At 41.4% G+C, this 62,472-nt stretch overlaps 4 protein-coding genes and 1 long non-coding RNA gene across 7 annotated transcripts; 2 read left to right on the top strand and 3 right to left on the bottom strand.

The window, feature by feature from the left end:
- The first annotated feature begins 44 nt into the window (after positions 1 to 44).
- On the top strand, positions 45 to 2,495 carry LOC119016331 (myelin-oligodendrocyte glycoprotein-like). Of its 2 annotated transcripts, XR_005074035.1 has the most exons (3): positions 45 to 776; positions 1,014 to 1,700; positions 2,135 to 2,495. XR_005074035.1 is itself a non-coding variant. In XM_037092101.1 (2 exons), exons 1-2 carry the CDS (start codon positions 461 to 463, stop codon positions 1,076 to 1,078), a joined length of 381 nt encoding a protein of 126 aa, XP_036947996.1. In that variant the 5' UTR covers positions 45 to 460; the 3' UTR covers positions 1,079 to 2,116. The 2 variants fall into 2 exon arrangements, 1 of the variants encoding a protein (XP_036947996.1); XM_037092101.1 differs by lacking the exon at positions 2,135 to 2,495 and having other exon boundaries at positions 1,014 to 2,116.
- A 17,639-nt stretch (positions 2,496 to 20,134) lies between these two features.
- LOC119016335 lies at positions 20,135 to 48,674 on the bottom strand. Its single transcript, XM_037092106.1, has 10 exons — positions 48,500 to 48,674; positions 47,677 to 48,030; positions 47,478 to 47,588; positions 46,957 to 47,283; positions 43,940 to 44,266; positions 35,232 to 35,239; positions 26,520 to 26,838; positions 24,307 to 24,633; positions 22,130 to 22,453; positions 20,135 to 21,776 (listed from the first exon to the last, which is right to left on the bottom strand). Exons 1-10 carry the CDS (start codon positions 48,534 to 48,536, stop codon positions 21,712 to 21,714), a joined length of 2,199 nt encoding a protein of 732 aa, XP_036948001.1. The 5' UTR covers positions 48,537 to 48,674; the 3' UTR covers positions 20,135 to 21,711.
- LOC119016337 lies at positions 30,725 to 32,102 on the bottom strand. The gene is made up of 2 exons (XR_005074036.1): positions 31,899 to 32,102; positions 30,725 to 31,621 (listed from the first exon to the last, which is right to left on the bottom strand). It is a non-coding gene; the product is annotated as an uncharacterized LOC119016337 (long non-coding RNA).
- A 2,930-nt stretch (positions 48,675 to 51,604) lies between the features above and the next one.
- On the bottom strand, positions 51,605 to 54,989 carry LOC119016336. 2 transcript variants are annotated; one of them, XM_037092108.1, is made up of 6 exons: positions 54,654 to 54,989; positions 53,615 to 54,066; positions 53,054 to 53,157; positions 52,737 to 52,941; positions 52,684 to 52,691; positions 51,605 to 52,503 (listed from the first exon to the last, which is right to left on the bottom strand). In XM_037092108.1, exons 1-6 carry the CDS (start codon positions 54,859 to 54,861, stop codon positions 52,419 to 52,421), a joined length of 1,062 nt encoding a protein of 353 aa, XP_036948003.1. In that variant the 5' UTR covers positions 54,862 to 54,989; the 3' UTR covers positions 51,605 to 52,418. The 2 variants fall into 2 exon arrangements, with proteins under 2 accessions (XP_036948003.1, XP_036948002.1); XM_037092107.1 differs by having other exon boundaries at positions 51,605 to 52,941; positions 54,654 to 54,986.
- Positions 54,990 to 56,902: 1,913 nt separating this feature from the next.
- Positions 56,903 to 60,542, top strand: LOC119016340 (transcription factor 7-like). Its single transcript, XM_037092110.1, has 8 exons — positions 56,903 to 56,926; positions 57,413 to 57,443; positions 57,523 to 57,611; positions 58,161 to 58,315; positions 58,825 to 58,951; positions 59,256 to 59,363; positions 59,472 to 59,521; positions 59,749 to 60,542. Exons 1-8 carry the CDS (start codon positions 56,903 to 56,905, stop codon positions 59,768 to 59,770), a joined length of 606 nt encoding a protein of 201 aa, XP_036948005.1. The 3' UTR covers positions 59,771 to 60,542.
- The last annotated feature ends 1,930 nt before the right edge of the window (positions 60,543 to 62,472 follow it).

Genomic DNA, 62,472 nt, shown 5'->3' on the forward strand with positions numbered 1-62,472 from the left:
AAGAAAAGTAAAGAAACAACAAATCTTTTCATCACTGAGAACAAAGAAATGCAGCTTTGATAGTTTGTATCAGTTATTGATTGATGATCAGTTCTCAGCTGAGTCAACAAATCTTCACTTCCTGTTGAAGAAGTTGATCAAAGAAAATGTTAAATTTGACGTCCAGAAATGTGAAAGTGACAAAGAGAAGCAACAACTAGCAGTTGAACACTGAGATGAGACATTACTGTGAAGACCACAGGGACAAAACATCACAACACCATCAGGACTCTGATCATGTCCAACACCTGGAAAACCCGGTTTTACTTCCTGTGGTTCTGTCCCCTGTTACCTGCTGGTCTCACCTGGTTCTGTCCTTCAGCTTTCTCTGCTACTCTGTAATCAGTCAATAAAGTTATTCAAAACTGCTGCTGCTGTCTGAACAGCTGATGTTGTGCTTTGTTTCCTCTCAGACTGTCAGATGGAGGTGGAGGAGGGGGCGGAGTCTGTCCAGCTACCATTCAGAACTACACCTGACCTGCCTGAGGACGCTTCAGTGAAGTGGTCCTGCTCAATCAGGACAGTCCACATGTATGAGAACAGATCTGACCAGCCTGGACAACAGCACCAGGATTACAAAGACCAAACAGAGATGAAGAAAGACCTGCTGAAGACTGGAGACCTCAGTCTGACCCTGAAACACCCCAAAGAGACAGACACAGGAGAATACTGGTGTACAGTCTACACCAAGGATGGAGACACCCTGAGAGTGAAAAGAGTGGAGCTCAAAGTCAAAGGTCAGTATGAAGATACAGAACAGAGATCTGAGTGTCTGTCTCTGATTGGCTGCTTGTCTCTGATTGGCTGCTTGTCTCTGGTTGGCTGCTTGTCTCCGGTTGGCTGCTTGTCTCTGGTTGGCAGCTTGTCTCTGGTTGGCTGCTTGTCTCTGGTTGGTTGGCTGCTTGTCTCTGATTGGCTGCTTGTCTCTGATTGGCTGCTTGTCTCTCTCTAACTGTCCTCTGTCTCCTCTGCAGGGAACATCAGGAACAGAAGCAGCTCCACTGATCCGACTCCTCTGATGGCTGATCAGTTTGTTTGATAAGTCTCTTGGTCAATCTTTGATTATTGATCTGATGAGACTTTGGATCAGAGACTAAATGGAGGTGAAGGAGCTGATGGAGGACGGATGAAGACAGGAGGACGCTTCATCAGCTTCTTCTTCATTCTGACTCTCATACACAGTCTACACACTCACTATTGATGACTGTTGATCAGTGATGTCAGAGTGATGTCAGAGTGATGTCACATGGTGGTTTAGATCCTTTGAACTCTGACAGTAAAGTGTAAATACAACCTCAGATGTAGAGACAGCAGGTCTCTGCAGTAACAACATGTATCATTACCTTGACAGAGTGTCTACACATAGAAACACCTCACATTTAACACTATTTAACAGCTTTTAATGCCACTTTATATGGAATTTAAGTGAAATTCAAAAGTGAAATACATATACACATATTGCATATACTTGTTATTGCTGTAGGCTTTTACCAAAAAAAGATGAATAAATGAATGAATAAATGGACATTCTTTCATATTTGAAGTGTCATCAGAGTTCATCGCTGATGTTCTGGTAAACAACCACCAGAGGGCGACATGAGCACAGCAGGATTATTACCTCTGACAACGTTTCCACTGCTGGACCTCAGTACACTTCTGAGGTATTTGTACTTTACTGGAGGATTTCTGCAAATACATACTTTTTACTCCACTGCATTTATTGAAAACACTGTTTTAGTTACTTTACAGATTACATGCTGCCTCAGAGCTGAATCAGCACTTTTTAAAATTCAATTATTTGATGAACAGTCAGATTAAAAACAACTCTTATATTCATACAAATAATCTGAAAGTACTGAATATACTTCAGTATATTTACCTGAGATTAGATTCTGTCTGTCTGGTGACATTTTAACACCATGTTATAGAGAATAACACACAAAATGTCCGCCCAGCAGGCTGCAGCACTTTATTAATGAAGACAATAAACCATAAAAAGTAAGAAAATAAAAGACATTTCTGATTAATCAGTCACATCTGGATCGATGTGATGGTGTTAAACAGCTGATCACATGTTCCTCTTTATGATCAACAGCCTTTTTGAACCTCCAGCTGACTGCAGCCTCCCTCTCCAACCATTCACCCACATCCAACTGGGACCAGTGTCTAGTTACTAGGATTCTGTGTTTGTGTTTTGTGAAACATGTAATTGTCAGTCTGAGTTTGTTGTAAATTTGTGAATGTAGAAAAGTGTGTGTGGTAGCCCAGTAGGAGGGAGAAGCCTTTTCTTTAACCCTTGTTCTCCTGTTTTTCCTTATTTAGGGAGTTAGGTAAGATTTAGTCTTTTTGTTAATACTTCTGATTGGTATAGGGAAGGCAGGGAGATATATGCTTGTGTTTGTTGTTTTGACCTTCTCTCCCTCTGAAGCAAAAATAAAACTGCTCCCTTGATTTATAAGTTCCTGTGACACTGGCCTTCTCTGCAGTGGGAAGAACGAGGAGAAGCACATCATGCTGTGTCTCTGATTCCTCTAGATCAGGGGAGTAACACAGTGAGACTGAAGAACTAAAAACTGAGACCACACCACAAAATGTGCATCTATACAGGTTTATTGTGCATGTGGCAACACTAAAGCATCTTCCTGCACTTCATTAAAAGATACAACTCATCACTGAAGGCTAAATGAAGAACAGTGTCAGTGGTGGGTAACCTAACGTTAGAAGAACTTTCCTAAAGAGCATTTTGTGACAATACCTACGAGTGTTACACACATAAAAATGGAACCAGGAGGTCAGAAGTAGCTCATAGTCCACATAAACTCACAGGAAGATGTTTGACAGTTAGTAAAGCAGCAAACATGCACACTGTGTCTGTCTTAAATGATGAAACATGAACCTGAGTGTGTATCTGTGTGTGTTATCCATCTAATCAGAGGGATCAGAGTCACAGTGCTGACAGATGTATGGAGGTTTTCCAGGGGTGAACTTATTTGTGGGCCAAGAACTACAATTTATACTTTTCTTTGGGTCTGTAATTTGCTGTGCATCAGAGACTTAATGACTGCTGTGACGATGATCCCACACTGGGCACATTTCTTGAATCTGGTTCTCTGAGGTTTTGGTTTCTTGCAGTACCTACCACCTCAGTGTCACATGGCAGATGGAGTCTTTGGTGACTGACCTGACAGTTTTACCCTGCCTCACTTCATCTGATGGAGCTTTAGGTACATGTGAAGACCCCCCTATTCATTTTCCTCACCCACTGTCTCTGCATACTGAAATAAAAAGGAGTAGGACAGAGAAAATATGTGGATTGTGATTCAGGATAGTTGTAACATTTTCTTATGAGGTGTTACAACCGTCCCCACCCCCGTCAGCTATTGTTTAGCTCGCTGTATCAGCATGGTTGTTTGAAATTAGAACTGATGAAATGACTCATATTTTACGTAACAACCTCCTCTCTTTAAACTAACACAAGTTCCCTGATTCAGTCATCAACAGTATCAGTGCTAATCAAAGTATAGACTTGATCCTGAAACTGACTTTGTTACCTGACAATGTTTTGCCTCTAAAATCTGCAAACTTCGTCTCACAGCCAGGAAAATTCACATGCAAGATCAGGGAGGGAGCAGTTATACATGAAACTGATGACATGACTCAACTGTCTCCATCTCTCCTACAGAATACATGATAAAAGTGATATAAGGGAACAAATTCACAAATGTCACAAGATAAAGAGAAACACTAAAACATCCTCATTAATCTGAAGTCGTTTATTTACAGCTCCAGAACGTTACTGGCATCTGACCACAGTTAGAAACTTCAGACCTTCCATGGAAATACTCAGCAAAAGTCAAATATATATACATATAATGCATAAACTAGTTATTGCTGTAAGCTTTTAGAATAAAAGATGATTTAATCAATGAATAAATGGACGTTCCTTCATATTTTAACTGTGTGGTACTCTGATGGTTCAAAGGTTTCTTGCTGCATAAGTCCTGTCAACAGCTCCATGTGTCTTTGTTCACATTTGTTTTATATCTCATCATCTTTAATGAAAAATGTTTCATCATTTTTGACCAGTAACTCAATTTTTTTTGCTTAAAACTTCTGTCAGTAAAATGGACTGAACCCAGCTGATCCAGCAAGCTTTGCTCCTGGTGTTATAATAAAGGCAGATTCAGGGTTTACTGAGGTTCTGAAGCTGTAATCTACACAAGTGGCCTCACAGAGACTCCAGCAGTGAAGAGAGGCTCCAGAGGAGGAGGATGATCCCAGAAGAGCAGCGGCCGGCTGGTCAGGAGGGACTGCAACAGCCCAGCAGCTCGGTGTATTAAAAAGGGAAACTGCAGGTCAAAACTCAGGTTTTATTTGCAGCTGCTGTGAACCGGAGGAGGAGCCGGAGAGTGAGATGCTGCCAGCTAGCTTCAGTTTGACATACCGCCGGAAAAACCTTCTTCCTCTTCGGTCAGACAGAGAAATCTTCTCATCAATGAGACCAAAAATATTTAAGACCCATCGAATCTCAACTTCAGACACTGTGAGACTTCTGAAGGAGCCGTGGCCCCCCTGCTTTAACCTCACATATGACTGTTACCTTTCTGTTCAGAGCATCTTAAACCAGAACCTCAGTTCTGTTGAATCATCATTTTCTATAAACTGTGACTTTCTCTGTAGCTCTTGTCAGACTCACCCAGAACACCCTGGTGTGCAGAGCGCTGACCTTTCAGCTGAAATAGATCCACTGTTATTCTCTGTTGTTCTGTCTGATACTTTATTCAATAACACAAAGACTTCTGAGGATTCATCTTTTATTTGTTCACTTCTCTACAAGGAGACTCACACACCTTCATGTACATGAAGATCAAATCTGACAAATATGTGGACTGTAGCTCACTGATGGAGCAGTACTGAGTGTTCAACACCTCCTCAGTGTCTTCACTGGGGAAACGTGTACTGCCATGATCAAACCACAGTACATTCCCTGGGTATGTAGAGAGGGCCACATGTAACAGTCAGGGATTTAGTGTAGGACAGCAGTGACTAGAGACTATTGTGGGATTTGTACCAGTAGTTATTTATGTATATTCACTCCAGCAGCCTGAGTTTTACCCCTGAGAGTGCAGCTCCTGACCGCCCAGAATGATGTTAGCCCCTCCATGTAAATGGTGTCGAGACGGTTGAGTTCAGCCAAGTCTCAGTGAAAATCAGGACTCAACAGTCTCGACTGTCCCTCCTGGAGGTTAATTTACAGCCTCAGGTAGCATGAATTCAGACTTTTTACAAGGTGGCATTATGATGTTGTTATCTCAGTGTCCTTTTGATTTATTCATTGTGGTCGACTCACAGAGGAATCTTTTTGTTTTGGGTTCACACTGATATGTGAAGACAGATCTATTATTTTTAACACACCTGTTAAGAAGCTGCCACTCAGTGGAGACAGATGAACAGAAGCTACGCAGCTGAGAACTGGGCACCTGTTAGCTTCAGGTAGCTCTGGAAGCTGCAGACTCTGGCTGGGTGCCACATGTTCACGGTTATTTCTATTCACGTTGTGCGAGTAGACACGATTAAAAGTTAACAACCCTGCAATCAAACAAGTGTGAGTAATGCAGCGTGAATATTTACTTTGTCCTGTCTGAATGCAGCATAAAATCTTTATTGTGGGCGCAAGAAATTTGAAATTGGAGTTCATCAAGGAGCGTAGAGTGTCAAAATTTAGGTGCAGAAAAGAACTTAAAATCAACATTTAACTTGTGATTGTATTGTTGATTTTTTAAGAATTACATTTCCAACACAGTATTACACTTTCACACTGTTTGAATTCATCAAGATTTCACATTTCTCATGATGTTCAGGGGAACAATGTGGGGTTACCTGTCCGTTCCAGTATTTAGCTAAATATCAGCCTGACGTGAACTTTTCTTTGTCAGCCTAACATTTGTGTTTTTGTCTCCTGTGTCCTGCAGATGTCCAGCAGCTGCTGTTTGCTCAGATAAAGGTTTCTCCCAAGCAGCAGGAGTGGAGCTCCAGTCTGGACCAGCAGGACCCAGAACCCCTACACATTAAAGATGAACAGGAGGAAGTGTGGACCAATCAGGACGAAGCTGATATCACTGAGTTCACATTCACTCTTGTTCCTGTGAAGCGTGAAGATGATGATGAAGAGAAACCTCAGTCCTCACAGCTTCGTCAAAGACAAACTGAACACATGGAAACAGACGCTGACAGACAGGACTGTGGTGGACCAGAACCAGCCAGGAGCTCAGTTTCAGATAGACATTTACAGTCAGAGACTGAAGACAGGACAGGAGACTCTCCAGAACCTGAAGACTCTCCTGAACCTGAACCTGAAGACTCTCCTGAACCTGAACCTGAAGACTCTCCTGAGCCTCAAGCTGAAGACTCTCCTTAACCAGAACCTGAAGACTCTCCTGAACCTGAACCTGAAGACTCTCCTGAGCCTCAAGCTGAAGACTCTCCTGAACCTCAGGCTGAAGACAGTGATGATGTTTGGAGTGAGACCAAAGAACCTCAGTCAAGTTTGAACTCTCAGAAAAACATTGACGTCGCTGTAAGTGGTGCAGGATGTGGTACTGACAAGGAAGAGTTTACTTCCTCTGACTGTGGTGAAAGATCGAGCAAAAACTCAAAACTGAGGATTTGTAAGAGGATTCAGACAGGAGAGAAACAGTTTAGTTGTTGTGACTGTGGTAAAAGATTCAACTACCAACGCTATCTTAACAGACACAGAAGGATTCATAGAGGAGAAAAACCTTTTTGTTGTCATGAATGTGGTAAAAGTTTCAGCCAGCAGCAAAATCTTATCAGACACACGAGGATTCACACTGGAGAGAAACCCTTCATTTGTCATGAATGTGGTAAAAGATTTACCCGACAGCAACATGTTACCACACACATCAGGACTCACAAAGGATAGACATCACAAAGTTGTCGTTAATGTGGTTAAAGATTCAGCTGACAGCAACATCTTATCACACACATCAGGACTCACAAAGGAGAAAAAACATTTCTTTGCTCTGAATGTTGAAAATAATTAAATAATGAATTTAGACATAATAGAAGTCTGACCCGACACATGGCCGTGCACACAGGAAAGAAATACTTCTGCTGCAGCGCTTGTGAGGAAACATTCACCCGGTGTGGCACGTTAAAGAAACACAAGTACGATCATTGTAAATGTTCTCACAGCTATTTTTGTGTTTTGTTGAGTGTTTGTGTTGTTGAGGAAACTGAATGTGTTCTATTTGAATATGTTGAAGTTGTGTTTGGATGTAAATCAGAGGTCCTGTTGTGGTGACAGTTCATCCCATTTTAAATTCACAAACAAGCAAATGACTTTCTTGTGTTCAATCATTTGCAGTTCTGAAGGTTCCTCTGAGCTGAAAGACACCTGTGAATGAAGTTTATCTGTCTATGTTTCATCAACAAACACTGTGATGATTCGATCCCGTCCTCAGACCTCTCAACTCTTCTTCTATCCTGTCTTTCCAGCAGAGGTTTCAGGGACTCTGTGTGTCACCTCCAGTGTTGTGTCGACAGTTTGTCTAATAAAGAATTCACAAACAACAAAATGTCTTTCTGGTCTTTATTCAATGATTTGTTAGCGGACACAGTACAGAGAGTTTTTCTGTAAGGAGCGTTTACTTGTCTGAGCTTTTTCGAAGTTTAAGGGGAATTCTGGATCTTTTTAACCTGGACCTATATTTACATGTTTGATATACAAATGATTTATACTTCATGAATATTTTGATCCGTCCAGTTGATCTCCTCAGCTGGCAGCCATGACACAACTGCAGTGTGATCCTTATGGGCAACTCAGTCTGTCAAACTTCAGTCCTCTAGAAGTGTTTTTGTCTCTGACAGTCTGAGGTTGTTATTCTCAGAGTCTGACAGAAAATATTCCTACAGACCATTTTGTTAAATAATAAGATTAGTTTTGTATCCAGAAACACAAGTCCTGTCTAAGAAGTCTGTCTCTGAAATCTGGTGAGAGGTCACCTTTTGATCCTCAGAATCAGTTGAATATTCAGACATGACTTTGGAAATCCTCGAGGGAAACTCCAAACTCTTCTCTCCAACTTTTGGTAACAAAACAGATCTTATTATTTAACAGAACTGTCTCTCTGTGTGGGAACCATGTCTGTAATGATGTCAGACTCTTACTGGTAGATTCCACTGAGCATCTGCACTTCCTGAATATGATGCTTGTGTTTACAGGAGTTATTTGTAGTTTCAAGCCACCTGCTTCCAGCCAGTTCAAACTTTCTTTGTTATGTATTTTATATGTTCAATTTATTCATTTGCAGATTCTCTGTTGCAAGTTGTTAAAACCTCAGTCTGACCCTGAAAGACCCAAAGAGACAGAGAATATTTAACATTTAGATTGAACTTTGAAATTATATTTTAACAAGAGAACTGAATATCACAAAGTTCACAAATATTGCTGTAAATCTGATGAGAAGTAACATTAAAAATTCACCTAGTTTTTTAAACATGGTTTATTGCTAAATGTGCTAAATCACAACCGGTGCCCTGCAGTAATATAGCATTAAAATGACTAATATGTTGCTAAAGTCTGTTCAGATGATTTCTTTTAGACATCCTGAGTTCATTATTGTGGTAATTTGGAAGTTATTTCATAAAATACTTGATAAATACATGATTTCATAATTACTCCCCTGCTTATCATGACAGTTCTCGACCTGTAAAATGCACGACTCAACATCAGTTAGGGATTTGAGTGTGTGTGTGTGTGTGTGTGTGTGTGTGTGTGTGTGTGTGTGTGTGTGTGTGTGTGTGTGTGTTGGCATGTGTGTGTGTGTCCATATGACAAATGAGGATGTACCTGAGATCAGTTTTTTACACTAAATGTAGGCTCCCCCATTCATTTCTAATGACTGGTCATTTTTGACCGGGAACACCAAGAGTGTACAAAAGTTGAATAAAATACACAAAATTGTATGTTAATAAATACTATTTATTTAGTGTGTTGAAATCCTCTTTGTGGACAAAGTCATGGACTCTTAGGTCAGTCTGATCAATATAAGTACATTTTTCAGAGATAACACTTTTAAATCAGTCAGATTTGACCGGAACACAATATGAGGGTTAATGCCAGCGGGAGCAGGCCACCAAATTATTCAGAAACACCTTCTTCAAGGTGGAAACTTGGCACACAGCATCTGTGGACCCTCCTGACAAAAAGTTATTAAAAGAATTTTGAAAGGCCAAACAATACTCACGTTATTAAATAACAACTTCCTGCAGATTTCCTGCCAAACAGGAAGTGTTGGATATTTCCACAACGGTGTGTCCAAATGACATGGAACTTAAGATTATACTTTGACATGACTTAATGAGCATGTGTCCAAAAGTCTAGGCGATGACCACAAGGTGGCGCTCTTTAAATTCTAATAGTTTATATCTCCACATCGGTTGGGCGGATTGACACCAAACTTGGTATACTTATTGCCACTGGCCTCTTGAGCATATCTCACAAAATGCTTATCAATCGGCCATTAGGTGGCGCTCTGGTGCCAGTTTAATTTTATTTTTGGCCTTGTGACCACACCATAACACTTATGGGAATGAAATTCATAGAGGTGGTATAGACTAGCCCCTGCAACTTACACACCAAAAATGACCAGCAGGTGGCGCTATTTTCCAATTGAAGAGTTTTTGGCCCATAACTCACACATACTGTGTCACACATTGATAAACCTTATATCTCCATGTTCCCTGCATCCAGCTGAATTATTTGGTGTAGGCCACGCCTGTTACACCCGCAAACGTAATAACTGCCCACAAACGTAATAAACCACAAACGTAATACAAATCTGCAGCTTTGAATGTAATAATCCCGCAAATGTAATAAATTTCCCACAAACGTAAAAAAATTTGCCTACTGCAAACGTAATACTGAATTTCCTGCAAATGTAATAACTATTACATTTGCAGGAAATTATTACATATGTGGGAAAGTGAAAATCTGTAAATGTAATAACTTCCCACAAATGTAATATGAGACAAAATAATGATCTTTGTGGTTGTTGTTGTTTATTTGTTTACTTATAAACCTGCCAATAGTGACTGAATGTTGACAAGCAACCTGCAGGTCAGGTGGGGCAGGTCAGAAAGTGACAGAGCAGTGTTCTAAGTTATTAATAACACACACACACACACACACACACACACACACACACAGGTCATGCTCATAATTTTAAGAGCTATGGCTACAAGCCTATGCTGGTGGCTTATGAGAGCCGATGTTTGAACCATTTAAGCTAGAAGATCCGTGGTTTGCGTCCCGGTTAGGACGCCTGGGATCTTTCTGTGTGGAGTTTGTATGTTCTCCCTGTGCAGCGTAGGTTTTCACCGGGTACTCCGGCTTCCTCCCACAGTCCAAAAACATACTGAGGTTAATTGATTATTCTAAATTGTCCGTAGGTGTGAATGAGAGTGTGCCTGGTTGTTTGTCTCTATGTGTAGCCCTGTGATAGACTGGCGACCTGTCCAGGGTGTCCCCTGCCTTCGCCCTAAGTCAGCTGGGATACGCTCCAGCCCCCCCGCGACCCTGCAGAGGATTAAGCGGCGTACATATAATGTACAGATAATGGATGGATGGATGGATATCAAAAGCCAAAAACTTGAATAGATAGTCCATTCTTTGAAGTACGCCTAATGAAAACATTTGTCAAGATTTAAGACTGGTCCATGTTCTTTTTGATAGTAACATGGACCAAGACTGTCTGAACACTGACAATTAAAGTCTTGCAAATAAATAATGACTGTAACTTAAATTAATCTACCATTGTGAATGCAGGAAAGTGAGAATTGCCATGTAGGCTACCGTAAGTAACAGAAAAATTCCCAATGTTACATTATGTTACATTATTTTAAATAAACGGCCTTTCAATTAAGTGTGATGTAATTGTTGATGATTTGTTGCTGCAAATAAATGAATGAATGGGTATGCACCACCACTCTGCCAATCAGAACAAAGAAGACGCACTGACAGGCTACAACTTTGGCAGAACTTTTCACCCCTTTCCCGGTAAGTCAGCATGATGTATTTTGTATCGATGAATTCATTGAAATCTCAAGATATATGATGGTTTCGCAGTAGTTTTAAAGCTCAGTCCGCTATATTGTCAAAAGTGTCCCTCTTGTATTTTTTTCCTCTTATGTAGCATGATACTCCAACATAATTAGCTGCACCACATGCCAGCTTAAATAAAGGTCTATAGTCACTTCGCGGTAAAACAGCAACAACTTTTCACTCCTTACCCGGTCAGCAAGCATGATGTATTTGGTGTCAATGGATTCGTTGAAATCTCAAGATTCATATAATACCGCTGGTTTTGCGCTACCTTAAAAATTGAGTCCGCTAGATTGTCAAACGTGTCGATGTAGCATTTTTTTCATGCAAAGTTACGTGTTTAATGCGTATTATATTGCAACTTGCCCAATTGCACACTAGATATAAAGTGCTATTTTAATTGCACAATTCTCAATACATTTTACAATAATTAAATACCAACAATGGTAATTTTATAATACAGAGAGAACTAGAACAGAAATATAAAGTGCTTGTTGAATTGCACATTGCTCTACTGCCTAAGAATAAAAGATGATAGAATTGCAGACTTATTACATACTACAATAATTCATTATTATAAGTTATAATTTGTGAGTACCCAACTATGTGGACATGTAAAAATTAAACATTATAATATACAATAGATAATAACACACAACAAATCAGCAGCAGTGGACAAGTTAAAAATGATCACAATTAGTGGCAACAGGTTTGATTTTCCAAAGTTTAAGATGCTTGGAAAATGAAGCAATAGTGGGTAGATCAGGCACTTGGTGTGGAGTTCCAAGAATTTGCCGCTCGATAGGAAAAAGTTGCTTGACCAAAAGTACTTCTCCTTAAAAGAACAGTGCAATCACCCCTAGAGCCTGCTCACTTTCCTGCATTCACAATGGTAGATTAATTTAAGTTACAGTCATTATTTATTTGCAAGTCTTTAATTGTCAGTGTTCAGACAGTCTTGGTCCATGTTACTATCAAAAAGAACATGGACCAGTCTTAAATCTTGACAAATGTTTTCATTAGGCGTACTTCAAAGAATGGACTATCTATTCAAGTTTTTGGCTTTTGATATCCATCCATCCATCCATTATCTGTACATTATATGTACGCCGCTTAATCCTCTGCAGGGTCGCGGGGGGGCTGGAGCCTATCCCAGCTGACTTAGGGCGAAGGCAGGGGACACCCTGGACAGGTCGCCAGTCTATCACAGGGCTACACATAGAGACAAACAACCAGGCACACTCTCATTCACACCTACGGACAATTTAGAATAATCAATTAACCTCAGTATGTTTTTGGACTGTGGGAGGAAGCCGGAGTACCCGGTGAAAACCTACGCTGCACAGGGAGAACATGCAAACTCCACACAGTAAGATCCCAGGCGTCCTAACCGGGACGCAAACCGCGGATCTTCTAGCTGTGAGGCAGCAGTGCTAACCACTGGGCCACTGTGCAGCCCCGGCCTTTGATATGCAGACATTAAATGGTTCAAACATTGGCTCTCATAAGCCACCAGCATAGGCTTGTAGCCATAGCCCTTAAATTTATGAGCATGACCTGTGTGTGTGTGTGTGTGTGCGTGTGTGTGTGTGTGTGTGTGTGTGTGTGTTATTAATAACTTAGAACACTGCTCTGTCACTTTCTGACCTGCCCCACCTGACCTGCGGGTTGCTTGTCAACATTCAGTCACTATTGGCAGGTTTATAAGTAAACAAATAAACAACAACAACCACAAAGATCATTATTTTGTCTCATATTACATTTGTGGGAAGTTATTACATTTACAGATTTTCACTTTCCCACATATGTAATAATTTCCTGCAAATGTAATAGTTATTACATTTGCAGGAAATTCAGTATTACGTTTGCAGTAGGCAAATTTTGTTACGTTTGTGGGAAATTTATTACATTTGCGGGATTATTACATTCAAAGCTGCAGATTTGTATTACGTTTGTGGTTTATTACGTTTGTGGGCAGTTATTACGTTTGCCGGTGTAACAGTGGTATAGACTAGCCCCTGCAACATGCACACAAAAAATGACCAGCAGGTGGTGCTATTTTCCACTTGAAAGAGTTTTTGGCCCGTAACTCACACATATTGTGTCAGACATTGTTAAACCTTATAGCTACGTATTCACTCCATTCAGCTGAATTATTTGGTGTAGGCCACGCCCACTTTCGAGCTAACTTTCCATTCGCAAAATCGCGACAAATGCAAAACCTACTTTTTCGAACTCCTCCTAGACAATTTGACCAATTTGCATGAAATTTTGCGTGAAGCATCTATGGACCCCCATGACAAAAATGTATCAAAAGAATTTTGATAGTCCATAAAATGGCCGAAATTTAAAACAACAAATTACTGCACATTGTGTTTTAAGCAGACAATCTTGCACATCTAAACAAAATACTGTCTGATTATCACGTAAATGTTCATAATTGTGTTCCATGGACTGATGAGGCTTTGTATAAAATTTGGTGCAAATCGGCCAATAGATGGCGATCTGGTCGCAGTCTGATTAGTTTGAATGTAAAGTGAATGGGAAAATCTTAAAATCCTCTTTAAAACTCATTGACTTTCAACCTCTTCTTGTGCTTCATGCTTTGAGCTACAGATACCATTCCACCTTTTAAAGAGTCAGAAGACCTTGAACTATTGGACATGTAGTCAGTTTTTAAAAATCTTTTACGGTTTCCAAATCATCACAGTTTTAGTTTTAAGGATTTTTAGGCCTTCTTCTGATTTTGTAATGGGTGTGTATTGCGTGAGCTAGAGGGTGTGAGATCATCGCTAGAGTGTAGAGCAGCTGGAAGAACTGGAGAAAAAATTCTCTTCAGCTTGATTTGGATCCCACATCTTTTACTTCACATAGACAGTATATACATAGAAATGTAGGACATCTTGTTGGCTTTCAGCTGATGGTCCTATCTTAGATGTAAGACTTACACTTTTGGCTGTAGAAGTCCTAGAGCGATAAGCACTCCAGCAGCTCCCCCATAAGGCACAATGTTAATTTTGAGCATAGGTTTCTGGAGGAGAGGAGATAGTACTTGTTTTATCTCTCGCTCTGCTGCCGTCATTTTTCACTCTCCAGAAATAAAACATGACATCACGGATTTCAGCAGTGTCTCCTGTTACTCAATATATAAATGTTTTGGTGAGAACAATTGCATTTCTTTCGAAACTGTTCACCTTTTTAAGCTATTTCCGCCCTCTTACTTTTTAGCTTTCATCATTCAGCACACCCCATTAGTTAATCAGTTTTTATCTGATCTGGCTGGATTCTCTGGATTTTTTTCAAGATCTCCCACACAGACCCCCGAGAACAAGCACAGTAAGATCTCTGAGACACTCCCCTCTGGCAGGAGGCTGCGGTCCATCAGGACCAAAACCTCACGCCACAAGAACAGTTTCTTCCCGTCTGCTGTCAGCCTTATCAACAAGGCATGAATCCCCCCTGACACTCCTTACACTCCACCTCTACCACTGACTCTACTGTCACACTGACAGCACCATAACTCTATGCTTTACATTAACGCTCACCTTGAACTTCCTATTCATTTGCGCATTTTCATTTGCACATCATTTCTTGTAATTGTTCACTGCCAGCTGGTCTGCTCCCTTTATCCTTTTACCCAAAAAACAGATTGTGTATATATATTTATAATGTATAGTTATATTTTCTACTTTTTGAAATAGTTTATATTGTTAATTTGTTATATTTTCTATTATTTAAATAGTTTATATTGTTAATTTGTTATATTTTCACTTAATAGTTATTTGATGCATGCACCAACATCACCACAACAAATTCATCGTATGTGTAAAATCGTACTCGGCAATAAAGCTTTTCTGAACTTCCACATCTGTGCTGTGAACACTGTGTTTGAGCACGAATGTGACATCATCCAGTGTTTTGAAACCAGCAGGGGAGTTTAAGCCTGCCACTCTGCGGCAAGCTTGAGGGTTTGTGCGGCTACTGGACGATGATACCTTCAGCTTCTTCCTGAAACTCTTTCATTGCATTATGCCTCATGTGGACATTTTCGTCAGCCAGCTCCAGAAGCGGACCATCAGCTCAGTCTTTGTCTGGGGAATCGTGAGGCAGTACACGCACTTTTTTTCTGACTTCAGCGTACATTATTTAATACCAGCAGGAGCAGGTCACCAAATTATAAAGAAACAGCTTCTTCAAGGCATTGCATGCGGAAGCCCTGACGGCAGCATGCCCCGAGGTGTGTGGACTGCGAGGGCCCGTCCAATGCTGCTCGCAGCTTTAATTATTATTATTATTATTATTATTATAAATTATTATTTAAGCATAGTGAACAAATTGATTGGCCTGTATGTCTTCTAAAGACCTTCAGGTGTATCATGTATAAAAGACTTAGGTGAAATATACACAGCACACAATAAAATGATGTATTTAACATGATGAATATTGTACAAAAAATATAAAAAGCAGAGGCTAATTGTGTTTGTATGTTATGGTTTTAAGTAACTACTCCTGCCCTCCACATATGCGCTGAGAGTGCTTGCATAGGTAAAATATAACAGACGTATAGGCCTACTGAGGTAACATGCTGCATAGACAGATCAACATGTATGCCACATTTAAGAAATGAGTGGCTTTACCATTACGATGTAGATTAATTAAATATAAATCAGTGAAAATAGCGCTTCCACCGGAAGCGTCTACATGATGTAGTTTTGAAGTTTCTTGTGTACGTACTGGCCTGAGACTGGAGGCTGCACCGGAAGCAACCCCACACTGGAGGTCTGTAGCCAGACTCTCTTGACCCTCACGTTAAAGCTGTTCCAGTTCAACACCAGTTCAAATCAAGTCAATCAAAAACTGAACATTATTATCTTTGCAAAGGCAGAATTTAAGGCACAGCTGTAGTATTGGATAACATTATATTGTACAAGTGGTCATAATGTTATGACTGATCGGTGTATTTACATATGTCAACTTATTCTTTTGCACAATGTTTTATGCAATATTTTTAAGTTGTTAGTCTTTTTTTTTTTCCTGAAAAGGCTTCACTTTATAATTGCATTGTTAACTTATGTTAACTTATTCTTTTGCACATTTGTTTTTTTTTTTTTTTTTGCAATATTTGTTGTAAAACATGCACCCAAACAATTGCACAATTACAATGGCACAGAATCAAAGTCAGAATTACATGTACTGCCATGGAATTACACCCCTTATTTACACTTATACAGCTAATAAACCTTTGTTTTGTATTAGGTGCAAAGAACACAATGGTATAACAGCAACAAATTCTAAAACATAAGTACACAGATATACAGATTTAAGCGTAGCATACAGGTAAGTGCCTCTACGCTGTCTCAATCTTCCTTATCTTCTGCCATATGTGTGTCCGTCTGGTCTTTTCTTAATTTAATTCGCTCTTGTCTGCATCAGCACCAGTCTGGCTGAAACAGGTGCAGTGATGGAGCCCAGTCAGGGTGTCACTCATCCATTTCATATGCTGGTTTACCTGTAGTGAAACAACATATATCAACACTCAAAATATTCGCAAGCAACAGAAAAGTTAATGTCTATCGATCAATTAATCTATTTATCTACCAGCCAGTTAGCCAGTTAGTTAAATAGCTAGCTGGCTAACTGGCTGTCTCGGTAACAATGACTGTGCAGTAAAATTGGGTTTTGCACTAAAATTGACCAATAGTTAACATCAAAACCCCCGAATGAAAATGTCGGGTGAATGTCTATCGATCTATTCATCCACCAGCTAGACAGCCAGTGAGCTAACTAGCTGGCTGGTTGTCTCGCTGTCTCTGTAGCTATTATTATGCAGTAAACTTGGATCTTGCACTAAAACATGACCAATACCAAACTATAATGAATGAAATGAAAATGTCTGGGTGAATGTCTATCGATCTATTCATCCACCAGCTGGTTAACTTGAGAGCTAGAGACAGCAAGTTAGCCACCTAAATTGGTTAGCTAGCAACTGTGGCTGTCTCGGTAGCTATTATTACACACTAATATTGGATTTTGCGCAAAAACATGACCAATAGTAAACAATCAAAACACTCACCAGAATGAAAGTGTCTGGAATACACGTTCATATATCTCGGGATGCTGTCAAACTTGCTGTTAGGGCGTCTTACAGCTGCTAGCCGAGCCATCCGTCTCCTCTTTGTAATGTCTAACAAAAGGGTTCCTTGAAGCTGCTTCCACAAAGGAAAACTATAAAACGATAGTCAGTTTTCGGTCCTTATTGTTTGGTTGTGTGAACGGACAGCGCAGTAGACAACGCAACAGGTCCTTTCCATGACTAAAACTCTCCAGTGTGTGGTTATCAAGGATATCTTTGATATCACGGATATCAAGGATATTTTTGATATCACGGATATCAAGGTTATCTTTGATATCACGGATATAATGGATATTTTTGATATCACGGATATCAAGGTTATCTTTGATATCACGGATATCAAGGATATTTTTGATATCACGGATATCAAGGTTATCTTTGATATCACGGATATCACGGATATCAAGGATATTTTTGATATCACTGATATCAAGGTTATCTTTGATATCACGGATATCACGGATATCAAGGATATCTTTGATATCACAGATATCAAGGATATTTTTGATATCACTGATATCAAGGTTATCTTTGATATCACGGATATCACGGATATCAAGGATATCTTTGATATCACGGATATCAAAGATATTTTTGATATCACGGATATCAAGGTTATCTTTGATATCACGGATATCACGGATATCAAGGATATCTTTGATATCACGGATATCAAGGATATTTTTGATATCACGGATATCAAGGTTATCTTTGATATCACGGATATCACGGATATCAAGGATATTTTTGATATCACGGATATCAAGGTTATCTTTGATATCACGGATATCAAGGATATTTTTGATATCACGGATATCAAGGTTATCTTTGATATCACGGATATCACGGATATCAAGGATATCTTTGATATCACGGATATCAAGGATATTTTTGATATCACGGATATCAAGGTTATCTTTGATATCACGGATATCACGGATATCAAGGATATCTTTGATATCACGGATATCAAGGATATTTTTGATATCACGGATATCAAGGTTATCTTTGATATCACGGATATCACGGATATCAAGGATATTTTTGATATCACGGATATCAAGGTTATCTTTGATATCACGGATATCAAGGATATTTTTGATATCACGGATATCAAGGTTATCTTTGATATCACGGATATCACTGATATCACAGATGTCTTTTGATATCACTGATATCACAGATGTCTTTTGATATCACGGATATCACTGATATCAAGGATATCTTTGATATCACGGATATCAGGGATATCCGTTGATATCAAGGATATCTTTGATATCACGGATATCAAGGCTATCTTTGATATCCTGGACATCATTATTGTTCTTTTTATTAACAACAACAACAGTAAAAGCTCATCAGGCTTTATGGGGTTAAATTTTTGCTGGGTGGAATTCTTTCAGAAGAGCCAACAGGAAACCTCAATGCTTGTGCTGTCCCCACCTCTCCATTAGCATTTTATTTCACTAGTTCTACAAGTGAACATTTGAACATCCTTACTAGTACTACTAGTAAACCAAAAACACCTTGCTAGTTCTACTAGTGGACACTTTTGCCCTTACTAGTAGTACTAGTATTGTCCAAAATATCCCAACTAGTGCTACTAGTGGTTGCTGTGGCTCTTACTAGTAGTACTAGTAGACAATTTGGGCCTTACTAGTAGTACTAGTGAGGTAAAAAACACCTTACTAGTAGTACTAGTAGGCACATTGGACCTCACTAGTGGTACTAGTGATGTCAAAAGAGACATACTAGTATCACTAGTAGACATTTTGACCCTTACTAGTAGTACTAGTGAGATCAAAAACATCTTACTAGTGCTACTAGTGGACATTTTGGCTCTTACTAGTGCTACTAGTGGGCATTCTTGCTGTTACTAGTAGTACTAGTAAGGTAGAATATACCTTACTAGTACTACTAGTGGACATTTTTGTACTTACTAGTAGTACTAGTGAGGTAAAAAATGCCTTACTAATGCTACTAGTGGGCATTTTGGTGCTACTAGTAGGGTCCAAAAGGCTACTAGTGAGTGACACATGCCTACTAGTAGGGCCTAGTTGTGTTACTAGTGCAGCACAGTAGTTTACTAGTAGGGTTTGATTGCGCACTAGTAGGCCAAAAGTGGCACTAGTAGTGGAAAAAACGTTACTGGTAAGACACAGTCGTTCTACTAGTGCGCCCTAGTAGTTCTACTAGTGCGCCAAATTATCTTACTAGTGAGGAGAAAAAGCTTACTAGTACATGAACCTTAAGTCTGATATCAAGGATATTGAATAAATGCTCAAACGGCTTTCCATAGTCACCCTGGCACGGACACTTTCAGTAGAAGGATGAACCACTCTTGCAAGGCTTTCAATGTGAAGCCTGTGGTCTTCCAATTGAACTTTCCAGATGGACCCAAAGACACTGTCCTCTCATTGGCCACGAGAGAAATGTGTGTGCTGTGTTTGGACTATGGTGTCAGACGAGCGTCCCTCAGAGGCGAAGGCATGGACCTGGACTGGTTGGATGAATGAAAAGACGTGTGGTGTAATCTTTGAAGACTGTTGTTGTTAAGTTCCTGTTATGTTTGTTTGTTTGTTGTTGCTGTCAGTGGTATGATGATAGTCCTCAGTGTTATGATTAGCAGTTTGCATATGTTGATTCATTGTTGACACTTGTTGTTGTTTGCTTTGTCTTGTTAACATTTGTTGTTGTTGTTTTGTATGTTCACACGTGTTGTTGTTGTTGTTGCTGTTTAGAGTCATGGTTTTAATAAATGAGTTTGGTAAAAAGGAAAATGCCTTGGAGTCTTGTTAACATAAGTTTGACATAGAAAGGGTTACAAAACAATGTTATAAATTAAGGGAGCAGTTTTATTTTTGCTTCAGAGGGAGAGAAGGTCAAAACAACAAACACAAGCATATATCTCCCTGCCTTCCCTATACCAATCAGAAGTATTAACAAAAAGACTAAATCTTACCTAACTCCCTAAATAAGGAAAAACAGGAGAACAAGGGTTAAAGAAAAGGCTTCTCCCTCCTACTGGGCTACCACACACACACTTTTCTACATTCACAAATTTACAACAAACTCAGACTGACAATTACATGTCTCACAAAACACAAACACAGAATCCTAGTAACTAGACACTGGTCCCAGTTGGATGTGGGTGAATGGTTGGAGAGGGAGGCTGCAGTCAGCTGGAGGTTCAAAAAGGCTGTTGATCATAAAGAGGAATATGTGATCAGCTGTTTAACATCATCACATTGATCCAGATGTGACTAATTAATCAGAAATGTCTTTTAATTTCTTTCTTTTTATGGTTTATTGTCTTCATTAATAAAGTGCTGCAGCCTGCTGGGCGGACATTTTGTGTGTTATTCTCTATAACATGGTGTTAAAATGTCACCAGACAGACAGAATCTAATCTCAGGTAATTATACGGAAGTATATTCAGTACTTTCAGATTATTTGTATGAATATAAGAGTTGTTTTTAATCTGACTGTTCATCAAATAATTGAATTTTAAAAAGTGCTGATTCAGCTCTGAGGCAGCATGTAATCTGTAAAGTAACTAAAACAGTGTTTTCAATAAATGCAGTGGAGTAAAAAGTATGTATTTGCAGAAATCCTCCAGTAAAGTACAAATACCTCAGAAGTGTACTGAGGTCCAGCAGTGGAAACGTTGTCAGAGGTAATAATCCTGCTGTGCTCATGTCGCCCTCTGGTGGTTGTTTACCAGAACATCAGCGATGAACTCTGATTGTCTGACAGGAATCTTCATCTGATATCTTATAATCTGTTCTTCATGTGTTTCTGTGAAGAAAACATGGTCCTGCAGCTGAAACACACTGATGAAGTGAAGATGACACAGATCCACATTAAAGACGTTGGACTCTAAAAAACACTTCAAATATGAAAGAATGTCCATTTGTTCATTCAATAATTCATCTTTTTTTTGGTAAAAGCTTACAGCAATAACTAGTATATGCAATATGTGTATATATATTTCACTTTTGAATTTCACTTAAATTCCATATAAAGTGGCATTAAAAGCTGTTAAATAGTGTTAAATGTGACGTGTTTCTATGTGTAGACACTCTGTGAAGGTAATGATACATGTTGTTACTGCAGAGACCTGCTGTCTCTACATCTGAGGTTGTATTTACACTTTACTGTCAGAGTTCAAAGGATCTAAACCACATGTTTCAGTCCAAACCACCATGTGACATCACGCTGACATCACTCTGACATCATTGATCAACAGTCATCAATAGTGAGTGTGTAGACTGTGTGTGAGAGTCAGAGTGAAGAAGAAGCTGATGAAGCGTCCTCCTGTCTTCATCCGTCCTCCATCAGCTCCTTCACCTCCATTTAGTCTCTGATCCAAAGTCTCATCAGATCAATAATCAAAGATTGAGCAACAGACCGATCAAACAAACTGATCAGCCATTAGAGGAGTCGGATCAATGGAGCTGCTTCTGCTCCTGATGTTCCCTGCAGAGGAGACAGAGGACAGTTAGACTGAGACAAGCAGCCAATCAGAGACAAGCAACCAACCAACCAGAGACAAGAAGCCAACCAGAGACAACCAACCAACCAACCAGAGACAAGCAGCCAATCAGAGACAAGCAGCCAAACAGAGACAATCAGCCAACCAGAGACAAGCAGCCAACCAGAGACAAGCAGCCAACCAGAGACAAGCAGCCAACCAACCAGAGACAATCAGCCAACCAGAGACAAACAGCCAACCAGAGACAAACAGCCAACCAGAGACAAGCAGCCAATCAGAGACAAGCAGCCAACCACAAACAGACACTCAGATCTCTGTTCTGTATCTTCATACTGACCTTTGACTTTGAACTCCACTCTTTTCACTCTCAGGGTGTCTCCATCCTTGGTGTAGACTGTACACCAGTATTCTCCTGTGTCTGTCTCTTTGGGGTGTTTCAGGGTCAGACTGAGGTCTCCAGTCTTCAGCAGGTCTTTCTTCATCTCTGTTCGGCCTTTGTAAACCGGGTCCTGTTTTTCAGGCTGGTCAGATCTGTTCTCATACATGTGGACTGTCCTGATTGAGCAGGACCACTTCACTGAAGCGTCCTCAGGCAGGTCAGATGTAGTTCTGAAGGGCAGCTGGACAGACTCCGCCCCCTCCTCCACCTCCATCTGACAGTCTGAGAGGAAACAAAGCACAACATCAGCTGTTCAGACAGCAGCAGCAGTTTTGAATAACTTTATTGACTGATTACAGAGTAGCAGAGAAAGCTGAAGGACAGAACCAGGTGAGACCAGCAGGTAACAGGGGACAGAACCACAGGAAGTAAAACTGGGTTTTCCAGGTGTTGGACATGATCAGAGTGTTTTTTAAAGAACAATTGTTTTGGGGGGGCTGGTATGTAACACTGTTACTGTGATGATAAATGACACTTAAATATTGAATCTGTGTCTATAATAACCACATCCTGACATGTAAATGTGTGTAAATCTGTTTGGTTCATTTACTTTAACTTAAAATATGGACAACTGGATGCATAATATATAAATCAGAAACAGAAATATTTTACAGCAGCTCCCATTGAAAGTCAAGAATATCTAGAAATATAATAATAATAACAATAATAACAATAATAATAATAATAATAATAATAATAATAATAATAATAATAATAATAATAATAAACACCTGGCTGTTATTTGGTATTTTATGGTAGTTCCCGCCTCATCAGCACGAGCTGAACAATAAATCAAACGCAACAAGAGAGGCGGGACTTCAGGCAGAACAGCCAGTCATCAGCCGGTCAGTCCCAAAGCAGCACCAGGAGAGGGAGGAGAGAGGAGGCAGCTGCAGCGAGCAGACACAGAGCGGCCAGAGAAACTCAGATACTGCAGTGAGGCGTTTGTGCAAAACTGCAGATAAACTGCAGAAAAAGTGTTTGTGTTAAAACATCCACATCCTCCTCGGGTGCGACGCCCCTGGCAGTGTGATCAGTCAGCAGCTGCCCTAAACTGTCAATCAACCTCTGCTGTCCATTCTTATGCTCCAGACTAAAGAAGAAGTGTGATGGAACATCCATCTGGGCTACAGTCTGGAAGGTGGACCGGACCAGAACCCCCTGAGCTGAGACACCCAGCAGGAAGCTGAAAGAGACTTTTTAACTTCAGGGTCTCAGTCTGGTTCTGGTCTCTGGTGGTCTCAGCTGGTCTCAGAGTTCCTTCATTTCAGACTCCAGAGCTTTTACTGAACTTATCAGGTCTTTGTGACATTCTGATTGTTCTGCTGACAGAGTTTCCTAATTTGTACTTTTCCAAAATCCCACCTCTGTTGTAGACACAAACTCAGATTTCATACTTTGGTGTTTCTTTGCAGTTTTTCTCCTCCAGTCAGGCACTGTTGGTTTTACATGTTGTAAAAAATCAAGCTGTGACAAGTGAGTGATCAGAGAAGCCAACAGGGCTGATAACACAACTGTTAAACACAATAAAATGATGTTTAAAACAATAAAGCGATCCAGCCTGGCCACAGACAGTGAGTTATGTTCAGGTGTGTCCAGGTGTTTTGTCTCTCCACACATCACACAACTCCTGAGCCTCCATGAGGCGAAGCAGACGAGTGTGAGAGGCAGCGTGAGGCTCTGCATGGTTCCTGTCTGACCTGCTGTCCTCAGTACTGTTACAGCCTCCACCCACAAATACATATTCCTCATTATTGCATTTATCAATCACTTCATATAAAACATGTAGAAACACCACTCTCTCCACTCCCACAGCCGGAGCATCAGTATTAATAGACACCATCTTTACGTCTTCACACACTGCTCTCACTTTTAACAGACGGCCTTTAATAACTTCTTCACTTTCTACAGACTGAACAGACTGACAGCTCGTTCCTTCAGCTTTCTTATAGATCAATAAAAACATCACATTCAGATCAATACTGTCGACTCTGAGTGGAAATCAATCAGCTGATTGATGTCAGTCTGACCTCTGACCTGTATCTACAGTACTGACCTGTATCTACAGTACTGACCTTTGACCTTCAGCTCCACTTGTTTCTTCATCAGGATGTGTCCCTCCCTGTTGTAGACAGTGCAGATGAAGGTCTTACTGTCCCAGTCTGTGGGGTATTTCAGGGTCAGACTGAGGTCTCCAGGTTCCAGCAGGTTTCTCTTCATCTCAGTTCGACCTCTGTAATATCTGTCCTGTTCTTCAGGCTGGTCAGAACCGTTCTGATACACATGGAGCTTCCTGTAGTATCTGTCCCTCCACTCAACTTTAGCATCTTCGGGCAGGTGAACTATGGATTTGCAGGGCAGCTGGACAGACTCCACCCCTGAATCCACCTCCATCTGGTGGACTGAGAGGACAACAAACCAGAAGAAGAGAGAAACAGAGAAGATTTCAACAATACTTTTACAATACTTTTGAAAATTCAAGACATTATAAAACCAAAATCAAAAAACAACACGGTCAATAAATAAAGATTGACAGAATCTAAATCATGTCAGTCACGTCCAAAGAACAGCTGGTCATCAACAACACAACAGAACACATGTTTATAACACCACACACTGGAAAACTTTACACATCGTTCATCATTCTGTAATAATTCAAATCTAGTTTTAAACGAGCTTTCAACACTTACAAACATGAAAACAGCATCATCATCATCATCATCCACAGCTGTCTCTGTTCTGTTTCTTCTGCTCAGACACACGAACATCTTTGTCCTCCACACAATGAAATTAAGTAGCTGCCATTTGTCTTTATTTCTCTGAGAGGACCTGCAGCCCAGAATGAGCTTCTGCTTCCAAAAAAACTCCCCAAATAGTCTGAAAACATGTTCCAACATCACAAACAGAGGCAGCAGTCGACAACACTCCATGAAACAATGAGAAACAGTCTCAGGATGAGACAACATGGACAGACAGGACTCACATCAGAGTTAATGACAGAGACAAACACAACACATGACAGGTGATGTCATAAAGTGGACGATACTAAACTGTTGGTGTAGAGAACTCGACCTCTGTAGGACATTTTAGTTTTAATCCTCTTCCACCTACTAGACGACCTTTAACTTTCTTCCAGTTATGAAGAACAAATGAAGGATCACCTAAAAACACTTCTCAGTATTTCAGCCTCCGTCTTCCAGATCAACCCTCCAGACACACTGAGCTTCTTGTCTACTCCACCAACACTGACAGCTTCACTTTGTGACCAACAAGCTTTAAAGTCAACAGGTTGGGGCTGTTTATTAGTGTTGCACAGGTAACATTAGGGCCATATGGCCTAAAAACTGAAGCTCCAACTTTTTCACACCAAACTCAATTCATGATTTGAATCGATTTTTTTCTTCTTCTCAAGAACAAACTTCTAATTAACTTCAAAAACATTGCATTTATTTTAATCCTTTTATTTTAAACAGATTTGCCCTGTAAACAGTGCAGCTTCAAACTAATTGGAAAAAATAAATAAAAGTGCATCCTGTTAAATAGAATGTGTCCAATTGTGACAAAATGCTTTTGTAAACATAAGTGTAACGTGTCAGATTACTTTCTATTATAAAAACACATCAGTTTTCATATTGGTGTTCTTAAAGTGTTAACTTCATTAAATACTTTATTTTGCAAAAGGTTCCTTTTGTTTATAAAAAGTATTTTATATCCCTGAAGAAATGTAAACTAAATTAAACACCTTCACAGTTATCATCACATGTTGTAGATGTACAGGACATCAGGTCTTCTTGTCTTTTTACCACATTTTTGTCAGGAACACAGTCTGTCTGCTTCCTCTGCAGAGGACTCGTTGTAGCTTCGTAACACAAACCACTTTCTACAGACTGAGGAAGAAAGTTTCTGGAAAGAAGAAGTCCAGCCCCACAGCTGTTACTGGTTTGTCATCATCCCTTGCTCCATTTATATTCAAGCTGCCTATTCTAATGTCTCCCATAGCGTAGAAAAAAGGTGTAAAACAAAAAAGAGTGAACAAAGCAGGAAAAAGAAGGAACAACTGATACAAACTATTAAAGCTGCATTTCTTGGTTCTCAGTGATGAAAAGATTTGTTGTTTCTTTGAGCTTGTTCCTTCAATTTTCTTCTGGATCAAATAAAAATATATTCAGATCAATACTGTCAACTCTGATTGGAAATCATTCAGCTGATTGATGTCAATCTGACCTCTGACCTTTATCTACAGCTCTGACCTGTATCTGCAGTACTGACCTGTATCTACAGTACTGACCTTTGACCTTCAGCTCCACTTGTTTCTTCATCAGTTTGTGTCCCTCCCTGTTGTAGACTTTGCAGATGAAGGTGTCTCTGTCTCTCTCTGTGGGATATTTCAGGGTCAGACTGAGGTCTCCAGGTTCCAGCAGTTTTCTCTTCATCTCTGTTCGACCTCTGTAATCACTGTCCTGTTCTTCAGGCTGGTCAGAACCGTTCTGATACACATGGACCTTCCGATCAAATCCATCCATCCATTCCACTTTCGCATTTTCATGCAGGTGAACTATGGTTTTGCAGGGCAGCTGGACAGACTCCGCCCCTGAATCCACCTCCACCTGGTAGACTGAGAGACAACAAAACACAACATCAGCTGAACAGACAGCAGCAGGAACTGTGATGGTAACATGACCTCACTGTCTCATCCTTCTCTTATAGTCCCAGACCTCACTGTTGACAGTCTGTCTCAACAGTCAGGGAGCTACCAGAGTAAAGATGCTGCCCAGGTGCATGATGGGTAGTGTAGTAGCAGTGACATACCTGACATGAAATAGTGCCTAAAATGTACTAAAAGTGCTCCCACAAGAAATCCAATTACCAGGAGAACCAGGAGAACCAGGAGAGATTTGGCCCATGATGGGAATGGTTCTGTGTGAACCAGAAACATAAAGAACATGACCTCTGACCTCTGACCTCTGATCTGTATCTACAGGAGGTTTTAATGTTATTTGCTGACCTTTGACCTGGAGGTTTACATCTGTCAATCTCCGTTCTCTCTTTCTCCCCCATTTCACCCATCTGATGGTGCAGGTGTAGGAGCCGCTGTCAGAGAGGTGGAGTTTTGTCAGATTGAGGCTGAGGTCTCAAGTTTCCAGAGCGTCAGTCTTCATGGATGTTCGGCTGCTGTAAAGCTGGTTTTGGTCTTTAAGTTCATCACCTTCCTGCTGACGCTGGTGGACGGTTGAAGGATTGAGATCGTAGCGGCTCCACACCACTGAGGGCTCGTCCAGTCCATCAGTGGGAAAGTTACAGGGCAGCAGGACAAACGGGTCCCAGTCATACACCTCCACAGCTGAGGCATGCTGGGAAACTGTGAGGTGACACAGACAGAGAGGGTCAATGACAGCAGCCTTATTTCATGTCATGAGTGAATGTGGTCCTCTGCAGTGTGTGCAGCCTGTAAACTGTGCTGCTAAAGATCAACTCAGACTCTGTGTGAATGAAGGCCAACATTTACATCCACATGTGACGCTGCTGTCGCAGCAAAGCATCATTATTACGTCTGTGAACAGAAGCCATCAGAATGTGAGCGAGCTGCAGGGATCTAATCCTGAAGAACAGAAGTGAGGACAGTGTGACTGTACAGTCTTCTACATTCATCAGGGTTTAAAGACACAGTGAACATCTGCTGCCTTTAATCTGTTCTTCATGTGTTTCTGTGAAGAAAACATGGTCCTGCAGCTGAATCACACTGATGAAGTGAAGATGACACAGATCCACATTAAAGACATGACGTAGGACCGAGGTGACGATCAGATCAGAGGGAGGAAGGTTATCTTACCGTGCACGAGGATCACAAACACCACAAACATCTTCATCTTCTTGGGGTCCAGTTTGTGTGAGCATGAAGCAGCTTCAGACTGACGGACAGGAAGCTGAACCTTCAGTCCTGCTGATTCCCCAAACATCTTCATCAATCTGCAGAGTGTTGTGGAATTTCAGCTGGCTTGACTGTTTAGATGAGATGAAGAAGACTCAGAGACCCCGATGACTTAACGTTGAGATAGTTTATAGAACATGATCATGGAGGAGCAACACAACATCACGTCTGTGACGTGTTCCAGCAACATGAACTTGGCACTTCCATGACAGTAAACCAGCCACATTATAATCCTTTAACACTGAGCACTCCCATCTTCTCTATGAGAAGGTGACAGACAGGAAGCTTCACCAACAGGAAGTGTTTCCATTAACACATTATAAACAGCCAGAACTGAATGAGGAACTTGATTTTGCTGCTTTTTGTCAACACTGAGTTGCACTGTGTGAATCTTTCGTGTAAGTGTTGTTGATGTTGTTGATACCATCTGCTGGAGCTTTTGTGAACTACACCCTCTGTAGATCACAAATCAGCATCAGGCGGAAAATTCCTGTTGATGGGTCACAACTATAAAAAAGCTTTTTTTTTTCCCATGAGATCTATTTGACTCCCTGATGAAGACTTAAAGATAAACACTTCAGAGTCTTTAGTCTTTAAGGTTTAACATGTCCATGCTGTGACAATAACGTTTTTAATAGTTTCACAAAGTTTTCCTGTGATTTTTATGTCTATATGTGTCACGAAGTGCTCACAGTTTTAATGTTTTGTTCAGTTTGACCTGAGCAGAAGAACCTGTTGTCTCTGTGGTGTGATCGAACATGACACACCTTCAGTATCAAACTAATAAATGAGTTTCGATGGATCACTTGTGTGAACTTTGTCCCGTACAGCCGCTGCAACAGGCCATAAAACTGAGGACAGTGTAACTACACAGTCTTCTACACTCAACACAAATGTCAACACAACTCTAAACACATTTTTCTTGAGTTGAACTCAAAGATTTAAGACTTTTTATGTACACAAGAATGATTTCTCTCAGCAGCAGTTTGTTAAAATGTGTGTTAGTGAGCTCGTCTTCTCTGCCAATATAATCCACCCACCTGACAGGTGTGGCATTAAACAGCAGGGTTAATACACAGGTGCTCTTTGGACTGGTCACAATAAAACATCACTCTGAAATGTTCAGTCTGATCCCCTTTAGTCAACAGGAACAGCTCTGCTGGACATTCCTGCAGCCAACATGTCTCTTTTATTGTGTTGTGTGATGAAACATCTTAAGTGACCTTTGATTGTGAGCAGTCTAAACAACACCTATGCAATAAATCCTGCATTTATATTTGTACTGAGTGTTTAAAGACACAGTGAACATCTGCTGCCTTTAATCTGTTCTTCATGTGTTTCTGTGAAGAAAACATGGTCCTGCAGCTGAATCACACTGATGAAATGAAGATGACACAGATCCACGTTAAAGACATGACGTAGGACCGAGGTGACGATCAGATCAGAGGGAGGAAGGTTATCTTACCGTGCACGAGGATCACAAACACCACAAACATCTTCATCTTCCTGTCACAACTACAACAAGCACAAAGTCCTCTTTACTGAGCTTCACTTCAGAAACACATGGAGGACATCAGTTCACAGCCAGTCGTCACTTTGCTGCTGCTGACCGTCCACTGACTCCAGGACTGAACTGGACTTTCACTTTGAGCTGTTTCCTGTGAAGCAGCTGCTGGAAGCTGCTTCCTGTGACGCTTCCTGTGACGCCCACCTGTATTTGAGGTGTTTGAGAAGGTTTGACACGCAGCACTCTGCAGGTCGCAGGTGACTAGAGAGCCTGTTGTGATACAGTCAGTGCTGTATGGACTCTAGCAGCCTAGTTAATGTGGTCAGTCAGGGACGTAGTGCAGAAAACCAGACTGATAGCTGAGTTTGTAACACTGAGACTGTCACCTTCCCTCACCACTCTCTCACTGAATCATCCTCTAAATGTGTAAATCACAATAATCTCATGTTGATCTCCTCTGTCAGTGTGGAAATGTCTCAGCAAGCAGCGTCTGTGAAATTACTGCCAAAGTAAATATACTAAAGTATATTCAGCACTCATATTATTTGTTTGAAAATAAGAGTTGTTTTAAATCCGACTGTTGATCCAATAAATAGCTTTAAAAAGTGCTGATTCAGCTGTAATCTGTAAAGTAACTAGTAACTAAAACAGTATTTTCAACAAATGTAGTGGAGTAAAAAGTACATGTTTGCAGACATGGAAATACTCAAGTAAAGTACAAATACCTCAGAAGTGTATTTAGTGCAGTTGTGAAAACTAAACCTGGGCAGAGCTCATGTCGCCCTCTGGTGGTTGTTTACGGGAACATCAGTGATGAACTCTGAGTGTCTGACAGGAATGTTAGAAGTCAAAATAATCACAAACTGCTTTATAATAAAGTGCTCAGGGTTCACTTTGATAAGCTTCTCAGAGTTTTAAAGTTTTAAAAGAATGATTTTCCTCGCTGGCTTCAGATGAACTGACGACCTGTTAGAGGCTCAAACTGATCAAACATCACAGAATAACAGAAGACGTAAATATGAATTAATCTAATATTTGCTTTAAAGAGGCTTCAGTGTTTGTTTCTGTTGCAGCTTTATTGATCTATCAGTTATGATCCGTTGATCACATCGTGTCCTGGACTGCAAACATGAGACAAAACCATCACACAGTGCAGAACCACCAGAACAGATTCCAGGAACAAGTCCAGTTATTTAAGGCAGAAACGCTCAGAATCTAATAAACAGCTGAAGACTTTTTTTACAGTACAACATCTGTAAACCACAAACATGAGATCATGTCATACATACACTGGATCCAGAGTCCAAACTGGACCAAACTCAACCCTGCACTTCTGTAGGTCCTCAGCAACAAACCGGTACCGTGTGAAGTAGAACAGATCAACGTTTGTCGAGATATGTGAATAAATTCAGACAGTTTCCAGACGACGAGGCCTCAAACACTCCACTTCAGTCTGTGAGGTCCCGGAGTTGAAGTCTCCTGAGTCCACAGAACCTTTTCTGGTCCAGTTGTTTCCAATGAGCAGAATGTGGAGGAATGCGGTCCAGTTCATTCAGCTCTGGACCGACCGGCACCGCCTGGATCCAACGCTGCTGATCCCCCCTCAGTGTTTGTGAGCACAGTCAGCAGCAACTGTGACCTCAGAACATTCGTCTGCAAAACTTCCACAGCATCAAAGTCCAACAGTCTCAGTGTGGTTAGTCTGACAGCGACTACATGAGGCCGTGTGATGAGTCTGAACCGTGGCGCCTCTACAAGCTCCTGCCACACTCCAGCTAACCTGCTAATGTGATCGTTTACAGGGTTGTTAGCACCAAAAAGCATCGATACACAACTCAGAGCTGTTGGTTCAAAGCGCTCCGATGGTTCAGGCGCGTCGCGTAACAACGACGACTGCAACTGAAGACCTGAACCGGCTGGTGGAGAGAGACAGGATGACGGCCAATAGGAGGTCCTGAAGTGGAGAGAGAGAATACAACACACACACACACACACACACACACACACACACACACACACACACACACACACCATATGTGTCCACACTGTATAGATCAGTAGCCCAGATGTACACATGTATGAGTGCAGACTGCAGTACTGTGTGTACTGACCGCAGTATCGTGTGTATTTATATAGAAAGTGTGTACCGGGGGCTGACCGGGCTGCAGACGGACCCTCCAGCCGCCGTCAACGCTCCCCCGGCGGGCAGCAGATAAACAAAAACAACGCACCGCTCCATCCATCCGTCCGTCCTCCTCGCTGTCACTCTGCGGGCCTCGCTGCTGTCGTCGTCGGCGTGTTGATCGTCGGTGTGTCGGTGCTCGGTACCGCCGGGGCCTCCTCTCTCTGGTTCTCCGGTTCCCCGCCTCCTCGCTCTCCCTCCTCGGTGCGACCCTCCGCCAGCCCCGCCGCCATCAGCGCCAGCGGCACGTCAAACCCGCCCGGTACCACACGACCCACTTCCGCCTGCTCGCTGAGGGTTGTTTCAAAATAAAAGCCGCTCGACCTGAACTACGACACTGATTTCCATATTAAATCTGACCACATTATATATTTATATTTTATTACATGTTTACGTTTTTATATAATGTTTGATCCAATGTCTGCTTTTCATGTGTGTTGATTTTATTTATGTGATTCAATTTTATGGAAAACTGAAGTATTAAAATAATTTAAAGTTAATTTCACCTTTGGGATCTTATTTGGTTTATTCTGTGTTCTTATCACAGCAGCACTTTATACTACTTTTATACATTTTGAGGTCTTTATTTTGGTAATTTTTAAGTAAACTCAAACTTGATGAATGCGTAACTGCAATTACTCACCATTAAAGTGCTGAACCTGTAAAAACACTCCAGATTAATGAGGCATGTTTTAGCATTTCTCTATATTTTGTGACATTTGTGAATTTGGTCCCTTATTACAACTGTTATCTTGTATTCTTCAACTCAGAGAGAAACTTCACTGCTCTGTGGTTTGTAAAAACAACACACAGACTTTATTCTCACTGCACTCAGTTGAAATATGTGTATTTATAATATACAGCATGTTTCTGGAGAATACTTTTAAAATACAGATATATGAATACTTTTGTTTATAATATAAAACATCAGATGTGATTTAAAGGTGAGTTGATTATTTTCCTATTTGATCGATTAGTTGTCTGGTCCATGAAGAAGAATATAGATCAGTTTGTGTTCAGTGCAGATTTAATAAATTCGTCGCAGGCTTTTATTTTGTAAGGTAGAAAGCGAGCCTTTCTCAAACCGGAAGTTCCGTGCGTGCTCGTGCCTTTCAGAGCCCGCCATCACAGCGGCCGTTAACTCAACAGACTGATCAGCTGTTTTAATCACTCTGGTGACGTGTGGTGACGAAACGCTCGTGATATCAGGATGAACATATCGATCAGGTCCAGATCGATGCGAGCCCGGGCGGTGATCTGATCAGCCTGATGGTGAATCGTAGTATTGATAATGATGAAAAAACAAAAAGAACATCATGGATTCTCATGGCGGACGCACTAACGTCTGATTGGCCCGAGGTGACGGACTGCGGGCCAATCAGAGAGCGCGCTGCGGGAGGCTGCCGCTCCTAGCAACAAGAGAGTTCAGACTTGTTATTGATTGATTTACTAAGACAGGTGTGTCACCTTTAACACCTGAGACACGTGTTTATATATCTGTAACAGACGTGTTTCATCAGGAGGTTTAAAGATGTTATTATTATAAAATATAATCTATCATAAAGAGAAACATGTGATCAGCTGTTTAACATCATCACATCGATCCAGATATGACTGATTAATCAGAAATGTCTTTTATTTTCTTTCTTTTTATGGTTTATTATCTTTATTAATAAAGTGCTGCAGCCTGCTGGGCGGACAGTTTGTGTGTTATTCTCTATAACATGGTGTTAAAATGTCACCAGACAGACAGAATCTAACCTCAGGTAAATATACTGAAGTATATTCAGCACTTTCAGATTATTTGTATGAATATAAGAGTTGTTTTTAATCTGAATGTTCATCAAATAAATACATTTTAAAAAGTGCTGTTTCAGCTCTGAGGCAGCATGTAATCTGTAAAGTAACTAAAACAGTGTTTTCAATAAATGTAGTGGAGTAAAAAGTAGATATTTGCAGAAATCCTCCAGTAAAGTACAAATAGCTCAGAAGTGTACTGAGGTCCAGCAGTGGAAACGTTGTCAGAGGTAATAATCCTGCTGTGCTCATGTCGCCCTCTGGTGGTTGTTTACCAGAACATCAGTGATGAACTCTGATTGGCTGACAGGAATCTTCATCTGATATCTTATAATCTGTTCTTCATGTGTTTCTGTGAAGAAAACATGGTCCTGCAGCTGAAACACACTGATGAAGTGAAGATGACACAGATCCACATTAAAGACGTTGGACTCTAAAAAACACTTCAAATATGAAAGAATCTCCATTTATTCATTCATTAATTCATCTTTTTTTGGTAAAAGCTTACAGCAATAACTAGTATATGCAATATGTGTATATGTATTTCACTTTTGAATTTCCCTTAAATTCCATATAAAGTGGCATTAAAAGGTGTTAAAGTGTTAAATGTGAGGTGTTTCTATGTGTAGACACTCTGTAAAGGTCATGATACATGTTGTTACTGCAGACACCTGCTGTCTCTACATCTGAGGTTGTATTTACACTTTACTGTCAGAGTTCAAAGGATCTAAACCACCATGTGACATCACTCTGACATCACTCTGACATCACTGATCAACAGTCATCAATAGTGAGTGTGTAGACTGTGTGTGAGAGTCAGAGTGAAGAAGAAGCTGATGAAGCGTCCTCCTGTCTTCATCCGTCCTCCATCAGCTCCTTCACCTCCATTTAGTCTCTGATCCAAAGTCTCATCAGATCAATATTCAAAGATTGACCAACAGACCGATCAATCAGATTGATCAGCCATCAGAGGAGTCGGATCAGTGGAGCTGCTTCTGTTCCTGATGTTCCCTGCAGAGGAGACAGAGGACAGTTACACTGAGACAAGCAGCCAACCAGAGACAAGCAGCCAATCAGAGACAAGCAGCCAACCAACCAGAGACAAGCAGCCAATCAGAGACAAGCAACCAATCAGAGACAAGCAGCCAATCAGAGACAAGCAGCCAACCAGAGACAAGCAGCCAATCAGAGACAAGCAGCCAACCAGAGACAAGCAGCCAATCACAGACAGACACACAGATCTCTGTTCTGTATCTTCATACTGACCTTTGACTTTGAGCTCCACTGTTTTCCATCTCCACATGTCCTTGTTGATGACTCTACACCAGTATTCTCCTGTGTCTGTCTCTTTGGGGTGTTTCAGGGTCAGACTGAGGTCTCCAGTCTTCAGCAGGTCTTTCTTCATCTCTGTTCGGTCTTTGTAATCCTGGTGCTGTTTGTCAGGCTGGTCAGATCTGTTCTCATACAGGTGGACTGTCCTGAATGAGGGTTCATAGCAGACCCACCTCACTGTAGCGTCCTCAGGCAGGTCAGGTGTAGTTCTGAAGGGCAGCTGGACAGACTCCGCCCCCTCCTCCACCTCCACCTGACAGTCTGAGAGGAAACAAAGCACAACATCAGCTGTTCAGACAGCAGCAGCAGTTTTGAATAACTTTATTGACTGATTCCAAAGTAGCAGAGAAAGCTGAAGGACAGAACCAGGTGAGACCAGCAGGTAACAGGGGACAGAACCACAGGAAGTAAAAGCAGGTTTTCCAGGTGTTGGACATGATCAGAGTCCTGATGGTGTTGTGATGTTTTGTCCCTGTGGTCTTCACAGTAATGTCTCATCTCAGTGTTCAACTGCTGCTTGTTGCTTCTCTTTGTCACTTTCACATTTCTGGACGTCAAATTTAACATTTTCTTTGATCAACTTCTTCAACAGGAAGTGAAGATTTGTTGACTCAGCTGAGAACTGATCATCAATCAATAACTGATACAAACTATTAAAGCTGCATTTCTTTGTTCTCAGTGATGAAAAGATTTGTTGTTTCTTTCAGCTCGTTCCTTCAACTTTCTTCTGGATCAAATAAAAACATCACATTCAGATCAATACTGTCAACTCTGATTGGAAATCAATCAGCTGATTGATGTCAGTCAATCAAAAACAACACGGTCAATAAATGAAGATTGACAGAATCTAAATCATGTCAGTCACGTCCAAAGAACAGCTGCTCAACACAACAGAACACATGTTTATAACACCACACTGGAAAACTTTACACATCTTTCATCATTCTGTAATAATTCAAATCTAGTTTTAAACGAGCTTTCAAAGTTTTTACCAACATGAAAACAGCATCATCATCATCCACAGCGTCTCTGTTCTGTTTCCACAGTTTGTGGGTTGCAGTGTGCAGAGGTGTAGCAGCTGTACAGAAGGGCGGGATGGATGTGGTGGTGGTGGTGTTTTTAAGAACAATTGTTTTGGGGGGGCTGGTGTGTAACGCTGTTACTGTGATGATACATGACACTGAAATATTGAATCTGTGTCTATAATAACATCCTGACATGTAAATGTGTGTAAATCTGTCTTGGTTCAAATATGACAACTGGCTGCATAATATATAAATCAGAAACAAATACTTTACAGCAGCTCCCATTCAAAGTCAAGAATATCTAGAAATATAATAATAATAATAATAATAATAATAATAATAATAATAATAATAATAATAATAATAATAATAATAAACACCCGGCTGTTATTTGGTATTTTACGGTAGTTCCCGCCTCATCAGCACGAGCTGAACAATAAATCTAACGCAGCAAGAGAGGCGGGACTTCAGGCAGAACAGCCAATCATCAGCCGGTCAGTCCCAAAGCAGCAGCAGGAGAGGGAGGAGAGAGGAGGCAGCTGCAGCCAGCAGACACAGAGCGGCCAGAGAAACTCAGATACTGCAGCGAGGCGTTTGTGCAAAACTGCAGATAAACTGCAGAAAAAGTGTTTGTGTTAAAACATCCACATCCTCCTCGGGTGCGACGCTCCTGGCAGTGTGATCAGTCAGCAGCTGCCCAGTGTCAGACCTTCAACTGTCAATCAACCTCTGCTGTCCATTCTTACGCTCCAGACCAAAGAACAAGTGTGATGGAACATCCATCTGGGCTACAGTCTGGAAGCTGGACCGGACCAGAACCCCCTGAGCTGAGACACCCAGCAGGAAGCTGAAAGAGACTTTTTAACTTCAGGGTCTCAGTCTGGTTCTGGTCTCTGGTGGTCTCAGCTGGTCTCAGAGTTCCTCCACTTCAGACTCCAGAGCTTTTACTGAACTTATCAGGTCTTTGTGACATTCTGAGTGTTCTGCTGACAGAGTTTCCTAATTTGGACTTTTCCAAAATCCCACCTCTGTTGTAAGGCACAAACACAGATTCCATACTTTTGTGTTTCTTTGCAGTTTTTCTCCTCCAGTCAGGCCGTGTTAAAATGCCAACAGATACTTTTGGTTTTACATGTTGTAAAAAAACAAGCCGTGACAAATGAGTGATCAGAGAAGCCAACAGGGCTGAGAACACAACTGTTAACCACATTAAAATGATGTTTAAAACAATAAAGCGATCCAGCCTGGCCACAGACAGTGAGTTATGTTCAGAGTGTGTCCAGGTGTTTTGTCTCTCCACACATCACACAACTCCTGAGCCTCCATGAGGTGAAGCAGACGAGTGTGAGAGGCAGCGTGAGGCTCTGCATGGTTCCTGTCTGACCTGCTGTCCTCAGTACTGTTACAGCCTCCACCCACAAATACATATTCCTCATTATTACATTTATCAATCACTTCATTTAAAACATGTAGAGACACCACTCTCTCCACTCCCACAGCCGGAGCAGCAATATTAATAAACACCATCTTTACGTCTTCACACACTGTTCTCACTTTTGATATTAAACTTTTTATTCATTTAAAAGAACATGAGAAGAAAAACAGAACAAAAATACATATTGCGCTTTTGTATACCTGACAAACAGAAAGAAGAGAAAGGCATATATACATTCTTACTTAAAAGTCATTCAAATGGAAACAATTAGGCCACATGGCAGGAAGACACCTCAGCTTTTAAATAATGATATATAAGTAAGATAACAAAGGTATCAATCTGCGGACATATTAATTATAATGTCAGTACACATTTTGTGCAAGTATGAAAAGGCATAAAGAAAAAAAAAAAACATAAGAAAAGAAAACAAATACCAGAAAACAAACCAAAAAAAAAAAAAAAAAAAAAAAAACACAAAAAAAAAACACAAAAACAACTGTGAGTGGAGTCCGAGATTTATTTATTTTTTTATTTTTACCCATTATTTTCCAAGTGATCCCTAATGTAGTTTGTCCAGGTTTTCCATAGACTCTCAAACTTGTCTTTTTCAAGTCTAAGAATGAATGTTAGCTTCTCCATGTCATAAATATCTTGGACCACCTTGATCCAGTCCTTGGCTGAAGGTGGATCTTTTGTCAGCCATCTCCTTGTAATGCTTTCTTACTAGCAAGTAGAAGAATATTATACATGTATTTATTCTCCAACCCTTTTACAGTGTCTGGTCTTGTCCCCAAATATAAGGTCTCAAACTCTAGGGGGATCGCTACTCTCAAGACTTTTCATGATAGTCTTGGTGTCTTGCCATATTTTGAAATTGTAGGGCAGTCCCAGAAGATGTGGAAATGAGTTGCCTTGTTGTTGCCACAGAATCTCCAACATGATGTATTTTGAGAGATCATTTGAGCTGGGGCTATAAAAAATCGAACTGTGTTTTTCCACCCAAATTCTCTCCAAGAGACTGAAGAGGTACTTTTCATTGTTGTACAAATATTTTTCCCATGTCTCGGGTGTATTGTTATACTACTCTCTTTCTTCCATTTCTCCTTCATGTATGCAGTGTCCGCCCCCACTAACTCTTGTAACACCTTGTATATCTTTGATATGTTTCCATGACCAGGGTCCGACCTAAAACTGAGTAGAAAAATCTTCAGAATACCCCATTTGGTTGTTTGCCACTCTTGTCTATTCATTTTTTTCTGTACATAATGCCTAAGTTGTAAAAATTTATAAAAGTCCTGATTGGTTAAACCAAAACAATTTTTAAGGTCTTGGAATTGTCGCAGTGTGCCTCCCTCATAAAGGTCATTGTATTTTGTTAACCCTTTGTCTGCCCACTTTTTGAAACCTGTGTCTAGTGTATTGGTATGAATTCAGATCATATCCTATCCATCTCAAGATCCAATATGGTTCTTTAGCTTTATTTTCCCTAATTATTTTGTGCAAAATATTAGTTGATATCCTTAGCCACGGATTAGTGTCTTTAAGATGACAAACCAGCCCACTGTCCACTATAATTGCTTGTAGCGGTATGCTTGTGCTGCTCGGTAGTAATTGTGGATGTTCGGGAGAGAGAGGCCCCCTTTGTCTTTGACTAGTTGGAGAGTTGAGAAGCGAATTCTTGGCCTCTTCCCCTGCCAAACAAAACGTGATATTAATTTGTCTACTTCCTGGAGTTTTCCCCTTGAATTTCTGCAGGTACATTTTGGAATAGATAGAGTAATCTAGGAAGCACATTCTTTTTTATTGCTTCCACCCTCTGTCCCAACCCTAAGAATGGCACTAGGTCCCATCTAGTCACATCAGATTTAATTTTAGAAATTAGGGGGTCATAGTTTTTTTGATACAATCATGTGTAGATCTTTTGGAATATTCACACCTAGATACCTGATTAGTTTTAATTCCCAGTTAACATCGAATTCCGCTCTAATTTTTTGACTAGGAGAATAATTAAATGTCAAAATTTTGAGATTTATGGGTGTTGAGTTTATATCCTGAGAATAGTCCATATTCCCGCAGGGTCGAGAGTAGTTCTTGAAAAGAAGTGGATGGGTGTCCCAAGTATATCAAAATGTCGTCTGCGAATAGGGCAATTTTGTGCTCTACATGAGCCACTCTGATCCCCCTTATCTTCTCGTTCTGTCTTATCCACTGACTGAGGGGCTCTATAAAAATAGCAAATAAGAGCGGGGAAATAGGGCAGCCCTGTCGACATCCCCTTCCTAGTTTAAAAGAATTTGATAGTCCTCCATTAATCCGTATTCTAGCACATGGTTTGTCGTATATAGTTTGTATTATCTTCACAAATTTTTTATGGAAATGAAATCTTTCTAATGCCTTGTAAAGGAAAGGACCAATTGACTGAGTCGAATGCCTTTTCCGCATCCAACCCCACCAAGACAGCTTCCAAGTTGTATTTATTTATATAGTTAATTATGTGTAATGTCCTCCTTACATTATCCTGTGTTTGCCTTTGTCTGATAAAACCTGTTTGATCTAGCTGTATAATATCTGGGAGTATGTTTTCTAGACGTTTTGCTAAAATTGATGTGAAGATTTTGTAATCCTGATTCAAAAGACTAATAGGGCGGAAATTAGAGCAATCAGTCTTATCTTTTCCTTCTTTTGGAATTACGGTGATAATTGCTTCCTTCCAGGAGGGGGGCATCTCTCCTTTCTCTAAGACCCAGTTGAGTGTTCTCAATAATACTGGGGATAAACAGTCACTAAATGTTTTGTACCAGCCTGAGGTGAACCCATCTGAACCTGGGGACTTATCTGGTTTGAGCCTTGAGATTGCCTTTTGTAGTTCCCCCATGGTCACTTTAGATGTTAAGATTCTATTCTGATCTTCAGTAACTGTTGGTAGGCTGAGTGAAGCAAGCATAGAATCAGGTGATTTATCCCCTTCATGGACCGTCTGGGAGTATAGGTTCTTATAATACTCTTCAAAACAGCTACAAATTTCCTGGAAGTCATGCTTCACTTGTTTGGTTGTTGGGTCTTTAATTTCATGCACAGCTCTCTCTGCTTGTTGTTTTCTTAGTTTGTATGCTAAGTTTTTTGCTGCTTTACTACCCGCTTCGTAGTACCTCTGTTTCAAAAATGTTAATTTCTTCTGAATATCTGTCTCATAGATTTCTTTTATCTGGCTTTTAATTTCACCAATTTTTTTAGTAATATCTAGTTGGGTATCTTTTTTGTGTTGTCTCTCTAGTTTACTCAAGTCCTTTTCTAGATTATGTAATTTTTCCTGCCTGAGTTTCTTTTGTAAGGCCAATTTTGCAATGATTTTCCCTCTTAAAACAGCCTTTCCAGCATCCCATACCATGACTGGAGATACTTCCCCATTGTCATTCTCAGACAGGTACAGCAATATTTCGTGTTTAATTTCTTCCTTCAGTTTTCCTTTGAGTATATTTGAATTAAGTATCCAAGTAGTTCTAGTTTTATTATTTCTTAAATTAATATCCAGATAAACTGGGCTATGGTCCGATAAGTCCATTACTCCAATTTTGCATGTCCTTACAGAACCGATATCTTTATTATACATAAAAAAATAGTCAATCCTAGAGTATGTTTTGTGGGGTGTGGAGTAAAAAGTGTAATCCCTAGTTGTTGGATTGAACTCTCTCCATACATCACAGATACCAATTTCTTTAATCATCTTTCTCATCTTTTTACCCACTGTGGTATTCTGTGACTGAGTTGGTCTGGATACATCCCATTTTGGGTTTAATCTCAAATTGAAGTCACCTCCACAGATTACCATCCCTTGTGCTTTTGTAATCATAAGGTCAAGAACATGCCTATAGAACCCCCACGTTAGAGGTAAGATCGGGCCTAAAAAATCCAGCCCGACCCGACCCAGGCCCGCAGGCATTAAAGCCCGACCCAGCCCGAGCCCGACCAATTAACTTTGATTTGCAGGCCCGAGCCCGAAGCAAACCCGAAATTTCAAGATTACGTTCACGAAATGTCCGCAAAACCGTGCGCAAAGCGTGCTCTTGCTCTGCGCCTCCTGTTTAGTAGTAGTTATATAGCAATTACCTTACAGCGCCGCCTTCTCTGTTTTATCCAAATTATTTATTTACAACAAGTATTCCTTAGTTTAGTATCCACACATCGTTTTAGTATACATTTTTATAAACATATATTTATTTTAAAAAAAGTCAGCGAGAGAGAAGCCCGAGCCCGACCCGACCCGAACGTAATGATTGACATTTTAGGCCCGACCCGACCCGAATTTCGGGCCGGGTCGGGCTCGGGCTCGGGCTCGGGCTAAAGATCTTACCTCTACCCCACGTTGCACCAGGAGGAGCGTAAACATTAAGTAGGGTAATTTCTAGTCCTTCTAATTTACCCATAACCATATTATATCTTCCCTCCTTGTCTGTGATTTCTGATGACTTTTCAAAAATTAATCTTGTAGATATCAGCGTTGCCACCCCTCTTCTGCGTCCCTTCTCGTAGGATGCAGAGAATACCTGATTGAAGCCCTGTCTTTTAAGTTTAATATGTTCAGAATTAGTTAAGTGGGTCTCTTGAAGGAATATTATGTCTACCTTGTCTTTTTTCATTTTGCTTATAATTTTACTTCTTTTAACTGGATTAAGAACGCCTTTCACATTATAAGAAGCCAGTCTAAGTGGTACTTTGGAGCTTTCCATCAAAGATCACGTAGCATCCCTTGTATTACAATCCCCCCTCCACTCGAACTCTGAAAAAACTAAAACATCATAACTAACACAAACAAAACATTCCCCAAAAAATATAAATTTTATAATTTTCACCGTTACCTCACACCAGACTTCCTGCTTTGAGGTCTTGATCATGACCCTGATGGAGCCTAGATCTTCTATTGGCTCTGAGGGGAAGCCTCCACATCTCTGTGAAGGGCCCTCCTTCAAGTGAGTGAAATGTTGCATGTCCATGGAAGGTCAGGTCCTCCTCGATCAGACACGTAATATTCCAAATGTCTTTTGCTCTTGCCCAAGTGTCTCTCATGTTAATGTCCTCTCAGTCCGTGGGATCCGCCGTTGATGTGAAGCTAGTTCAGTTGTGTGCCCGTCTGAAAACCTGGAGTTTCTCCTTGAAGCCGTCCCGCGGCGCCTCAGGCTGCTGCTCCTCTCCTCTCGGGGGTCGGGTTTTATGCCACATCAGGTTCTTAGCTCTGTCTATCCAGCTCGTGGGTGGTTTGTATATCACTACGGGCAGACCTCTTTTCACCATATCTGTAGTAGCCTCCTGCGCTGAGTTGTACGTGCACGTCTCTCCTTCATAAAACACTCTCATCCTGGCTGGGAAGGGGGTCTGAAACCGTATTTTGTTCTCCCTCAGCACTCTTTTAGCCTCAGCATATTCCCGGCGCTTCCTCAGGGTCTCTGGAGCATAGTCATGATCCACATAAACTTTCTTATCTTTGTACAGAAACCCCCTTTTGCGCCATACCTGCTGGAGGATTTCTTCTTTAGTTTTACTGTGGGAGAATTTCACCACTATGGACCTCGGGGGGGAGTCTGCGGGAGGCTTAGGACCAAGTGCGCGGTGCGCGCGCTGGATATTAAGTTCGGCATCGGGAGGCAGCTCCAGCTTTTCCTTCAGCATGTTCTCCACAAATGTTAACATAGATGCTGAGTCGTTCTCCGACCCCTCCTCGATGCCATGAATTCTTATATTATCCCGTCTTGCTCGTCCCTCGTGGTCCGTTAGCTTGTCTTCTAATTTAGCATGTTGCTTCAGTAGCTCCCTGGTAGCCTCCTCCAGCCCCTGCAGTCTTTCCTCTGTCTCTGCAATTCGTGTTTCGGCTTCGTCGATTCTGTTGTTAGTTGCCTTAATATCACCTCGTATGTCACGGAGGGTGTCTGCGTTTTCACGCCGGAAATCTCGTAGTTCTTGCAGTATCGTTTGCAGGTTAGCCATATTTGCGTCCACCTGTAGTTCCTCAGCATCAGGGTAGCTATCCGTGTTACCTTCGACTGGCTCTTTCTCGTCCACTCGGGTTTTTTTAATCTCTGAAATATGTCTCCTGGTTTTTCTGGACATATTAAAGACGTTCCTTAAATTTTATCTGTCTTTGTTTAGAGACACTTTGAGTAAATACAGCGTTTTTCCAACTGATCGAGGAGCTCTGTTTTTCTAATGCCTACCTCATGGTTGCTAAACCGGAAGTCCCCTGCTCTCACTTTTAACAGACGGCCTTTAATAACTTCTTCACTTTCTACAGACTGAACAGACTGACAGCTCGTTCCTTCAACTTTCTTCTAGATCAATAAAAACACATTCAGATCAATACTGTCGACTCTGAGTGGAAATCAATCAGCTGATTGATGTCAGTCTGACCTCTGACCTGTATCTACAGTACTGACCTGTATCTACAGTACTGACCTGTATCTACAGTACTGACCTGTATCTACAGTACTGACCTGTATCTACAGTACTGACCTTTGACATTCAGCTCCACTAGTTTCTTCATCCGGTTGCGTCCCTCCCTGTTGTAGACGGTGCAGATGAAGGTCTTACTGTCCCAGTCTGTGGGGTGTTTCAGGATCAGACTGAGGTCTCCATGTTCCAGCAGGTTTCTCTTCATCTCTGTTCGACCTCTGTAATATCTGTCCTGTTCTTCAGGCTGGTCAGAACCGTTTTGATACACATGGAGCTTCCTGTAGTATCTGTCCCTCCACTCCACTTTAGCGTCTTCAGGCAGGTGAACTATGGTTTTGCAGGGCAGCTGGACAGACTCCGCCCCTGAATCCACCTCCACCTGGTGGACTGAGAGGACAACAAACCAGAAGAAGAGAGAAACAGAGAAGATTTGTAATTTCAACAATACTTTATTGAAAATTCAAGACATTATAAAACCAAATTCATAAAACAACACGGTCAATAAATGAAGATTCACGGGATCTGAATCATGTCAGTCACGTCCAAAGAACAGCTGGTCATCAACAACACAACAGAACACATGTTTATAACACCACAGTGGAAAACTTTACACATCTTTCATCATTCTGTAATAATTCAAATCTAGTTTTAAACAAGCTTTCAAAGTTTTTACCAACATGAAAACAGCATCATCATCATCCACAGCCGTCTCTGTTCTGTTTCTTCTGCTCAGACACACGAACATCTTTGTCCTCCACACAATGAAATGAAGAAGCTGCCATTTGTCTTTATTTCTCTGAGAGGACCTGCAGCCCAGAATGAGCTTCTGCTTCCAAAAAAACTCCCCAAATAGTCTGAAAACATGTTCCAACATGACAAACAGAGGCAGCAGTCGACAACACTCCATGAAACAATGAGAAACAGTCTCAGGATGAGACAACATGGACAGACAGGACTCACATCAGAGTTAATGACAGAGACAAACACAACACATGACAGGTGATGTCATAAAGTGGACGATACTAAACTGTTGGTGATGAGAACTCGACCTGTTTGTTTTAATCCTCTTCCACCTACTAGACGACCTTTAACTTCCTCCCAGTTATGAAGAACAAATGAAGGATCACCTAAAAACACTCCTCAGTATTTCAGCCTCCGTCTTCCAGATCAACCCTCCAGACACACTGAGCTTCTTCTCCACTCCACCAACACTGACAGCTTCACTTTGTGACCAACAAGCTTTAAAGTCAACAGGTTGGGGCTGTTTATTAGTGTTGCTCAGGTAACATTAGGGCCATATGGCCTAAAAACTGAAGCTCCCACTTTTTCACATCAAACTCAATTTATGATTTGAATGGATTTTTTTTCTTCTCAAGAACAAACTTCAAATTAATTTCAAAATGATTAAAAACATTGCATTTATTTTAATACTTTTATTTTAAACAGATTTGCCCTGTAAACAGTGCAGCTTCAAACTCACTGGAAAAAAATTAATAAAAGTGCATCCTGTTAAAAAGATTTGTCCATTTGTGATGAAATGCTTCAGTAAACATAAATGTAACTTGTCAGATTACTTTCTATTATAAAAACACACCAGTTTCCATATTGGTGTTCTTAAAGTGTTAACAGTGTACGCTGAAGTCAGAAAAAGAGCGTGTACTGCTGCATGATTCCCCAGACAAAGACTGAGTTGATGGTCCGCTTCTGGAGCTGGCTGATGAAAATGTCGACATGAGGCATAATGCAATGAAATAGCTTCAGGAAGAGGCTGAAAGTATCATCGTCCAGTAGCTGAGAGGAATTTTTTCTCCAGGTCTTCCAGCTGCTCTACACTCTAGCGATGATGTCACGCCCTCTAGCTCACGCAATACACACCCATTACAATATCAGAAGAAGGCCTAAAAATCCTTAAAACTACAACTGTGATGGTTTGGAAACCGTAAGAGATTTTTAAAAACTGAATTCATGCCTAACAGTTCAAGGTCTTCTGACTCTTTCAAAGGTGGAATGGTATCCGTAGCTCAAAGCATGAAGCACAAGAAGAGGTTGAAAGTCGATGAGTTTTGAAGAGGATTTTAAGATTTTCCCATTTACTTTCCATTCAAACTAATCAGACTGCGACCAGATCGCCACCTATTGGCCGATTTGCGCCAAATTTTACACAGAGCCTCATCAGTCCATGGAACACAATTTTGAACATTTACATGGTAATCAGACAGTATTTTGTTTAGATGTGCAAGATTGTCTGCTTTCAACACAATATGCAGTAATTTGTAGTTTTAAATTTCGGCCGTTTTAAGGACTATCAAAATTCTTTTGATAACTTTTTGTCAGGAGGTTCCACAGATGCTTCAAGCAAAGTTTAGTGCAAATTGGTCAAATTGCCTAGGAGGAGTTTGAAAAAGTAGGTTTTGCATTTGTCGCGATTTTGCGAATGGAAAATTAACTCGAAAGTGGGCGTGGTCTACACCAAATAATTCAGCTGCATTGAGGGAACATGTAGATATAAGGTTTAACAATGTGTGACACATTATGTGTGACTTATGGGCCAAAAAAAGACTGAGGAAGAAAGTTTGTGGAAACAAGAAGTCCAGCCCCACAGCTGTCACTGGTTTGTCATCATCCCTTGCTCCATTTATATTCAAGCTGCCTATTCTAAAGTCTCCCATAGTGTAGAAAAAAGGTGTAAAACCAAAAAGAGTGAACAAAGCAGGAAAAAGAAGGAAGAACTGATACAAACTATTAAAGCTGCATTTCTTTGTTCTCAGTGATGAAAAGATTTGTTGTTTCTTTCAGCTCGTTCCTTCAACTTTCTTCTGGATCAATTAAAAACATATTCAGATCAATGCTGTCAACTCTGACTGGAAATCAATCTCAAGCTGATTGGTGTCAGTCTGACCTCTGACCTGTATCTGCAGTACTGACCTGTATCTACAGCACTGACCTGTATCTACAGTACTGACCTGTATCTACAGCACTGACCTGTATCTACAGCACTGACCTGTATCTACAGTACTGACCTGTATCTACAGCACTGACCTGTATCTACAGTACTGACCTGTATCTACAGCACTGACCTTTGACCTGCAGCACGACTTGTTTCTTCATCAGTTTGTGTCCCTCCCTGTTGTAGACGGTGCAGATGAAGGTGTCTCTGTCTCTGTCTGTGGGGTGTTTCAGGGTCAGACTGAGGTCTCCAGGTTCCAGCAGGTTTCTCTTCATCTCTGTTCGACCTCTGTAATCACTGTCCTGTTCTTCAGGCTGGTCAGAACCGTTCTGATACACATGGACCTTCCAGTCTTCTCCATCCCTCCACTCAACTTTAGCGTCTTTAGGCAGGCGAACTATAGTTTTGCAGGGCAGCTGGACAGACTCCGCCCCCTCCTCCACCTCCACCTGGTAGACTGAGAGACAACAAACCACAACATCAGCTGAACAGACAGCAGCAGGAACTGTGATGGTAACATGACTTCACTGTCTCATCCTTCTCTTATAGTCCCAGACCTCACTGTTGACAGTCTGTCTCAACAGTCAGGGAGCTACCAGAGTAAAGATGCTGCCCAGGTGCATGATGGGTAGTGTAGTAGCAGTGACATACCTGACATGAAATACTGTCTAAAATGTACTAAAAGAGCTGCAGAAACAATAAGTCCAAGAATCAGGAGAACCAGGAGAACCAGGAGAGCTTTGGCCCAGGATGGGAATCGTTCTGTGGGAACCAGAAACATAAAGAACATGACCTCTGACCTCTGACCTCTGATCTGCATCTACAGGAGGTTTTAGGGTTAGTTGCTGACCTTTGACCTGCAGCTGTACGTCCCTCACTCTCCGTTCTTTGTGTTTCCCCCTACTGAACCACCTGACGGTGCAGGTGTAGGAGCCGCTGTCAGAGAGGTGGAGTTTTGTCAGATTGAGGCTGAGGTCTCCAGTTTCCAGAGCGTCAGTCTTCATGGATGTTCGGCTGCTGTAAAGCTGGTTTTGGTCTTTAAGTTCGTCACCTTCCTGCTGACGCTGGTGGACGGTTGAAGGATTGAGATCGTAGCGGCTCCACACCACTGAGGGCTCGTCCAGTTCAAAAGTCAGGAAGTCACAGGGCAGCAGGACAAACGGGTCTCCCTCATACACCTCCACAGCTGAGGCATGCTGGGAAACTGTGAGGTGACACAGACAGAGAGGGTCAATGACAGCAGCCTTATTTCATGTCATGAGTGAATGTGGTCCTCTGCAGTGTGTGCAGCCTGTAAACTGTGCTGCTACAGCTCAACTCAGACTCTGTGTGAATGAAGGCCAACATTTCCATCCACATGTGACGCTGCTGTCAGCAAAGCATCATTATTACGTCTGTGAACAGAAGCCATCAGAATGTGAGCGAGCTGCAGGGATCTAATCCTGAAGAACAGAAGTGAGGACAGTGTGACTGTACAGTCTTCTACATTCATCAGGGTTTAAAGACACAGTGAACATCTGCTGCCTTTAATCTGTTCTTCATGTGTTTCTGTGAAGAAAACATGGTCCTGCAGCTGAAACACACTGATGAAGTGAAGATGACACAGATCCACATTAAAGACATGACGTTGGACTGAGGTGACGATCAGATCAGAGGGAGGAAGGTTATCTTACCGTGCACGAGGATCACAAACACCACAAACATCTTCATCTTCTTGGGGTCCAGTTTGTGTGAGCATGAAGCAGCTTCAGACTGACGGACAGGAAGCTGAACCTTCAGTCCTGCTGATTCTCTGTACAAGAACCAAACGTCTTCATCAATCTGCAGAGTGTTGTGGAATTTCAGCTGGCTTGACTGTTTAGATGAGATGAAGAAGACTCAGAGACCCCGATGACTTAACGTTGAGATAGTTTATAGAACATGATCATGGAGGAGCAACACAACATCACGTCTGTGACGAGTTCCAGCAACCTGAACTTGGCACTTCCACGACAGTAAACCAGCCACATTATAATCCTTTAGCACTGAGCACTCCCATCTTCTGTATGAGAAGGTGACAGACAGGAAGCTTCACCAACAGGAAGTGTTTTCATTAACACATTATAAACAGCCAGAACTGAATGAGGAACTTGATTTTGCTGCTTTCTGTCAACACTGAGCTGCTCTGTGTGAATCTTTTGTGTAAGTGTTGTTGATGTTGTTGCTGCCATCTGCTGGAGCTTTTGTGAACTACACCCTCTGTAGATCACAAATCAGCATCAGGCGGAAGATTCCTGTTGATGGGTCACAACTATAAAAGAGCTTTTTGTTCCATGAGATCTGTTTGACTCCCTGATGAAGACTTAAAGATAAACACTTCAGAGTCTTTAGTCTTTAAGGTTTAACATGTCCAATAGAATTTGTTAATAGTTTAACAAAGTTTTCCTGTGATTTTTATGTCTACATGTGTCATGAAGCGCTCACAGTTCTTAATGTTTTGTTCAGTTTGGACCTGAGCAGAAGAACCTGACGTCTCTGTGGTGTGATCGAACATGACACACCTTCAGTATCAAACTAATAAATGAGTTTCAATGGATCATTTGTGTGAACTTTGTCCCGTACAGCCGCTGCAACAGGCCATAAAACTGAGGACAGCGTTACTACACAGTCTTCTACACTCAACACAAATATCAACACAACACTAAACACACTTTTCTCGAGTTGAACTCAAAGATTTAAGACTTTTTATGCACACAAGAATGATTTCTCTCAGCAGCAGTTTGTTAAAATGTGTGTCAGTGAGCTCGTCTTCTCTGCCAACATAATCCACCCACCTGACAGGTGTGGCATTAAACAGCAGGGTTACTACACAGGTGCTCTTTGGACTGGTCACAATAAAACATCAGTCTGAAATGTTCAGTCTGATCCCCTTCAGTCACCAGGAACAGCTCTGCTGGACATTCCTGCAGCCAACATGTCTCTTTCATTGTGTTGTGAGATGAAACATCTTGAGTGACCTTTGATTGTGAGCAGTCTAAACAACACCTGTGCAATAAATCCTGCATTTATATTTGTACTGAGTGTTTAAAGACACAGTGAACATCTGCTGCCTTTAATCTGTTCTTCATGTGTTTCTGTGAAGAAAACATGGTCCTGCAGCTGAAACACACTGATGAAGTGAAGATGACACAGATCCACATTAAAGACGTGACGTTGGACCGAGGTGACGATCAGATCAGAGGGAGGAAGGTTATCTTACCGTGCACGAGGATCACAAACACCACAAACATCTTCATCTTCCTGTCACAGCTACAACAAGCACAAAGTCTCTTTACTGAGCTTCACTTCAGAAACACATGGAGGACATCAGTTCACAGCCAGTCGTCACTCTGCTGCTGCTGACCGTCCACTGACTCCAGGACTGAACTGGACTTTCACTTTCACTTTGAGCTGTTTCCAGTAAATCACATGTTAGACGCTGCTTCCTGTGACGCCCACAGCTGTGGTTCACTGTGTTTCTGTCCTCGTCTCTTGTCTTAGTTCTTTATTTCTGGATGTCACCACAGTAACACTAGATAAAGAAGAGTCATGATGGCTGTGCTGACTGTTCTGCAGGTGTCTCAGGTGTCTCTATAAAAAAGCAGCTTCTCTCAGAAACATGGCCACTGCAGAGAGTGTTAGCCTGCTAGCCTTAGCATTAGCTCAGTCTCATCAGCACTGCTGCTGTATCCAGCAACATGGACAGGTGTGTGAGAAGGTTTGACACGCAGCACTCTGCAGGTCGCAGGTGACTAGAGAGCCTGCAGTGATACAGTCAGTGCTGTATGGACTCTAGCAGCCTAGTTAATGTGGTCAGTCAGAGATGTAGTGCAGAAAACCAGACTGATAGCTGAGTTTGTAACACTGAGACTGTCACCTTCCCTCACCACTCTCTCACTGAATCATCCTCTAAATGTGTAAATCACAATAATCTCATGTTGATCTCCTCTGTCAGTGGGGAAATGTCTCAGCAAACAGCATCTGTCAAATTACTGCCAAAGTAAATATACTAAAGTATATTCAGCACTCAGATTATTTGTTTCAAAATAAGAGTTGTTTTAAATCCGACTGTTGATCCAATAAATGGCTTTAAAAAGTGCTGATTCAGCTGTAATCTGTAAAGTAACTAGTAACTAAAACAGTATTTTCAACAAATGTAGTGGAGTAAAAAGTACATGTTTGCAGAAATGGAAATACTCAAGTAAAGTACAAATACCTCAGAAGTGTATTTAGTGCAGTTGTGAAAACTAAACCTGGGCAGAGCTCATGTCGCCCTCTGGTGGTTGTTTACAGGAACATCAGTGATGAAATCTGAGTGTCTGACAGGAATGTTAGAAGTCAAAATAATCACAAACTACTTTATAATAAAGTGCTCAGTGTTCACTTTGAAAAGTTTCTCAGAGTTTTAAAGTTTTTAAAGAATGATTTTCCTCGCTGGCTTCAGATGAACTGACGACCTGTTAGAGGCTCAAACTGATCAAACATCACAGAATAACAGAAGAAGTAAATATGAATTAATCTCATATTTGCTTTAAAGAGGCTTCAGTGTTTGTTTCTGTTGCAGCTTTATTGATCTATCAGTTATGATCCGTTGATCATATCGTGTCCTGGACTGCAAACATGAGACAAAACCATCACACAGTGCAGAACCACCAGAACAGATTCCAGGAACAAGTCCAGTTATTTTAAGCAGAAATGCTCAGAATTTAATAAACAACAGCTGAAGTCAATTGTTTACAGTACAACTGTGACTATGAGGCCTCAAACACTCCACTTCAGTCTGTGAGGTCCCGGAGTTGAAGTCTCCTGAGTCCACAGAACCTTTTCTGGTCCAGTTGTTTCCAATGAGCAGAATGTGGAGGAATGCGGTCCAGTTCATTCAGCTCTGGACCGACCGGCACCGCCTGGAGCCAACGCTGCTGATCCCCCCTCAGTGTTTGTGACCACAGTCAGCAGCAACCACAAACCCTGCAGACGTACGATTTGACGCCCGTGTGGATTTTCATGTGCACGGTGAGGTTGCTCATGCCGTTGAAGCGCAGGCTGCAGTCTGAGCACTGGTACGGTCTCTCCCCGGCGTGGACGATCATGTGTCTGTTCAGAGCTCCTTTAGATGACAGGCCCTTGCCACACTCGGTGCAGGTGATTGTCACCTTGGTGTGTGTCCTCAGGTGAACCTTCAGCTCACCTCTCGTGTAGAACATTTTGCAGCAAACGTCACAGAGAAACGCTTTGTCTCACTCCGAGTGAATTTTCTCGTGCATTTTCAGTTTTGCAGAAGTTCTAAAACGCTTCCCACAAACCTGACAGCAGAAATATTTCATCCCCACGTGCAACAGCTCGGGACAGCGCTCGGAAGTCGGCGCAGCAGTAGGGCTTCTCTCCGGTGTGGCTGCTGCTGTGGATCCTCAGCTGCAAAGCAAGGACTGATCACAGACGCCACATTTGTGCGGTTTCTCGTCCACATGTTGCCACAGGTGATTTCTCAAACCAGTCCAGCATGTGTATGTTTTATAGCACATTTCACATTTGTACGGTCGCTCTCCGGTGTGTAGCGCAGCATGGCTACGTCGACTAGCAGCAGTGAGGAAAGACTTTCCACAGATCACAGCTGTGTGTCTTCAGGTGAGCTTGAAGATGACTTCTCAGCTCGTCTGCAGACTCTGAACGTTCTCCACACGCTCCACAAAGCCTCTCCGGATCGTCAGCGTGAGTCCAGGCGTGTTTGATCAACATGTTCTTTGACCCGTGCAGAGTCTGGCAGACTTTACAGGACAGAGCAGCATCGCTGTTTTCACTCGACGCCTCCTTCTGTTTCCATCTCTTAGTTTGGTCCTCACTCAGCTCCTTGTCCTTCTTATCCGGCTTCCATTCATCATCTCTGTCGTCGTCTTCCACCACCTCCTCATCATCATCATCTCCATGATCTCCTTCGCTCTCAGCAGCAGCGTGGGCAGAAGAAGAGCCACCAGAGTCCTGTGATGCTCCACGTTGTTGCCCGTCTTTCTCCACCTTCACATGTTGCTGCTGTCTTGAGTTGCCGGACTGATGAGCCGCTTTGTTGCTCTCCACGTTTTCAACAGGACTGTGGTCGGAACTGAAGGTAGAAAACAGACAGTGTCATTATTTAAATGAAACTTCATGTTTACTGAAGATTGTTAACATCCAGCTCCTGAAGACATCGTCCTCTCTGTCTGGTCTTGTCCCACCTCACATGAGATCTGTTATCATCTCGACATCTATCGGCGGTGTTTTCATCTGTTTTCTCTGGAGGAGGAAGTTGTTCTGGGCTGGTCGGGGGCGTCTTTGCTCTCTGCAAGAAATGACAACTGTTAAATTGCTACTATACTTTTATTTTGTTGGTTGGTTGTTTTTTTGGTGGCTGGTTACCAATTACAGAACAACTACAGAACAGACTTCCACCATTCTTGGATGGAGGACGGGTCTCGGCCCAGAACAGACCAGATTAATTTTTAGTGTGGATCTTGAAAAAAAGGGGGCAGAACTTTTTCCCACTTCAACATTGCAAGATTTGTTGATTTCTAATGTACTAATGCATGTAGATGAAAAACCAAACGTCAGGTGTTCAGGTGTCTGGTATCTACCAGTGAGTTCAGACTGTTGTTAAGCAGTTTTGTGAGGTTTCAGATTCAGAGTGAATCGGAACGATCAGAGCTTGATACTGGATCAGGCTTGATTGAATTAAAGAGGTCTGTTGGGTCTTGGCAGAAGTGTTCTGTCCAGGATGATACATGAATAACTTGATGTACCTTATCTCTGATATACAGCGCTGATCTTCCTTTCCCTGTGGATCTGATGGACCGCTGGATCTCCTCTGGTGTCAGCTTCAGTTTCCTGTTGGAGCCGACTGTGAAGACGTCAAACCCTCCAGTTAGCTGAGGGAAGGTGGACCTCAGCAGGTCCAGGATGACTCCTGCAGGCGGCAGTTCTTGTACTGGACATACGTGTTGGTTGCTCTTCGTCCTCGGGGAGTTCCTGTCCTCCAGCCTCCTCTTCCTCACACACAGGTTCCTCTGGATCAGAGATGAAGGTTTCAGTCGTTCACAGTCAGCAGTTTTTGTGTAATCGTGTTGACATTGGAAGATGTTTGAAGCATCATGAAGCAGAAAATGTAAAAGTGGATTTAAAGACGCACTGGGCTCAGATTTGTGCTCCTCAGTTCCTCCTCCAGCTGTCAGCTCACAGACAGGAAACTCCTCATCTGGATCAGAACCAGAAACAAGACAGGAGGTTCAATTAAAACTAGATAATCACACCAGCATTCTGTTTTAATGAATATGACTTTATGTGTTGTTCTATTAACATGACTGTGTAAAACAAATTAAGTTAGCTCAAAGTAACTCCAGTAAAGTACAACAAAGATGTACTCAGCTTCTGTATTTAGTTACCTTTCACCTTTGTCGTGTGGCTCAGAGTATCTGTTCACGTAACTGTTAAGTTTAAAAATGATTAAATCAGATTAAAAGAGTTTAAACTCAGCAGAAAGCTGGTTGAGATTTTCATGGTGTTAAATCAGCAGATTTTTGAATGGAGTTTGGTGCACAGTGTCATTTACCCAACAACTAGTGAAAAAAATATTGGTTGTAATTTTTTGGAGTCTCCAACAAAGAAAAGTATTGATGCATTAATGTGTTTGTTACTTTTATGTTGTGTAACACGGAGCTCGTTTTAATGACTTCATATAAAAATCTCAGGTGAGTCATCATGGTTTAACTTCCATCAGCAGACAGCTGGTTCAGATGTCCGTGGTGTTAAATCAGCAGATTTTTGAATGGAGACTGGTCGCACCTATCCTGAGCACAGTGACCTGCAGCTGCCTCCTCTGCCGGTCGATCACCTGCCTCAGACCCGACGCCTCCTCCTCGAACCCGGCCACAGTTCTGTCCACCACCGCGAGGATCTCCCGCGCGGCGGTGCTCAGTTTGTCCGCCACGAGCCCTCTGAGGAGCTCCGTGCGCTCCGCCGAGGACGCGAACATCACGTCAACTGTCGCCATTTTCTCAGGAGTGAAAGTCTCGAGACACAAACTTCATGACTCCCCCTGGTGGTCCCGAGTCCGCGCTCTAATGATGTCCGACTGGAAACATCGAGATGGAGGTTCCGCTGTGGCGGCTCTGCCGTCTGTGTGTACATGTCTATGGTTTCTTCTACCGCTTTTACACCAACAGTACCGGGTCTACACGGGTTTGTAAACATGGGTCAACCCGCTAAAAATCGCGTGTTGGCCCGTCTGTGATCAATAAATCACATCATTACGAAAGTAATATCAATAAAATAGAATCTAATTTCACATTAAGAATTGATAAAAAAAAAAAAAAAAAAAAACACAGAAAAAAATAATAAACAGGATGAGGAATATAAAAATAAATATTGAAAAGTTCTTGAGGCATTTAAATGCTCATCATCTTCGTGGCTCTCTGATTGGCTGTTTTCATTTCATGTTTGAGCTGCTGAATATATTTACTCACAGCAGCTTCACTTCATTGATCGTTTAAATCTCCCAGCCCATCCTCAGGATCGATCCAGATCCAACAGGAGTCCAGAGTGTTCAGAGTCAGAGGACCAGGAAGCCTGAGCTCCATCAGAGCCACCGCAAAACACATTTCATCAGAAACTGAACGTTTGATTCAGAAACATCTCACATTGCTAATGTAAATCAAGTAAGACACTCCAGGATTTACATTTAGCAATTTTTCTTTAATTTTCAGCCACATCACAGCTTCTTATTTCCTTTCTACACTAGACACGGCTTCCCCGTCTCCCCATGTTTCCCCGGTCTTCCCTCCTTTAAGCACTCTGACCTTTGACCTCGTCTGCTCGTCCCCTTCTCCTCCTCAGGCTTCATGTCAGAGGCTTCATGTCCCTGTGGATGTTCAAGCACAGCTGTCAGAAATATTTGAATCACAGCGGGGAGAATATTAAGCCGTGACTTTTGGTTTATTCTCCATGTTTTGCAATTTAAAAGTAAAATCTGAAATTGGCTTTTTGTGCTTTTAGATCTTTGCATGGAAATAGTTGCTTATCAAACATATCAGAACAAACACAAAATACTGGTATGAGATAAAATATTAGTTAAATTATTCATTTAAAAAGAAAAGGACTTTCTATTCAAACTGACATTATTACATTTTAGGCATTTAGTAGCTTCCATGTGTGTCATCTTCATGACAAATGGGAGCATCTGAACTGAAATTAATTCTGTGTTATTTACTTTAAGTTTCACTGAAATTTGTGTTTAATCTGGGACTTTATTTCCCTCTGAGAACAACATGTTTACTCGCTGATGGAACAAAGTTTGTATTATTACCTCATTCATAGTGTAAAGATTAAAATTTTGAGGTTGAATATCTTCTAGAAAACTACAGACTGCTTCTTTAAATGGATAAATATAAACATCAGTTTATTTTTGGATGATATTTTATTCTATTAACCAAAATGTGCAAAGCAACTAGAGTTTGACTTAAAGTGAGTAAGTAAAGTATTTTTGTACTTTAATAACTGTTTTAGTTAAAATTAAATCAAATCAGATTCAAACTGTCTGAGACATTTTACTGCTTGAAGATGAAAATAATACAATAATACAGTATAATAAATACTTTTACTTCATTTAACAATCTGAATTCTTCCTCGACTGTATGACATTTTGTTCACTTTGTGTTTCTGTTATTTTTTCTTTGAATGAAACAGAAACATGTGTTTTTAATTTAAACTTAAAAACTTATAACATGAATAAAAGTGAAGCAGTGAAAGAACCTGAGGGTTAGTGTGTGTGTGTGGGTGTGTGTGTGTGTGTGTGTGTGTGTGGGTGTGTGTGTGCGTGTGTGTGTGGGTGTGTGTGCGTGTGTGTGTGTGTGTGTGTGTGTGTGTGTGTGTGTGTGTGTGGTGGGGGTGTTATAAACATCAGTCTGACTCTGATCTGACAGTCAGCTGCATCTTCACTCGTCTCCTCTTTAACTTCATGTTATAATACAATATAATTTACTATAATTTAATATTTTTAATCACTAAATCTAGTTTTCACTGACTGGAGTGAGCAGATGGAGCAGATGAACATCAGAGAGGTGAGAATTAATTATTATTATTAAGGAAAGTCTTTGTGTGAATGAATATTTGATCATTGATATTATCTTATTTCATTTTAATTAATCAAAAAACTTTGAAACAATGTCAAGAAAAGTGTTTTATATATATATATTTTCTATTTGTATTTGTAACGTACGTACATGTTTATTATTAAATAAATTTGATGGATTTATAGTCGTGATGTTAATTTATATACACTTTAGATTATATCAATCAAATGTATCAAACTATTTAATCTTAAATACATTATTATTAATAAATCAATATATATTATAGTTTATGTTATGATGATTAATTTGACTTTTACTTCCTCCTGTTTCATTTTTAAAGCCCTTTAAGCTAAATTTAGAGCATGAAATAGATTTATTTATTAAATGTTACAATGTGAGTTCTATCTCATTTATTTCAGTCATTGATTGCTGATCAGTTCTGTGTCTGTGCCTGAAGTATTGATCTTGTTTCAGGAGATGAGTCAGAGCTCCGGAGCTTCCTGTGGTGAGTGACATCACACACGATGACGTGTGAACGTCCTGCAGGTCCGACACTCACGGTGTTTGTCTGCGTCACGTTTCAGGTAAACCTCAGGTGTTCGACTGGTGTCCAGCTCAGCTGCAGCACCTGGATGTGACCAGCAGGGGGCGACACACTCCGACTGCTGCTGCTGTGAGTGTGTCTGTGTGTGTGTCCGTGTGTGTGTGTGTGTCCGTGTGTGTGTGTGTGTCCGTGTGTGTGTCTGAACTCTGCCCTGAAGACAATATGTTCCCCTTCTGACACAATCAGTGTTAACTGGACCCAGAGAGTGTGTGGGTCCATACCCGCCAGCTGTGTGTGTGTGTGTGTGTGTGTGTGTGTGCGTGTGTGTGTGTGTGTGCGTGTGTGTGTGTGTGTGTGTGTGTGTGTTTTCATCCAACCCTGCGAGGAAACAGATGCTGCTGTCTCCTCCTGTTACATCTGTTATATCATTATGTTCTGATACTACTTTTATTATTATTATTATTATTATTATTATTATTATAACAAAGGTACCGTTAAGTCATACTCCGGTAACAGTAAACATGTGGTGTTAAAATATCACCTCTCTGATATTAAACGTACTGAAGTATCAACAGTAAATCACACATATATTAGGTTGTTTTTTTTTAAACGTGTCATTGATGATTAATGTGAAAGTACGAGGTGACGTCAGGTGTTTACGTCTCTGTCTCTCTGCAGTCGTCCGTCCATCCTCTCCTCCCTCTGCTCCTCTACAGCGACACACACTTCCCCCTGTCATCCCCCTACAGCCAGCCAATCAGGGCGCCCGCTGCTGGACGGGACCACGCCCCCTCCGAGACACACCCATGTTACCACGGCAACGGTGTCACCAGGTGAGTCACAGTAAATCTTCCAAAAAACAGCAGTGAAGTTCTCTCTGGCTTCTGTTGGTGCAGTTTTCTCTTTTCTCCTCCTCCTCCTCCTTCTTCTTCTTCTCCTCCTCCTCTCTCTCTCTCTCTCTCTCTCCCCTCCTCCTGCTCCTCTGCTCCTCCTCCTCTCTCTCTCTGCTCCTCCTCTCCTGCTCCTCCCCTCCTCCTCCTCCCTCTCTCTCTCTCTCTCTCTCTGCTCCTCCTCTCCTGCTCCTCTCCTCCTCCTCCTCTCTCTCTCTCTCTCTCTCTCTCTGCTCCTCCTCTCCTGCTCCTCTCCTCCTCCTCCTCCCTCTCTCTCTCTCTCTCTCTCTGCTCCTCCTCTCCTGCTCCTCTCCTCCTCCTCCTCTCTCTCTCTCTCTCTCTCTCTGCTCCTCCTCTTCTGCTCCTCTCCTACTCCTCCTCCTCTCTCTCTCTCTCTGCTCCTCCTCTTCTGCCCCTCTCCTACTCCTCCTCCTCCTCCTCCTCCTCCTCAGCGGCCGGCAGCAGGTGAAGAAGCCTCTGAACGCTTTCATGCTCTACATGAAGGAGACGAGACACAAAGTGCTGCAGGAGGGACGAGAGAGGGAGAGCGCCGCCATCAACCGCATCCTGGGACGCAGGGTGAGGGAGCGAGCTGATGTCACTGTGATGTCACTGTGACGTCACTGTGATGTCACTGTGGCGTGGCAGCTACAGATATATCAAAAATAAGTGCTGAGGTGGAAAAACAAACATAAAACTAGATTGTTTCCATATTTAGGGCTTTAAAAACTGTGGAGGGCATATAGGCTCAATTTAATGATGAGTTCTGTGTTTTGGACTGAACATGTGACTGAAGTGGATCCAGAGGGCGGTTCTTGTTGGAGTGTGAAGTTCTGCCGACACATCTGGAATCTTGACGTGTGTGTGTGTGTGTGTGTTTCAGTGGCACGCTCTGTCGCACTCAGAACAGTCCAAATACTACGAGCTGGCCCAGAAGGAGAGGCTGCTTCACATGCAGCTCTACCCCGGCTGGTCCGCCAGGGACAACTACGTACGTACTGCTCATGTGTACTGTGTGTACATACTGTGTGTACATACTGTGTGTACTTTGTGCTGTGTGTTTGAGACAGCCTCACTTTCTTCTTCTCTTACTTTGCAGGGGAAGAGGAAGAGGAAGAGGAGCCAGCAGCACACAGGAAGTAGCCCCAGGTCAGCTAACAGAATACAAAATAAAAGTACTTTGAAATCAGATATTTTTGTAATCAAGTTAATATTCTAACACTGTATATTTACTTTTACTCGAGTACGTGTTTTTAGGTTCCTCTAGTTCTACTGTGCTGATGTGCTGTGACACTTTCCCATCATGCACCACTCTGACCTCTGACTTGAAGTGTCCCTGAAATGATCTGGTGTGGTTTTTTTTTTCTTTCCTGCAGCTGGACTCTGAGTGCTGCATGAGAGCCCTGAAGAGACAACATTACACACACACACACACACACACACACACACACACACACACACACACACACACACACAGTGATGAAACTGTAGTTTGGTGTAAATCTTTCTTTCTTGTTTCACTTTTGTATTAAATTAATATTTTTTTGTGTCCAACTCATTAGGAGACGTTGTGGAAAACATGTTTGTTGCTCATTAAAGAAAAATGTATATTTCTGTGTGTTAAATGTGAATAAAAGAAGACAAACCGGCTTCGACTTCCATTCACTGTGTCCCACTGAACGCAACATCTTGCTAGCAGCTCTGTGTGGCTCTGCTTGGAGCAAAATGCTAATGTTAGCATGCAATCATGCTAAAAATGTCCATATTCACCTTGTTAGTTTAGCGTGTTAGCATGCTGACATTTGTTAATTAGCAGTATATGATTGAACTGATGATGGTGCAGCAACAAAGTGGAACATTTCTGTGCACAATATTATGCCAATCCATTTTCGCCATTAGCTTAGCCAGCAGCACATCAATCATCACCAGCTCTAGACTGAAAAATAAAGCTTTTATTATCAAAGCAAACATGTAATCTGTTTAACCACATACAGTAACATATTAATACAAGTAACTGGAGCTTTGTGGAACAATGATTATCTGATGGGTTCACTCATTGATTTTACATCATGGTAAAGAACGACATACATTAAGAAGACAACAGAAAAACAAACCTGTGAGCTCAGTGTCTCAATACTTTACACAATCTGACTTGAAAATATAACTTAAACAATCAAATACAGAAACAACAATACTCATTAAATACACCCGTCAACTGTCACACTGATGACAAATGAAGTTAGCACCTGGAATGTTACGTCACGTAGCTAGCTGCCCTGAAAAAGACACATTGGTCAACACCTCGTCTTGGATCTGCTGCACGTGGCGAGAGATCCAGACTAGCAGAGATCCAGACTAGCAAGAGATCCAGACTAGCAAGAGATCCAGACTAGCAAGAGATCCAGACTAGAGGTCAACTGATACAGCTTGTTGTTTTTTTTAGGGCAGACACAGATAGTGACACCACTCATTAGCTAGTAGCTGGCTAGCTTACAAACCAAACACTCAGAATTAAAGATCGCCACATGTAAACAGTGTGATTTGGTCTGTTTTGACAGGTAGCACACAGATCAAAAACGCCTGTTTATCATTAGCTAGCATGTGGCTAATTGAAACCAATTCAGTTCCACGAGCAACCGCTCTCATACGGATGAAGACTCGACTGTTGTTAGCACCAAGCCCCCCAAGGAAGGCAGAACTGGCCCAAAAAGACTTTTCCAATAAGCTTCCACTGGGAAATAAGACACTGTTAACAACCTGCATGAAGTAAATCCTTTAACTATCGTAATCGGATCCATTGGGAAAGTCTAGCAGAGCTACAAGATGAAGTTATCTTATTCCATTCAAGTTAGCCAGGCGCTAAACAGGAAGTTAGGCAGCTCGTATGTTAACAATGACGTTTCTGTTGGCTGTTGGCAAAAGATGTTGTTCCTCTCATGATTGTATCGTATAAATAAATCTTTGTGGCTCCTCCTGGAAGGACTTTGGTATCACGTTTATAACACAGAGTCACAAAAACTGTGGCTGAATGTCAGAGTTTTGTTTCTTTCATGATTTAAATCAGAATTTAGCTGATTTCAGATCATCTCTATCGCGTTCTTGTCAGGCTGCTCGTGTTTAAAGTAGTACTTATATATTTGCTCAGGTTGTTTTCAGCATCAGTATTCTGCAGTTCACACTGCAGAAACTGAGTAACGACAGCAGGTTTAGTTCAGTTTCTGTTCGTCTTGATTGATATTCTATTCTCTCAGTACTCCAGATCCACATCAGTCACATGGACAAGCATGCAAACAATATAACTGGTGACGCAGCTGCTTGATTTCACGCACATCACGATTGTTAGCTAGCTTTTAGTGACAAGTGTCGCTGATAACTGGCTGCATTGAAGGAGGAACAGCAGTTTCATCCAGTTAGCTGGAGACTATAAAACCTTCCGTCTCAGAGTCCGGAGCAGGCGACAGAACCCAAACTGTTCATAGTTTACAAAGACCAGAATCTGGACTTTTAGGAACATTTAGTCATCAGAAACTTGATTCAATTTAAACCTCAAATATTAGAACATAATTTTTTCAACAAACATCAGTGTCTCAATCTGAGTCAAGTCAAAACGTCTGATGGAAGTCGAGCTTCTCATCACAGAAAACTTGTTGCATCAGATTCAGAAGGAAGACGCATTATTACTGTTTTGGCAACTATACTTGCTGATGAATAAATACCAGGCGACCACATAAACGTAAACATGATAACCTCTCCTTCAGTACGCAGGAGGAGGCTCAAAATGTTGGTTCTTCTAAATAAACTGGTGTTAAGGTTTTGTTTCCTTCTTCCCCGTCCTCACTCGTCCCTCCCTCCCTCCACGATCCTGTACCGCTGCCTGCAGGACGACGGCAGCGTGATCGGCCACGAGAACACAAGAGGAACCGGCGATTGAACGTTCTTCTCCAGGAAATTGAAGACTGGGTTCCACCACGTCCTTGACAGGTAGTTGTTGGGAGCTTGACGCAGTGCCTGAGCAGAAACACACGGAAAGTAAATGACAGGAAATTACTGGAGATGAAATGAAAAGACAAAACCCATCCCCCAGGTTTATATATATAATA

The sequence above is a fragment of the Acanthopagrus latus genome, unplaced genomic scaffold (genome assembly GCF_904848185.1).
Source record: "Acanthopagrus latus isolate v.2019 unplaced genomic scaffold, fAcaLat1.1, whole genome shotgun sequence".
NCBI lineage: Eukaryota > Metazoa > Chordata > Actinopteri > Spariformes > Sparidae > Acanthopagrus > Acanthopagrus latus.

What these genes read in the sequence shown, in the direction of transcription:
- LOC119016331 (XM_037092101.1), top strand. Translation starts at nt 461, where the DNA reads ATGGAGGTGGAGGAGGGGGCGGAGTCTGTCCAGCTACCATTCAGAACT. An exon ending in AGTGGAGCTCAAAGTCAAAG is followed by an intron (nt 777 to 1,013) that starts GTCAGTATGAAG and finishes TCTCCTCTGCAG; the next exon opens with GGAACATCAGGAACAGAAGC.
- LOC119016335 (XM_037092106.1), bottom strand. Translation starts at nt 48,536, where the DNA reads ATGAAGATGTTTGTGGTGTTTGTGATCCTCGTGCACG. An exon ending in GTTTGTGATCCTCGTGCACG is followed by an intron (nt 48,031 to 48,499) that starts GTAAGATAACCT and finishes GTCACCTCACAG; the next exon opens with TTTCCCAGCATGCCTCAGCT. An exon ending in AGTGGAGTTCAAAGTCAAAG is followed by an intron (nt 21,777 to 22,129) that starts GTCAGTATGAAG and finishes TCTCCTCTGCAG; the next exon opens with GGAACATCAGGAGCAGAAGC.
- LOC119016336 (XM_037092107.1), bottom strand. Translation starts at nt 54,861, where the DNA reads ATGGCGACAGTTGACGTGATGTTCGCGTCCTCGGCGGAGCGCACGGAG. An exon ending in CGCTGTATATCAGAGATAAG is followed by an intron (nt 53,158 to 53,614) that starts GTACATCAAGTT and finishes CATTTCTTGCAG; the next exon opens with AGAGCAAAGACGCCCCCGAC. An exon ending in GATAACAGATCTCATGTGAG is followed by an intron (nt 52,942 to 53,053) that starts GTGGGACAAGAC and finishes TTCTACCTTCAG; the next exon opens with TTCCGACCACAGTCCTGTTG.
- LOC119016340 (XM_037092110.1), top strand. Translation starts at nt 56,903, where the DNA reads ATGGAGCAGATGAACATCAGAGAG. An exon ending in CACGGCAACGGTGTCACCAG is followed by an intron (nt 58,316 to 58,824) that starts GTGAGTCACAGT and finishes CCTCCTCCTCAG; the next exon opens with CGGCCGGCAGCAGGTGAAGA. An exon ending in CACACAGGAAGTAGCCCCAG is followed by an intron (nt 59,522 to 59,748) that starts GTCAGCTAACAG and finishes TCTTTCCTGCAG; the next exon opens with CTGGACTCTGAGTGCTGCAT.